Source organism: Hyaena hyaena, unplaced genomic scaffold (assembly GCF_003009895.1).
Source record: "Hyaena hyaena isolate Hyena2069 unplaced genomic scaffold, ASM300989v1 scaffold_439, whole genome shotgun sequence".
Lineage (NCBI taxonomy): Eukaryota > Metazoa > Chordata > Mammalia > Carnivora > Hyaenidae > Hyaena > Hyaena hyaena.
In genome coordinates this window covers 1341927-1402874 of record NW_024081067.1, presented here as the reverse complement: position 1 = coordinate 1402874, position 60948 = coordinate 1341927, and the positions used below count along the sequence as shown (strand labels likewise).

The 60948-nt window shown below is 45.7% G+C and overlaps 1 protein-coding gene across 1 annotated transcript; it reads right to left on the bottom strand.

Moving 5' to 3' along the window:
• Positions 1-17006: 17006 nt before the first annotated feature.
• RGS8 (regulator of G protein signaling 8) lies at positions 17007-38963 on the bottom strand. The gene is made up of 5 exons (XM_039252999.1): positions 38938-38963; positions 36375-36476; positions 35253-35317; positions 18426-18592; positions 17007-17189 (listed from the first exon to the last, which is right to left on the bottom strand). The coding sequence occupies exons 1-5, from the start codon at positions 38961-38963 to the stop codon at positions 17007-17009; spliced, it is 543 nt and encodes a 180-aa protein (XP_039108930.1).
• Between the last annotated feature and the right edge of the window lie 21985 nt (positions 38964-60948).

The window sequence follows — 60948 nt, the reverse complement described above, 5'->3', positions numbered from 1 at the left end:
GCCACAAGTGAAAAATTATATAACCATTGACATCTATAAAAAAAATCTACTTGCACCTTCATGGATTTGGTGCTGTGGATAAAAATAATTTGGAGGCAGAGAAAGGATATAAGAAAAAATTTTATAACTAAAATATAAAGCAGCACTTGGAAATCCATCAAACTATTAAGGATACAAAGTTGTCTCAACTGCTGCCACCACTACTTACAAAGTTAAGTATTGGCAACCTGATTTTCATTTTCCTAATGATGGATGGTGTTGACAAGATTTTTAATTTAGTGTATTGGCCATTAATGTACATCCTTTTGTGAAGGACATCCTATGTGAGTCCTCGACGAGTTTTTAAAATTATTCTTTGTTTTTCATTGAGTTGTAGCGATTCTTTACATATTCTGGCTACAAGTTTATTGTCTAATATATGTGTTGTAAACATCTCCCAGTGTGCATTTCCTGTTTATTTTAACAATGTCAATTGATGAACAGAAGTTTTAAATTTTTACGTAGTCTCTTTTATCATTTTTCCCTTTTATGCTTAGTGTGCTTCGTGTCCAAAGAAACATTTACCTATCTCCAAGCCAGAAATGTATTCTCCTGTTTTCTTCTAGAAGCCTTATGGAAATTATTGCTTTTTGAATGATCCTCTGAGAAACCCTAGAAAGGCCTTGAGGGGAAATGTTGAGGTCTAGCCACCTTGACCCTGACTTTCTGCCTCTTTTGCTTCCTCCTTCCTCTGTCCGCACCTCAATCAAAGCAACCTCTCACTTCATTTTATGTATTGAGGCTTTACCTAAAATTTCACTTAACTAAAAGATCCACTTTTTCTCTTTTTCTTGTTCCTTGAATACAGGAACCATGCAATCCTTCATTCTTCATGTCCTCAACTATGCACAGTGCCTATGTACCTTGTGAACACTTAATACAACTTTTTAATGGAAATAAATCTAATCAAATTTGAAAATGAGAAGAGAAGATCTATTCAGTTTAGCCAAACCTTACATAATATGTACTCCTGGGATTCCAATCTGGGCCAGGCTCCTATAAGGGGAGAAAGGTTCCCAGTGGTAAGAAGATCAGAGACTTCTGCCTGCAGCAGGGCTCCATAGGAAAGAATAAGAAAAGCATCACCTTACACTTATGTAACCTTTTACTATTTATAAAATACCTTCATGTACCCTATATCCAAAAAAAAAAAAAAAAAGAAAGAAAAAAAGAAAGAAAGAAAAGCTCTTAAATGTAAAAAGATCATTCCCCTACTCATAAAGACAAGCAAATACCCTAGAGTTTTAAGTATATGGGAGGCCATGGGAAGTGGGGAGGCTGGTCACATTTTCAATTTGGACAGAATTCTGGCCCCTTGGAGTGATGAGAAAAGACCATAAAGGGCCCTTTTTAAGATCCCTCCTCACCCTCCCTTCCCTAAAATTCCTACTGAAGCTCAAGATGAACCAAGCTATATCCCTTCAGGCTAAGGTCTTTATCCCTGTCTAATGTAAATACTGTTGGAAAGATGGGCACACTTTGGTCCTCCTCTGTGGGGAGGCAGGAGATAGGATTGGTGGTGCGAGGTCAGTAATGGCAATGGTGGGAGGTATTTCCAGCGGGGACACTGGAGGCCCCCTTCCAAGTCTCATAACTATGCTCTGGTCAAAATCCGCAGACACCACCCCCGCCTCTGAGTTAGACAGGCAGGTGTGACCTAAAATACAGGATGCCCTCACTTCCTGTCTGTGGCAGCCACCTCCACCCAATGCCTGGTTTCTGCCCCCACATTTTCACTATTGATCTCAGGATAACCCCATCTGACCTAAGAAACTGTCCCAAGTCTGTTTCACACCTCAAAAAAAAATGAATAGTTGGAGACATTCCGATGGTTCTGATACCATGAAGATTTTTTTCTTAAGTACACAAAAAGCTCAGCACCATGCCTAGCACATAATGGGTGTTCAGTAGATCTGTTTTGAAGATAAGTACAGAGTTCACCCCAGGCTTCCGGTCTGTCTCCCAGACCTAGACCTAATCATGTTGTTGGGCTAGGCTAAGTCACTTTTTTGAGGGAAAAGGAGGTAACTATCTCAGGTCAAGCCTAATGATTTTTTTTAAAAATATAGTTTATTATCAAGTTGGTTTCCATAAGCCTAATGATTCTTAAAAGACCCATGGGTTGTGAAATCACCAGCACCCCTAAGCCATCTGCCCGATGAGGGTTCTTGAGGATTGTTTCAGTGACTTCCTTTCTCCTTTCTTCCAAGCATCCTGCTCCAATGGACAGGGGCTCAGGATACAGGGATACAAATAAGGGAACTGCTTCCATCCCCATGACAAATGTCACCCATCTATTCCATCAAACTTATCAGCACTGAAAGTCAAAATGACACTTCCTCGTCAAGTCTGAATTAGGCATTTTTCACTCTGACTGGCGTGAGTCTATCAGTCCCTTGGAGGAAAACTGGAGCTCTGGAGAGAATTCAGATTCAGCAAACAGTTTTTCGATGTCTACTCTGTGTCAGGCAGACATTGCAGTGTGTGTGTGTGTGTGTGTGTGTGTGTGTGTGTGTGTGAGTGAGTTTAATTTATTCTCCAAGTTGCAGAGTACAGATGAGGAAAGCAGGGCTCAGTGAGGCTAAGTGACTTGCCCACCTAGAGCCAGAGAATGGGAAGCTCCGGATTCTAACCCAGGTTTTACAGCCCCAGTCCAAGTCCACTGTTCTTTCCATTAGCCCACAGGAGCCATGCTAGGTGCAAGCCCAGGCTGCCTCCAGCATCCTCCTAGAATATTAAAGACCACATCGGGCTCTCTGCTCTCTGAACACCAAGAGCATGGCCATGTGTCCATGTCACTTGGAGAACCTGTCCAGGCTCGAGAGTTGTATCTTGTTCTTCCCATCCACTGATAGGATGCAAGGCATGTAGGAAAGCAATAGTTCACTGGGGGCACTTAACAGCCTAAGCCTTCTCATACATACTGTCCCCAGAGCTGTGCAACACAGGATAGATAGATAGATAAGCTTTATTTGCCCTTGCGGGAGAGAGTGGAGGAGCACAAGGAAGGAGAGGAAGGAAGCGCAAGGAAATTAATGAGGGACTTAGGCTCCATCCCTAAAGGACCAAAGCACTAAGAATCCTGAATTATGGGGAGCAAGATAAGGCCCATGGTTGGCTGGGGAAATGGAGAGATTAACTTTATTTCTTGAGTACCTACTGGATGCCAGACAGTGCATTAGGATGTTGTTATGAACATTATTTCATTTGATACAATCCTGTAATCTCTGCAATCATATTTTTAATGGACTTCAGTGCCCCAAACTGAATTAATCCATAATACTTTATTCATTTATCCTATCCTTATTGATCCAAGCTTGGGTCTTAATGATTTTTTTCAATCATCTATTTTAGTGATCTGATGAACACCTTTGAACCTACATCTACCCCAAGAATTACATCTATTCATATGACCCTTTGCTATATTGTCACAAATTAAAATAATGTACCAGTGCTCTTCTGTAGTTAACTTTCATAACAGGCTATTAAGAATTGCTGGCTTGAGGCACCTGGGTGGCTCAGTCGGTTAAGTGTCCGACTTCGGCTCAGGGCATGATCTCATGGCTCATGGGTTCGAGCCCCGCGTTGGGCTCTGTGCTGACAGCTCAGAGCCTGGAGGCTGTTTTGGATTCTGTGTCTCCCTCTCTCTCTGACGTTCCCCTGCTCACGCTGTCTCTCTCTTTCTCTCTCAGAAATAAATAAAACATTAAAAGAAAAAAGAATTGCTGGCTTAGGCTCTCTTGTCCATAAACTCTTGAAATAACAAAATAAATAAGTTTATCTACTTGATTTAAAAAAAATCCCTCTCTACTTCCCCTTACAACAGGCCAACCCCATCCCCCATCACTTCCTTGCTCTTTTTTTAGTTTTATTGTAGGTCTATGGAAACTTCAAAATATATTGTTTATTTTGATGATTTAAATTTTAATAGAAGGACTTGCTTTTTTCAAGCTCAACACTATTTTGCTTCGATTCATCCATACTGTTGCTACAGTATCACTGTACACCATCCTTTTTCACAAGTATGTGATATTCTGTCGTGTGAATGTACCATAATTTATCCTCTTCTTTTGATAGCTCTTTATGTGGTGTCCAGTCTTTTGCTATTGCTACTCTATTTAGTGCTACTGAGAACAGTGTTATACACTTCTTTTGGTGTCCATGCATAAAAATGTTCTGGAGGTTTATATATCTAGGAGTGGAAATGCTGGGCCCATTTTACAGGTGTGGAAACTGAGGCTCAGAGAGGTTAAGGAAACTGTTCAAGATCACACAACTAGTAAATAACCAGATCCAGCATTTGAATCCAGGACCCTGGTGAAGAACAGAAGGTGAGGAGATACTGGGGCATTGGAGATAGAGAGGGTGATCTGAGTAACAAGGACACTTTATATTTAATAATCTTATCTTGAGACTAGAACTTATAATTACTGAATGTTTTCAGCACTTTGCATACCTGTTCTCATGGCTGTAGCCTGTGTTGGGCTTGGGAAGCTCCAGAGGTTGGAAGACCCTCTAGGCAGCCCTGATTCTGGATGGAGTCACTTGGCTCTTTAATCCCCTGGGCTGACTGCTTAGTCACAGAAGTGGCAAACCTTTCTGGGTTCCAGAAGCAGCCGGTTCCCAGGGCGTGTGCTCCCTCCTACCAAAGACGGTGTTCCCAGACCCTGCCGCTGCCCTGCCCCGCCTTCCCCCTCGTGGTGCAAACTCACAACACCAGAGCCTCCCCGTTGTTCCTGACGGGCAGCCTCAGTCCTCACCCCCTCTGGCCCGGCCTTCCCTCCCCCCCTCCCCCCCTCCCCGCCCCATGCACACACACTACAGAGGGAGGCCACCCACAGAGCCATTTAATCATCCTGAGTGCAAGGCCACACCACGGGCACAGGCAACAAGCAAGGAAAACAGGACGTGCAGCTGCGCGGTGAGGTCAGTGATGGGCAGATGGGCATGCAAATAAGAAAGAGAATTCAGACAAATACGCCCTTGGCAGAGCAGCTGTTCACCGGCCTCGGGCTTGCAGGATTCCCAGATCTGTGTATATTGAAGTAATGGCAGCGCCTATAAAACCCCTCCCCAGAGGGCCTCCAGGCACAGACCCTGTTCCTCTGGATGGAGGCCTCACTCCTTCCCGAGGCCACAGACCTACCCTCACCCACACCTTCACCTTCTACTCACCTTCTAGTGGAATTCGCAAGCAGTTTTTAAGGGAGATTGGAACTGAAAAAACTAATATTGAAGCCCTACAGACGGAGAGTCAGGGATATGTATTCACAGGAAGGAGAGCTCAATGTGACCTTGACTCTTGAGGGAACATCCAGGCTTTCACTGTGCATCATACAAGAGCCCTGGGCAGCACAGGCTGCCTTCCAAGAAGTATCAAACTTGACATTGGCCCTTTGTGAGCTTATACTCTGGATGAAAAGAGAAAGAAAATGAATGACAGACAAAAAGTTAAATAGGTAGCTTCTTAGCTCTCCTGTAGAAGAAGTGATCGAGAGAGGTCTTTTCTTCGGGGAAGGGAAAGCTCAGACCCAGGAAGTGGTGGAAGGCCATGGCTAAGAGCTTGGTGCTAATCAGACACACTCTCTATCTGCAACCCCATCCTGCCATTCACCTGGGGAAACAGCAATAACCCTCAGAGCCCAACGAACCTTTCTATAAAATGGGATAATAATGCTTGCTCCACAGGGCTGTGTTGAGGTTTACACAAAGAAATGTTTGTAAGTTCCAGGGCATCAAATAAATAAGTCCTGGGGATGTCAGGTACAGCAGGGTGACTGTAATTAACAACACTGTATTGCATATTTGCAAGTTGCTAAGAGAGTAGATCTTCAAAGTTCTCATTACGAAATGACAAACTTGTAACTATAAGGTGACAGATGTTCACCAGCCTTAACTGTGGCGACCAGTCTGCAATATACACAAAGAGCAGATCATTGTGTTGTACACCTGAAACTAATAAAATGTTATATCTCAATAAAAGCTCAATTAACAGACAAAAGCAAAGACTAGGACAGCCTTGCCTTGTGATGATGAGGGGGGAAAAAGAAAGAAAAGGTTTGTAAAACAAGAGCTTACGCTGCACGCTTCATGAATAGCAGTGATCCCTCCATCAAGAACTGCGTGTCCCCATCAAGTTCTCTGCTCCAACTCAACAATCATAGGATGTGTGATACTTCCTCATCTTGTCTGTTTCTTTCCTCTCTCTCTCGGTCTTGGATGTGTACATACGGCATTTTTTCCCGACAGCTTTAAAGAGTAACCCCTGCTCCTCTATTCCCACCAATGTCCTCCTCCACAAGCACAGACCCCCCTCCCTCAAAGGCAGGGTCTGTAGGGTAAGCCGGGAAGGGCAAGCGCAATAGTCTGAGCCCCTGAATCTCTCCACTGCAGACTGGCATGGCCGGCCTCTGTCTAGCCTGCTGCTAGCCTGTCTGGTTCTGGGACAGACGCTTCCCTGGGGACAGGGAAGTAGAAGCAGGGGCAGGTGCTACTAAGACAAAAAGGCTGGCAGACGGGCCAGCTGCCAGAGTGTGGAGGGGGCCCTGAGTGTGGGACCTTGGGTGGTGCAGGGTGGGGCACGTGACGAGCATCTGGGCCACTGCACCCTGCTCACGGCTCCCCTCCCAAAGCTAATGGCCCAGGCAGGCAATGCTGAACGCCTCTTTTATTCTAAAGGCCAGACTCTCACTCCTCCTCAAAAGAGGGCTTAACCCAGGCTGGTGAGCAGGTGGCCAACAGCTGCTCCCTCAACAGAGCAAGGCTGTCTCCGTGGCTACAAGGCAGGCCCAGATGCCACCCCTCTGCGTGAGAATGTCTCCTCTGGCTGAGACAAGCCCCTAGGAAGAGCTGCCTGCAAAGGGCCATTTGCCAGTGGGAGGGGCCGGGTCCTGCAGTCCCCTGACTGCCCACAGGCAATACCTACGATCTTCTCTTGCAAGACCTCTTTATCTTAGCAACTGCCAGCCCTGAAAACCTCTTTAGCTTAGCAACTGCCAGCCCTGAGTCAGGAAAGCGAACCAATAGATTCTTCTGGGTAATTGCTGCATATTCATCTCCCCAGGACTCAGCTCCCGATCTCCCCTCAATGCAGGGACAGGAAGTTTGCCCTGCTCAGCATGCTACCATCTGGGGGATTCTGTGATTTGAATGTGATGATGATGCATAAGGTCCTAGAAGCTCCCTTCCTAGCTCATCATCCCTTCCTTGCCATTTCCTGGGAGATATTGCCACCTAAGCCCTGCACATTGTAGATTTAAATCATCCTTACTGTTGGTTACAACTGACCTGGAAAGCACTGACTGGAAAACCCTGACATTTTCATTTTTTTAAAGTTGTTTTAAAATTTTATTTTGAGAGAGAGCTAAAGAGTGCAAGTGGGGGAGGGTCAGAGAGAGAAGGAGAGAAAGAGAATCCCAAGCAGGCTCTGCGCTGTCAGTGCAGAGCCCCACGTGAGGCTCGATCTCACAGACCATGAGATCATGACCTGAGCCAAGATCAAGAGTTGGACTCTTAATAGACTGATCCACCCAGGAGCCCTGACAATTTTATTTTTAAAGCATAAGATTAAAATAATTTCCCAGCAAACATATACACAGCAATTCTGTATTTGAGGTGGGCTCCAGAGCCACTTGGCACCTTGAGTGAGAACATCCACATCACTGACGTTTCTCACATTCTCCAAAGGCTACAAGTCAGAAGTAGCATTCTGGCCCCAGCATGAATTAGGGCGGGGCTTACCAAAAGTGCTCCATCAGATGATTTGGTTTTGCAAGACACAGGATTTTGTTTTTAACTGTCAATTCAAAGTTCAGTTAACTTGTTTGCATTCTGTGTGTCCCAGTGGAAAGCCTGCATGACAAGTGAGTGTTCCCTGTTAATTTAGGTCATAGGGCATGTAAGGAGGGTCCAAATACCCTGGCTGGGCCAGAACACCCTCCTGAATGAAAGGCACCTTGTTTTGTTTCTAAGGTCAGAATTCCCATTTGTCAATACAGCTTACATTCAACCTACCACCGTGGACTTTGTCCTGATGACAGCCCCATGACCAGTTCCGGGATGGTTGAAAACCAGGCTTGGGATCTCCAATGCCTGTGGCCACTATTTTGGGATTGCCTACACATACCAACCAGTATGCTCCTGCCCAGTGCTTTGCCTATCTCGTCTCCAATCCTCACAGCCACCCTGCCTGGAAACGTGGGTACGACTATCCCCTTTTTGCTAATAAGAAAACAGAGGCTAGAAGAGGTAAAATTCCTTCCCCAGGGTCACACACCCAGAATAAGCAAAAGTTTCAGGATTCAAGCTCGGGCATCCGAATCCCCATGTTGTCTCCTGCCATGTGTCTATGAGAAGAGCCCCTGCCTCTTTTGGCACCTGTAAGACTAATCTCAGTGCTTGAGGAGATGGGGCTGTTTCTCCCTCCGTGAGAAAGGCATGCCTGGAGCCTGTACCCCATGGATGTGCTGGCCCCACGGCAGATGTAGGAGACAGAGACCCAGCTTGTCTGGGGTTGTGGGCAGGACTGTGACTCAGCCTGCCCCAGGAGAACGGCGGGCTTGGAGGAGACGGTAGCAGACCCATCATCCTAAAGGAGACAGAACACAAAGAGCAGGACAGAAACCAAACAAACTGGTACGAGGGCACCTGAATGCACAGCTAGGGAACAGCTCAGGCAGATAATTGGCAAATCCAATTTCCAGCGGGCTCTGCAGTGCATCTGTCAGCCGCCATCATTTTCCATCAGGCCTTCAATGTCTCCAGGAGCCCAGGTTTTGGAGCGAGCAAAAGATAAAGAACTGACACCCATTTCAACCTGACCCTCACCTCCGCCTGTGTTGCCATATACATGCATCCTTCCCACTCCAGGGACAGCTCGGCTCTGGCACCCCCTCCCCTGCACCCCACCCCACTCCTGCATTCCCTTCTAGTCCACGGCAAAGCAGGGGCTCAGAGCACCAATTGTGGATTGAGGGCCAGGGTTCTAAATCCGATTCTGCCACCTGCAGGTTGCATGACCTTGGGTATGTTACTTAAGCTCTCTGTGCCTCAGTTTCCTCATCTGTATGTGGGGGCAATAATCCAAAGTGGTATCCATCTGTTATGGGCTGAACTGTGTCGTGTCCCACCCTCCCACCCCTGCAAATTCATATGCTGATTAATCCTAATCCCAAGTACCTCAGAATATGACTGAATTTGGCATTAGGCCTTCAGAGAGGTGGTTAAATTAAAATGTGGCTGTTGGGGTAAGCCCCAATCCAACCCAACAGGTGTTTTTATGAAGAGACCCGAGGGGCACAGTCACAGAGGAAAGGCAGTAAGAAGGTGGCCTTCTACAAGCCAAGGAGAGAGGCCTCAGAAGAAATGAATCTTGCCTACACCTTGATCTTGGACTTCCAGCCTGCAGAACTGTGAGGAAATACAGGTCTGTTGTATTTTGTGATGGAAGTCTAGCAAATCAATACCCCACCTCATAGCACTGTTGTGGTGATTCAACTAAATTGCTCCACAAAGTTCCTGGCTCCTAAAGTATCTTCTATTAGTCTGGCCCCTTTTGAATATGCAGCCACTCACTTTTCACACTCCTCATTTGGTAAGCCTTGTGCCAGTGCTTGTGAAGAGTTAAGTTCATGAGAGTTTTGAGTAAATTCTCTGAGGGCCCAGGTGGTAGATTTCTGACCTCTACCTCCAGTCTCCAAGTGCCTAATCTAGAAGGGCCTGCTCAAAAACATTTGTAGAAAGAATATTCTTTCAACAAATATCTAGGGACTGGAGTAGGGAACAAGGCAGACAGTCTTCAGGAAGTTTATGGTTTAGTGGGGAAGGGGGAGACACTGATCATGTAACATCATTTGCTCTGAGTAGTTACCTTTTACTTTCAATCAAGAAGCCAAGTGGGCTCTGAATGGAGGTGCTTGCTTCAGTCCTGGTGATCCGTGAGAGAGAAGGCACCAGCTGGCACACACTGTGTGCCTACTATGTCCCAGGCACCGCAATAAACAGGCTTCCGTGTTAACTTACACTGTGTTGACAACAGCCCCAAGCAGTTGGCTCTGTTATTATTTTAGTTCTACAGATGTGAAAACTGAAGCACAGGGAAATAACTTTCCCAGGCTCACACAACTTCTAAGAGTTCACAGCTGGGATTCGAACACAGACTGTCTAGCGTTACTCAGAGCCCCAATTATCTGGAAGAATGTGTTGATGGAACCTCAGTCAAAGACGGATCTCTCAGGCTTGCGGCTTTCTGCTTTCACAGCTGGGCACAGAACCACAGTGACGTGCGGTGGGGGGCTTGGTTCTCCTCTGTGCTATAGAATCAGTCATGGATGGGGGAGGCAGCATCCATGACAGGTCCCCACACTTTCCTTCTAGCCTTTGAAATGGTTTTGTCCCCTACCTCCTGGACAGGGGACAAGGACAGACTTCAACTAAGAAATGCATCCACAGGAGGGAGTTGTATCAATGACCTCTCTTGTTTGCCTCTGGCCACTTGGTTGATGTAGACAATAGGACAGAAGGGATTTTGCTTGTTTTTCCCACATTTACTGTGTGTTAATGAGATGCTCAGCATAGTGTTAAGTGTTTTCCATCTGAAAGAGGCTCTGTCCAGGCCTAGGAGATAGATCTCAGATCCAAAGGGTTCCAGACCTAGCAAACACTGCAGGGAAAGAGCAGAGAACCAGTGGGAAGCACTCAAAAGCTGTCCCACAGAGAAAAAGGTCAAGGGCTAGAGAGAATTTGTGAAGGTTTTGGGGGAGAGCTTTCAGTGTTCTATGAGTCCAGCCTCCCTCCCGTGGGGCTAAGTGTCTGCCTCTCACCTCACCCAGAGGGAGAGTGGGTATACCAGGAGCCTGACATGTGCCCCTGAGGCTTGGAAACCTGATCCCAGCCTAGAAAATCAAAACCATGAGCTGGGGGCTGGCTGGGGGCTCTGGCTGCAGAGCAAAAGCAGAGCAGCAGCTTTGTAATTCTAGGGTCAAGTATGCCCCAAATGTTTCCTATCTGCCAGCTGTGGATCTCTGAGACAAAGACTGGCATGGGGTCATCCAAGGGGCTGGAGGAACAAATAGACTGGAGCAGAGAGAAGCCAGGCACTTCCCAGGAAGGAGCAAGCCGCCAGCCACAGTAGGAAAGCATTCAGCTTGTCTGGGGGAGCTGGGGGTAAGAGGGAAAGATTCCTCAGACACAGGGTCTCCAAGGAACCCAGGAAAGACCCACCAGAGTTCTCCCAGGCCCAGAGAGCTGGAGGCCTATCCCAGAAGGCATGTGCATCACAGAAGACCCCCCTTGCTCCCTTCCCTCTCTTCTTCCCCTGCCCTTCTCGGTTCTGGAATGGTCAGAAACGCAAGTGTCAATAAGGGTAGGGGGCGTAGCTGGAAAGAGGAGCCAACCACACACCCTCCCCAGCAGCTGGTTCCTGTTAGCACTCAAAGCCCAGTCCACAACACTGGAATTTGGGAGTGGTCATTTGCTTTACAAAAGGCTTTTACATTTAACCCAAAGCATTCCACCTGTGAAGAAACACCCGCTTTCCTTTACAGACAGACCTTCTCTGCTGCATTTTAATGATCTGGATTATTAATATTTTGTGTATGTCTAGCTTTTCCCCACACCTGCAAAATGAGCTTTTACAAGTAGACACCACACCTTCTTCTCCTTCGGTCCCGTCCACGGGACCCGATCAGCAGAGACACTCAAAGGCTTGATGACTAAAGCACACTTTTCAGGACACGCGGATTGTATAAAGTGCGGTGCAGTCATGAGCAAGATCAGCCCCCTCCATTTTCAGACTGCTCAGCTGAACAAATATATAAACCATCCCTCAGCCTTTTCTTTCCCTGTATTTCAAGCGGTAGGTGGTGCTAATAAAAACACCACCTCGTATTTGTATAGCACTTTACAGTTCCAAAGCCACCCTCATAACCCAAAGCCATTCTCCACCCCCGCGCTATCCCAAACCATTCCCCACCCACACGGCTGCTTTTCCTGATGGCCAGCCCTGTGCCAGCCCCTGTCTGGGGAGGCCACGTGGCCCCCCGAGGGGAGTCCGTGTGTTATGTCTCCTCATAAACAGTCAGCTGGCCAGAAATGTGGGCAGAGAGCGAAGGGCAGTGTGTTCAGGGTCTGTTTATTATGTTCTCACAGCCTTGTTTATAGTTAAGGTGAATGACATTATTTCACTTTGCACAGTAATGAGACAACTCAATGAGGACTCCATCAGCCAAGCGGTTTATGTAGCAGATGAGCAGCTACGGATCTGATGTGCACGCTGTGTGACTCAGCTAATGCTACCGCGGCTGGAGCGCGCCGAGCCCAGCCGAAGGCGGACGAAGGGTCCAAAGGGAGTAACAGTCAACAAGGGAGCAGTTTATTGAGAGGGCCTGGACCCCAGACCTGGGAAGGCCAGTGGCCCCGTCCTGCAGCCTCCCATCTTGGTCCACAGCATCCCTGGACAGTCCTGAGAGGCCACAGGGACAGGAAGACATTTCTGCTCTCGGCTTCTTCCTCCACGATCTCAGGCTAGGTGGCACAGGTTCTCAAGGCAGGGGTCACTTTGGCCGCCTCTCCTGCTTCTGACCCAGAGAGACGCAGATGTAATGAGGGCTGACACTCGGCCCACTGACAGACAGTGTCGGGTGGAAAACCAGATTCCCCTGCTTTGCTTGGAAGTAGGCACAGACAGGGTCAGGGCGGTTCTCGGCGCTCGTGTCGGTGGGGACCATTTCTGCCTCTGCCTGTGCGGCTTTTCATCTCTCCCTTCTGCTTCATGGAGAGGCAGCCAGGACCTCAGCCATTTGTCTTTCTCACCCTGTTCCTTCCTTTTCAGTCTCTCCCCGCCCTCCCCACCCCCCAGCTCTCAACACAATGGATTTGTGTCTTTCCCTCACAGTCCAGGGCCCCAGGTACATGCACACCCCAGCCCCGCACTCGGAGGCTGGGCCTGCAGCCTAGGCAGAACACTGTTTCACAGCTTTGGTTTATTCAGAGCAGCAAGTTCTGGGGTGGGGGGAAGCACCAGAGAATAAAATCAATCAACTAGGAACTTTCAGCTGCCCACCGGGCCGGAGACCAAATTGGCGATTATGAGAGCTAACAGCAGGCACTGAAGCCCCACTGTGGCCTTGGAAAAGAAAGCCCCAAAAAGCATGATATTCCTGGGGTGGGACGCCCTCCACTGAGAAACCTGGAAGTTGTTGTGCTACCACTGTTATTACCCCAACACACCCTTCACCCGCTACCTGAGCTCCGACTACCACGACGTCACATGGCCTTGGATACAGAGGCACAACCTAACGCAGACGGCCAAACACAGAGTGCATGAGAGCAAACAGACGAGGGAGCAGCCCGGGAAGGAAGCTTGGAGGAAGCACTGTGAATGAGACTCAGGATGAGTGGGAGAATCTCTCTCAATCAAATACCCCCCAGAGCTCCCCGCCATTGGCATACCTGCTGCGTAACACTGCATGCAGCTGGAACACTTTGGTCTCAAAGGGGCAAATCAGACTGAGACAGCACAGAGGCAGCCTCCCTGAATCAAGCTCGGGGCTGGCGGGTTCCAGGCTGTTGCGCTTGTTTGCATCTGAGCATGCTCTAGCCCTGTTGGCCACACCTTCGTATAAGCTCAGCTCTGCCCATCCTCACTCCCCAGGCCAGTGCTTCCTAACCTCATCTGCACATGGAATCACTTGGGGAGCTTTAATAACTACTGATGTCTTGGGTCTTTGCCCCAGGCTGTTCTGGGGTGGGACCTGGACATTTAGGTTTTAAAACTCCCCAGGTGACTCCAATAACCGCCAATGGTGAGAGCCACTGTCTTAGACCATCTTTTTTCAAAGCATGGTCCATGGGAACTGATTAAAAATGTTTTTCTCTGGGTCCCACCCTGGTCTTTCAGATCAGAATATCTGGGTCTGCCACCTGGGAATTAGCACACATAACAGGCTTTCTGGGTGAGCCCTGGGCATGTTCAGAGGATCCTTTCTCACCCCAAAGGTGCCCCCGGGACAATGAATGGTTGTCACTGATTATGGTCTTTTTGGTTTACCAAAGGCAATGGGAAATCTCACACTAGCCTAAAAACAGGTTGACACTCAAGTGGGGCCGAAAGGCCACTTGGGGGTGGAGAGCAGTCCTAAAGATCACAGCTCTGCCTGGCCTGCTCTGGCTTGCCCTGGGTCTTCAGAGGTCCCAGGCCCAGAGCAAGCCTCAAGCCCAGAAGGCAGTCCACAGCACGAGCCCAACATGAGGACAAAAGGAAGACCTTAAATGGAAGAAGTGGCACCTGCCGATGCCCACCTAGCGAGGGGGATGAGGGCTTGTGGAAGAGGAGATGAGCAAGAGGGCAGGACCGGGAGACATGATGGTCAGGGATGAGGTATGCTTTGATATTGCTCTGGATGTTGTAAACATTTCTCTGTTTCGTCAGACCAAAATCTGGGTTGGCATGACCTAAGTCACTGAATGTAGGCATCAGAGCAGAGAGCCCTGTGCCTTCTGTTGGAAGCAGGACAGAAAGGGTGTGAGGACAGCTCCACCCCATGGGAAAATGGTCTCTATGGTGTCCTGGACTCATGCTCACAATGGTCACATACACACGCACGCACGCAGACACCCCACGGGAGTACCATAAATATAGCCATGACGTTCCTCTACACACAGACACATGCCCACATACACTCACATAGCGGCAAAATTCAGGATACCCAAGCTTGGTCCTTCACGCCTCCCCATCGTGGGAGGAAGTCACCGGGCGCCATGGCACCGCCATCTGCAGCCTTCATTCCACCCGTGGTTGGCAAGAACTCTAGGCCTCAGGTGAGGCCACTGCACTACAGTCTCGTTCAGACTTCTCCTGGATAGTGGAAGTGGTAAAAAGGCCCCTCTGAAACATTTCATTTTTCCATAACTCTGTGCCATTCCAATTTACGTGCACCTCATGTTCGACAGTAGAGTTGGCAGCAGGTGTACATTTCATATGTAAACAATGTTTAAAATACCCTGTTCAAGAATTTGATCATTAAATTAATTCTGGCAGCTGTAGCTAAGAATGGTATTTTACCAATAGGGGCAGGGGAATACTACCTGATCTAACTAACAACACCTATTTGAGGCTTCAGAGTTCTTGAACATGAGATTTCACAGAATGCTTCAGTGTGAGGGCTAGGAGGCACATGTTCTCTTGCTCCTTGATGGTTTAGACAGACTCACCAGCCCTCACTTACAGATACAATGTGTCATGGCAGGGCAATGGACCCGAATACCAGTGGGACTCAACAGCCTTCTGGAACTTGTCCAGCTGCAGCCAAGGAAGGAAGATATTCACAAAGTCACTGGACAGGAATGCAAATGCTAGAATCCTGTGTACCTAAAGAGGCCCACCACCCCACAAAAAGAGAATGCTTCAGCCCAGTTCTTAATCACCTGCACTCCAGAGCTTATGCCTAATCATAGCTATCTCATTTAGTCAAGCTGAAAGTTTTTGAGCTCTGCAATGAATCCAAATCCATCAACTGGGAATTATCCCAATAGTACCTCCACCATATTCTCTATGATTTGGTCCACCTGGAGACCAGCCTCTTCCAGACTCTTCTTCCACTTTCCGGCCTCTCTGCTGAGGATTCATATCCCTCACACTGCAAATCTGTGCCAAAGTCCACTTTTTTCTCAGGCAGCTAGAGTGCTTTGTGCTCATCCTCCAAGGAAGAGTAATCTGACACATTTCCAAAAAGGAGCCTCAGGGTACCATGAAAATATCTGAGGAAAAGTCTCCATAGCCAGATGTTCACAGTGATCTTAGCCTCACTTCCTGTTCCATGTTCAATCCCAAAAGGTCAGAGATCAAGAAGGAAGTTGTTGAATGACCAAGATGGCCTTCGTGAGAGAGACCTTTCTATGAAAGCATGCTCCCAGGAAGCAAGCTGAAGAGTTACAGCCTAAGTTCCTATTCTCCCCCATCATAATTACATGACCTGCATGGAAGGGGGGACAGGGAGAGACAAGGAAAGTATTAGGCACCATGAAAGCTGTCCATGCTGTGGGAATTCACCTCCCTTTGCCAAGCTGTCATCCTAAGAGATCAGTGATGTATGATGCCAAAGGGAGGTGAGGGCAGAGAATACATTAAGCAACAGAAAGGTTATATGGCACCCCATTGCACAAAAGTCTACTGGTGCTATGTTCCCTGGTCATTCAGAAGTATTCTGGAATACTTCTTGGTAGAATCAAGAAGATTTGCAAGCTGTATCTTTCTTAAAAGTAGGCTCCACGTCAGAAATCATGTAAGACATCTCCCAAGACCCTTCATGGAATTGTGAGGGTAAAAATGTCTTGTGAATTTCCTAGGCTAAGATGGGCAATGATGACAGCTTTTCATACTAGTCCAATGGAAATGGAAGAAATAGCCAACTCCATAGAGGTTGCACCTTCTCCCAGAGGCCACCTGTCAATGACAGCTCTAGAAACTTGGGATTCCCCACAAACCTCTCTCCTACACTGTGAGGTCCCAGCACCTAGGACTGGTCATTACACCGAGATGAGCCAGAATCTTCTAGCTATTCCTCACAGGAGTATAGTACAAGTTAGAGTCAGGAATCCTAACTGAGGAGGGTGTGGAAGTGGTGGAAATTGCATTTGCATTATTTACACATTAGCCCAGCATAGCAAATCTGCCTTCTCAGCGGAAATGACCCAAGGCATTATGGAGGGTAAGTTGCTGACCCAGAAGGAGGGTAACAGCAGCAAGGTGCTACCGCTAACCAAAACATAAATATGGGTAAATGGAATAGAGTCCAAGCTCTGGTGACTGAATCTTACTTTGGAATGGCCGTTTCTCCATTCCTCATCCCCAGGCTCCCAATCTAAATGCCATTGCTTTTTGAACACCTATGACATTTCACATTAGAATATGGTCTTGGCAGCAAGGGGAGGGGGGAAGCCAGTGATCTCCAAGAGTCCCCATCTGAGGTCTAACTGAGCCTCCTCTGGTTTTGGGAGAGCAAATCTAAGTACATTTTGGACCTCAGGAACCTGGGATAAGAGTCTTTCTCCATGAGGCTGTGTACTTTTCCCTGCGCTTGGTCAAAGCAAGTCAGGGATGGCTCTTGCATGTTCTTCCTCGTGGCTTCTCGGGTCTGGAAGTCTATGTTTACCTGGAGACACAAACAGAGAGCATGGTCACAGGCCCTCAAGGGCCAAGGTGCCTGGCAACTGCTCCTAGCTATGTAATAATTATTAATAGCAGTATCTTATATATGTTGTAAGCTTATTCATGCTTTTCAAAATGTTTTCATGGAGGTTATCCCTTTTAATCCCAGCAAGAATCCTGTGAGGTCTGAAGTCCAGATAGTCTTTGTCCCAGTTTACAGGTAAGGACACCAAAGAAAAGAGATACAAAAAGGCTGCTCTAAAGCAGTATGGAAAGTTAGTAACAGAGCCAGGGCAAAATCCCAAATCACTTAACTCCTAATCCAGGGGTCTTCATGATGTCAAGCAAAGAGTGAAACTGAAGGTAAGTATTAATGTGGATTCCCTAAAGTAAGCTTACTCCCTTGTTTGTTCTTAACTACTAAGGAAACAAATACCCCAGGAGGAGAGATTATGGTTAGAATGGACATCTCTGTTCTAAGCAGCATTATAAAGAGCCTACAGCATCCTGGGCACTGGGCAAAGACCTTCTACTTCCCAAGTAAAAGCATATAACTGAAGAGTCCTAGGTACATAATGTACCAAAACTCATAGACAGCAAATATTTTTCTTCTATAAAACCCTCCAGGGTAAAATTCTGTTTTATAACTCGGCACATCCATATATAGAAATTCATTTTATTATTATAAAAGATAATAACTTATTATAAATAATATAAATGATGATAGTGACTCATTAATAATCAGTGACAGATGCTGAGTAGGTGCTTTATCCCTAATATACAGAGTAGTCTTGAAAGGTAGGTGATATTATACACTTTCACATCGGGGCAAATGTGATTTAGAGAGACTAGATAACTTGGCTAAGACCACACAGCTAGTGACTGGTGGAGCTGAGACTGGAATAAGATTCCAAAGTGGATGCTCATCCATTAAGCCACGCTGCCTTCCACTAGGAAAACTAACATGGATTCAACGGCATCTCTCCTGACAGAATCCCTATATAAACACAAGTCCTGCAGGCACATGTTTGACAGACAGCTGAAACACTAACAGAGTTCCTTTTTAGAAGCCCTGGGTTCTGCACCTTAGAAGTGACCCTTTTTTCATTAAGAGCCATCAGAGCGGTGAGGCTCAGTTCAGAAGATAGTCCCCATCAAATTGGCTCAAACCCCCACAAAGAGATGTGAGCCAGGAGCCATGGATAGAGGTCTTAGAAGACTCTCGCCACTGCCAACACACCTCCCTCGGAGCTTGCACATCCACAAACTCCTCAAAGATCCTATGGGCCTTGGAGACCAGTTTTGCCGTTGATCTGGTCTTCTTGAACTCCTCACAGGCCAGCCAGAATTCTAGGTTCTCCTCGCTGAACTCGGTCTTCAAGAAGGCGCGGAAGGCGGCCACCCCATCTGTGGGTGTGGGGGAGGTGAAAGGGAAGAGAGATAGAAAGAGGCTTAAGCTCATGAACTGTAGAAGAAAGAGAGAAAGGTAGTAAAAATGTGAGACTGGCTCTAATTTTCCAACCCCTACTGCTCCTCCACATCCTCTCAAAGATTCTACCCCTTAAACACACACGTACCCTCGGAGGCAGGCTCTGTTTCCCACTCAAGGATCAGAGCGATACTAAGGAGAAACATTTAGGAAGTCATAGTAATAATGACTATGAGAAGCCTTGGTCACTGCTCATCAGCCTTCAGTGGTCACTGCCTGTCCCCTAATGCAGAGTCAGCTGTCCCCTGAATCTACTGGTGAGCCCGTGTTTCTAACTAGGCCAAAGTGGTATTTGTAATGCATTACGTACCCTAATTCAAGTCAACCACCCTGAAAAAACAATCTGTTACAAGACAAACTACAGGAGGGGGTGAATGCCTCAGGGCAAATCCGTCACTACTACCAGAAGAACGTCTGAAAGTAAACACCCTACTAAAAGTCACTGAAGCCATTCTATTACCTGCCCAGCCTCTTTTAAAAAACTAAAGGTCTTCGAGGCCACATGTTTTAATGGTTCATCCCATGGATACTTTATTTTAGAAGATCTTGCTTATCAAATTACATGTTTTAATTCAGATTAATTATAATTTTCTCCCAAATGACTTAATGATGAATACACCTTTTCATTTTTTTAAGTCAATGTCATGAATGTTGCCAAAACAGAGCCTCTAATCAGAATAAGATGAGCAGGGTTACCACGTAGATTTGAAAAACAACATTCATTGATTGCCTATATACTCAGTTAATGTTTTTATATTAAAATATATTTTATGAATTATCTTAACCCTCAACACACTCTTCACTAATCAAATAAGAGCTACAGCTTTCTACAAACTGTCCTCAGAGGATGGCCAGACATAGTCTAGAATAAAGTAACCGCATTGGTTAAAAATGACTCTGGGTGACTCAGCTGGTTAAGCATCTGACTCCTGATTTCAGCTCAGGTCATGATCTCACCATTGTGAGATCAAGCCCCGAGTCAGACTTTGCCAGGTATGGAGCCTGCTTGGGAGTCTCACTCTCTCTCACTCTCCCTCTGCTCCTAAGCATTCTCTCTCTCTAATTAAAAAAAAAAAAAAATGACTCTGGCTACAATGTTTTCTTTCTTTTCTAAAACTTGTCAAAAGGACAATATGTTAACAGTTCTTAACTCCAAGTGATGGGATCACCTGAGCATCTGAGGCCCAGCAATGTGCTCCAGGATGATGTGCTGCCCAGGGTCATGGATTGGTGGCACCATGCTATTGCCATATTTAATGTTTGTTTTTACTTTTGTGAAACGTTTTCATTTCTCCTAATTAAAAAGTCATTGGGTATCTTTGTCTTTAAAATAGATGTTATGGTACACCTGGGTGGCTTAGTCAGATGAGCGTTTGATTTCAGCTTGGGTCATGATCTCCAGTTCATGAGTTTGAGCCCTGTGTCAGGCTGAGTCTGGAGCCTGCTTCAGATTCTGTGTCTCCCTCTCTCTCTGCCCCTCCCCCACTTGTGTTTTCTCTCTCTCTCTCTCTCAAAAATAAAGAAACATTTAAAAAATATAAACTAGATGTTATCATGCCCTTGCTAGAACAACAGTCATAAAAACCAAGACTTTACTTGCAAGAGCCAGAAAACTGAGGTAGAAAAGGGTTTTGAAGCAATTCCCAAATCCAAACTTTAAATCAAAAAGAAATCTAAATTTGGAGGCCTGAGTTTTAAGTGTTTAACAAAAGCAGGGTAGCCATGAACTTTACCATCCAAGCCAGGACATTTTTGAGAGTGAAGAGGGCCATGCCTATTAATTACACAGAGACAACGGGCATAAACCATGACTACCACAGGCAAAAACCAGGACATACGGTCACCTTAAGACAAGACATATGGTCCTCTAAGACAAGGAGTATGGAGAAAGCAGAATATGATGTAAGGTTGTTTCCAATCAGGCAGGATGGAAATAAAATTGCTCCTGTGCCAGGGAGGGAGAGGGAGTAACACAGGTTAGACTCCTAGGAGAGGCTGGCTCAGGGACCCACTCACCCTCATTCCTACATTGGGTTTAAAACCCTGAAGAAGGAGTAGAAATCCAAGATAAAATGAGAATCAAAGACAGCATGAAATACTAGCATGGCAATGATTATGCAGAGAGATGGCCAGAGAATCATTCATTCAACAATTTCTTTTATAAAATACTAATGCACAAAATACATCAGAAAACAGGCCATAAAACCCCTGCCCATAAAATCCCTTGTGGATGCTATTTTTTCCATACCTTGTCTCCTCCAAGTTCTTACAGAGGTGATCCAGAAGTTTCCACAGACTCCGAGGAACTCAGACCTGATAGCTAGCCTGCCTGTCAGGAGACTGTCATTGCTTGCAGAAGCAGATGTTGGATGGAATATCTTTTGGAGCTGTGGAAGCCTGGAAGGAGACTCAGTGCCCATGAGAGCCAAGGCAGAGCAGGCTCAGCAAGGTGGTCTCTGAGCAGTGGAATGGACACTCTCAGTGGATGCTAGGAGGATGTGAAGCCCACGGGCCAAAGGCCTTCTTCTGCTGCTCCTCCACTGTGGGCAGGGGGTGAAAAGGAAAGGGTAGGGAGTGGATGCTAAAACATTGTGTATTTACCTAAAAGAGTAAATTCAGGGGTGCCTGGGTGGCTCAGTCAGTTAAGCATCTGACTTTGGCTCAGCTCATGATCTCACGGCTGGTGAGTTCAAGCCCCGCGTCAGGCTCTGTGCTGATAGCTCAGAGCCTGGAGCCTGTTTTGGATTTTGTGTCTCCTTATCTCTCTGCCTCCTCCCGACCCCCTGCTCTTTATCTCTCAAAAATAAATAAATATTTTTTAAAAAACATTAAAAGAGTAAACTCAAAGTGATTTGGAAGAGTAACTTGGTAGAACTTATTGTTTTTAAATCAGAAGAGACTAAATACCTTAAATGGCAAAGCTTTCAAGATTTGTTGTTAATGTTAGATTTTGTGTTATTTTCCATCAAGCAAAAACAAGCACTTGTGATTAACTTGAATCAAGTTACAGATCAAGAAAGAACATTACCTTTCTGCCTTCATTGATGGCATTGGTGAAGAGATCCTGCTAGGCAAACTGTCCATGCTAGATGAGACGCAGATATTATCTCCTTTCATCAAAGTCTCAACTTTGTTGGACCTTTGTGCAGATTAAAAAAGAGAGAGCACCTGCAAAATTCCCTCAGGAATATTGCTGTACTTTTCTCAATTTTATAGAGGAAGAAGCTTGGAGGAGGGACTTGACTGAGTGCCTGCAAGTAATTCTATGTAGCATTAAAAATATAAGGTATACTAATCCTCAATCCAACATAGCAATAACGTCACCTCCACCTATTCGTTCACTCATTCATACACCCGTTATGAGACTCAGGCATCCTGCAAGGTGCTAAAAACAGGCACAACAAAGCCCTCAGAACTTACAGGGGAAGGACCATTTGAGCCAAGAAAACATAATTTGGTAATTATGGTATACATGAAAAGTGGTATGACAGGGAAAGCAGAGGTTGCTGGGAAAGTACCCAGGAGGGGTGCCTGAGGCAGACCTAAGGAGGAAAGGCAACATGTGCAGGAGGGAGAAGCTTCTAAGCTGAGATGCAAAGTTGAGGAGAAGGAAGCTAAGTGAAAGAAGGGAAGAGAAGGTAGAGAAGAGAACTGCAGGAAGGGTGAACCACACAAGGGAAGGCCTAGAATTAAGAATGTTAGAGTAATTAGAAATATTTCAATAAGATTAGTGTTTAATAATAATGATGGTGGTGGTGATGATGATGATGATGATGATGATGATGATGTAGTAAACAATTATTGGGGCACTTGGGTGGCTCAGTCAGTTAAGCATCTGACTTGATTTTGGCCCTGGTCATGATCTCACAGTTCGGGAGTTCAAGCCCGGAGTTGGGTTCTGCACTGACAGCACGGAGCCTGCTGAGATTCTCTCTGTCTCTCTCTCTGCCCTTCCCCTGCTCTCACTCTCTCTCAAAATAAATAAACATTTAAAAAATAAAGTAAACAATTATTGAGCCTACTTATAAGATACATCATGAGGTCTGTGAAGGAGCCAGAGAGATGGATAGAGACAGAAGAAGTGCTGCAAAAAGCCAGGGAAGAGAACATTTCAAGGAGGAGGAAGTGGCCACATGTCCAGCACTACCCAGAGGTCAAGTTAGCTATGGTCTAAGGTGTGGCCGTTGGATTAGGCGGTGAGATTCAGCAACCATGGGAGGGAGCAGCTTTAGTGGTGTGACAGAGACCCTAGGCACACTGTGGTGAATGTGGTGGTGAAGGAGAGGAGAGGAAGCAGAAACAGTTAACTCCAATGTCTCTTGCAAGAAGGGGAGCAGAAAGATCAGACAGCTTTACTAGAAGGAAACAGGAGGTCAGGAATAAATGGGGTTTTCTGTGTTTGTGTTTTTTGTTTTGTTTTGGTTTTTTTGTAAGATAGTCTTGAGTATGTTTGATGTTGATCTAATCAGAAAAGACTGGTTGAATAGACGGAGTTGAAATTAAAGGAAAGAAAGAATTTAACTAATAAAATATCACCCCTAGGAAGGTAGCGACATAAGCCTGTGAACAGAATTATGATGGAGAGAAAGAGAAAGGGCTGTGTGTGGATACCGGGAACTTTCTGGTTTGGGTGCAGGAAAATGAAGGAGTTCCCATCTGATTTTAGCTGGAGAAGGTGATGGGACCTAGGGATGGTAGGGTTTTATTTGTATGTACTTATTTAGGATTTGGGGCAGGTGAGTTTTAACTATTTACAATATGCCATACTTTTTGCTGGGGATTTTGCAAACACTCGCTAATTTATTTTCACAATAATGCTGATCCATAGATAGTAGCACTCTCGTCTTCCAAATGAAGACATGAAGGCTTGCTTACAGAAGTCAAATCAAAGCCCCATTTATACAGCTGGCAAGAAAAACCAAGTTTCCTTACCAGGTCCCTATGACTCCAAAGCAAGATCTTTCCAGATGTGTTTGCAGGCAGAGGGAAAAGAGCAAGGGAAGATAAAAGAAACAAAAGAATATATCTGGTGAAGGCAAATTCTAGAGAAGGAGGGGGACCAAGAAGCGTTAGAAGGACTTGTGTTTCTTAAAATCAAAAGCAGAGAGAAAGTAGGGTGGATGGAGATGGAAAGAACTGGTTGGGGAAGGGACATATTTGAGATGCATAAGTATAAACAGCCTTGAACTTCATTAATGTGGGGTGAAGTCCCTGTGAAGGTGGTCTGCCTCCATGTGCTAGGTTTTGAGGATATGACATGAGTAAATCGAATGAAGTCACCACCTCACAGAACTCAAAAGTTAGTTTAGGGTCACATATAGTGAGCAATAATTTAAAATAATTGAATAATTGTTAAGTCCAGTGTGTGCTGTAGAGGTTTGGGAAGGGTTGAGAACAGCTGCTTTGGAAAAATGAATAGGAACATGGTAAGAAATAGACACTTATAAAGGCCTCAGTTCCAGTTCCTGGACAATGTTACAACAAAGATATGATCTTGGACAAGGGAGCAAGAACTTTTAGATTGGGGATGTGCCTCTCAGCAAAGAAAGGACCATCGGATGGTCCAGGTTGGTAAATGAAGCTTAAACCTGGAGAACAGCAGGATTTAGGATCTAAACATTGGAACATAGGAAAAGGGGAGAAGGATAAACAGGAGGTTAAAAAAAAAAAAAGTTGAAGTTAGAGAAGGAATTTTGAAAACAACCACTGCAGACACTGATTGATCACTGACTTTGGGCCAGGCACCGCACTAAATGCTTTCTGTACCTCTGGCATTTGCTCCACATTGCAAACTTATAGCATGGGTCCTGATGGTATTGCCATTTATAGAGAAATAAATGAAGCTTAGAGAAGTTAAATAACTTGCCCAAGGTCACATGGTTAGTAAGTGGCATGGACACCAAACTACAAAGCTAGTGTTCTTATGTGAGTAAGGAGTCCAGTCTCCAGCTCTGCATCTGGTGGCGTCCACACAATGCCTGCACCAGCAATGGCTGGGGGGAGAGGGGAAGAGAATGCCACCTCGCCCAAGACCGGGGGGCCATGAGTAACTCCATGGATGGTGAGGTTTCCACGAATGATGGCAACAGAAAGAGTCCCTGTGGAAGGCAGAGGTGTATCTTGGGTAGAAGAACTACCTCGAGACAACAATGGGCATTGGAAACAGAATTCAACTAAATTACACTGAAAGCAATGGAGATGGACTCAGGGGGAGTGGGGATTTGAAGGAGATGTATGGCAAACTCATACCCAGCTCATGATTTTCTGTCAGCTTCACTGAGACAGTCTACAGAATCCTTCTTGTCCCATGTGGGACTGGAACACCACTGTCCCAGTTGGAAGCATCTCTTCTGATCAGAGTCATGCCCATAACTAGCTCAGTGACCTTGGACAACACATTTGATTTCCCTGGGTCTCAGCATCTTCATCTGAAAGTGAGGCGGGCTGGATCTTATTAACTCTCCCTGGGGAAGAGTCAATGCTCTGCTCTGCACTCCCTTTGCAAATCATGCCTTCCCCAGACACAGCTCTTAGCCAATTGTTTTTCTGTCCTCCTTCTCAGCAACATCATCACCACCATACACTGATGATACACCACGGACAAGTTCTATATTGTCCAATCCACATATGTCAACTCACTCAATCCTCACACTAACCCTATTATCAAGGTAGAGGTTCTGGAGTCAGAGAGCTTGCCTGGGTCCAAATCTGTGCGACCTCAGAAAAGTGTCCTCACATCTTGAAGCCCACATCATCTCATCTGTAAAACAGGAATAATGCTGAGATTTACTGCACTGGATTGTTCTGAGGACTGAATGAGGCGATCCATGCAAAAGTGCCAAGCGCTCATTACAAGCAGTCACTAAATGTTCGCTCACAAAGAGGGAAAGTGAGACTTGGAGAGTTTGAGTTCAGTGTTTGGAGTCACTTGGCCAGTAACAGGGGACAGTGGTTTCACACACAACTGTGTGACTTCAGAGCCCAGTCTGCCTGTGTCTCCTCTCATGATCGCTGGAGAACCTCACGTTATCTCTTCCTCCAAAGGAGGGATGGACAATAACCCCAAATCGAGCAGTTGCCAGAAAGTATGTGACAGCAGAACAAATGTGACATGTAGCTTACAGAGCTGCAGATTCTCCCATCTGCCATCACCTTATCTGTGAAGACAACTGAAGCCTAAATTCTCTTGTTCCTGGATCACTGATGCCTCCCCGAGCATCCTTCCCGAGACACAGCAGCGTCACACAGAGCAGACTGGCACATTCCCCAACGGTGGCCTGGGGACACTGTAACAAAGCATGGCTGAGTGACCTTGTAAAGATGCCAGAGCGCTTTCAGGCAGCCTCAACCCCAAAATGCGGTCATCTGCATTTCCAGGGCTGGCTTCAGAGAGAGTAGAGAGGAATCAAAGCAAAATATAGCACTTAAAATTTGACAGGGATTTCAAAGGAAGAGCTTGAGGAGAGACAGGGAGGGTCAGGACCTGAGAAGCAGTAGTGTCTAGAGAACAGATAGTGGCAAAGATAAAGCTCACAAAGCCCTGCACAGACTGTCCTCCCCACAGCCCTCCTCCCCTCCTCGCCCACCCCTCTCCACCCCGATCTCTCACCACCTCCTTATTCCCAAGGCTGGCTCTGGAGGGAGGGGTGAGGGTCACTGTGCAAAGAGAAACTTCACCTGGGAACAATGGAAGTGAGAAGGGATGGAAGCTTCTCCCCTTCCCAGAGCGGATGGCGGGAGTGGGCTTTGTGTATAAACCACCTGCCCCACCTTCCTGGATTCTGGGACCCAGCGAAGGAATTGGATGGGACCAGAGCCAGAAGCATTCCTTCTTCTCAGCTACATCCTTTCCTCCCCTCCCACTTCTTCCCAGCAAACTTTCTGTCTGGTTCTCGCCCTGACTCTGCAGCATCTTTTCCCAGCCTCTCTCCCTTTTCTGCTGTCCTCTATCCCTTGCTGCTCCTCCTTCCCTCTTCTCCCTTCCTTCTCTCCATCAGGACCCTCTCCTTCCCTTTCTGTTTGTCCATAAACTGCATTTGGTTAGAATGAAGGATGTCAGTTTATCTCTGAAAAGCTCATGAGCATTTACTGGCATCTCCCAGAGTGACCTGCTTTGTATTAGCTGTGCTCCTCAGCCTGGGCCCCTATGTACCCCAGACCCCGCTCCCTCCCAGATACCCAGGGAACTAGAGGCCATCGCTCTAGCACCCCAACAGATCCCAAGTAGAAGGAAAGAGTGACTCCTCTCTGATCCCTGAAGCTAGTCTGCCTGGGATTATGTCCTGGCTCTGACACACACTGGCTAGGCGTGACCTTGGACACTATGCTTAACCTCTCTGTGCCTCAGTTCCCTCATCTGTGAAATGCAGATCCTAACAGTACCTGCTCCATGGAGCTTTGGGGGTGAGGGGAGTTAGGATATGCAGGGCCCGACACTCAGGGAGTGCTCCCTGCCTGCTAGTGACCATGAAGCCTCTATTTTGGTGGCTTAAGAAGTCATCATACAGAATAAACATGCCTAATGCCCCAAAACAATCCTAGTAACTTTTTAAAAAATTTTTTCTAATGTTTTATTTATTTCTGAGAGAGAGAGAAAGACAGTGTGAGCAGGGGAGGGTCAGAGAGAGAGGGAGATGCAGAATATGAAGCAGGCTCTAGGCTCTGAGCTAGCTGTCAGCACAAAGCCCGACGCGGGGCTCGAACCCACAAACTGTGTGATCATGACCTGAGCCAAAGTCAGATGCTTAACCGACTGAGCCACCCAGGTGCCCCAATAATCCTGATAACTTAAAGGTGGTGAGTGGTGAACAGTTCAGGAAGATGAGAGAGAAACAGGAGGATCTGTATTTTTTTTTATTTCTTTTTTTTTCATTTCACTTTGGTTTTCTTTGTATGGCACTCTAAGTAGTCAAGGTTTTATGAACATTACATACTTTTTTTTTTTTTTTTTTTGGAAATTAGTGTCTATCTAGTGCAAGAAGGGAAAGGCTCATGTCCAGAATTCCTGGAACACTTAGCAGAATCTTGGCATCCCCCTGGACATGCACAGAATCTCCAAGAACATACCCATGGCCACACGTGCTGCCTGCTGCCGGCATCTCCCTCTTAGTTCTGTGATGCAGGGTGCTTACATAAGAACCGAAACTGGGTCACTATGAATGAGCAGTACAGCTGGTGCAGCGGGGAGGGTGGCTTAGGTAATAGTTCAAGGTCCAGGAGCCCTGATTCAGCTGGCATGGGGTGGGCTGGAGCCTAGCTCAGTTCCCAGGCTTGGAAAAATACAGGATCACAAGAAAGATTTTGGGGGGACCTCTCTGTTTACCAAAGTGCTGTCCCAAACACCAGAGTTCTCCTGCTTCCCTGATCAATTGGAAAAAATAAACTGGTGAATGGGTTCCAAAGTCAGAGGATAAGAAAGTCAAATATATTGATAAAATCCAGGATGCATATACTAATGGTGAAGTCAAAAATCTTATTGATGTAGAACCAAGTTCACTACTTTGAAATTTATGACGGGAGCAGCATTAGGATCGAAGTCTTTCTCTTGTTTTATCTATAAAATAAAGGTTTTTAAACAGATAACTAGGGTTTAGCAGGGTTAGGTAAAGAGATTATTTAGAGAACAAACTATTTCTAGTAACTGACATTTATTGGCAAGCAACTGGCATGCTAATTAGACTGCAGCCTTGTGATTAACATAATTTTCTTCAATGATCTTCACTTAGTGTATGTATAGCAAAATGGTATGTTACAATAGTAGTAGGATTTGACAGGTATTAGACTCCAAGCCAGAAAGGACATGAGAGACCCTATGATTAAGGCCTACATTGGACACAAAGAGAAATGGTGAGGCTCTAAGGTTGGATGGTTTCTTAATTCTAGGACATGGTAGCAGAAGCCTAAGGACAGCCTGGGTCTTACAACTCCTATTCCAATGTTCTTTTTCTATTTTATCAAGCAGAAGCTAGGTCAAGTAACAATGACAAAAACCCAGCTAGGGCCTGTATCTGCAACTATTATAAGAAATTAGCTAGGTGCCTGGGTGACTCAGTCGGTTGAGTGTCTGATTTTGGCTCAGGTCATGATCTCACTATTTGTAGTTCGAGCCCCACATCAGGCTCTGTGCTGACAACTCAGAGCCTGGAGCCTGCTTCAGATTCTGTGTCTCCCTCTCTCTCAGCCCCTCCCCAACTCGTGCTCTCTCTCTCTCTTAAACATAAATAAAACATAAAATTTTTTTTAAGAAATTAGCAAGGAGTTTTGTATTGAAAGGAAAACTAACAAAAAGTATCTCTAATGGGTAACAGCATTCACAAATGACTCCTTTAATACAAGGGAAGTGTTATAAAACTCCAGGTACACCAGTCCATCACCTAAAAGGTTCCCAAAATTAAATGTCCAGGAACACTTATCTAATTAGTTAGAGACAAGAACACTGCAGGGAGTCTCAAAGAGGGACCAGATCAGATTCTGCTGGGTTTTTAAAAACTACATCCCCAGGTGGATTCTCTCACATATACTGAAGGGAAATTGGGAAGGGATGAGGAAAGGGTGCCAGAAGCTCACGACACGAAGGGGGTGAGGTATTATGGAATTGAATAAGCCCCCCCCTCCCCCATTCTAATACCATCCCTACTCAACCCTCATGTTCAACCCTCAGCTGTCTGTGGAAGAAGCTGATGCCATCTCTAGCATACAGGAAGCATGAAATCCCTGTTTCCTCGACGAATTTAATGTTGTATTATAATAAAAATAATCAAAATAGTTCTCTTTTGTGGAGCCCCTCTACGTCACATTATCATGCTTAGCATTTCACAACCATAACCACATTTAATTCTCAAAACAATTATGCAAGGCAAGGCGTATCATTCTCCTTTAACGGATGGGGGAAAGCAAGGTTTAGAGAGGTTATGTAATTTGCCAAAGGTCACAGACCCAGTAAGCAACAGAATGGGTGTTGGAGGCCTATCCAATTGCTTTTCAATTCAAACCTTTTCAGCAGAATTTGAATGTTGCCTTATCTATTCCTGGCACTCCTTCTATAAAGGCTAAATGCACCACATTCCTGGGTGCAAGTAAGAATCATAAGAATGTAGAAAGGTTGGCAGAGGAAGAGACACTTCTTTTCTATCCATGTCTACTTCACATATCTCTTTCTAACCCTTAGCCTCAATTTATCCAGAAAACACACTTGCCATGTTTGTTTATTGACTGTGAACACCATCCACCTTATCTGCTGCATAGGTAGCATCATGCCATCAAAGGGTTGTGCTGCCTCAGAACTTTGGAAGGCTGTAATACAGTCTTTAGCATGTTCCTTGGAAAGCACAGGCCACTTGCATCACCAAGATGCTCCGGATTCTTCACTTTACTTGCTTATGTGTTAGAACAGGGTTTCTCAAGATTTCGTGGGCATCAGTATTACCAGAGGGCTTGAGGAAAAACAAATTACTGAGGCCCACCCCTAGGGATTCTGCTTCTGCAGGTCTGAGACAGAACCCCAGAATTTTCACTTCTTACAAAGCACCCAGCAGCTGCCAGAGCTGCTTTCTTTGGATCACACTTTGAGTAACACTGTTCTAGAATTTTTTGGCTTGGAGAAGGATGTGGGGAGGGCTGTGCAATGAATGGAAACGTGATAGTGAAACTGTACATTCTAAAGCTAATGACCATTTGGATGATCAAGGAAATCAAGGAATTTCATTAGCTCATAATTTTAATGTTTTTGCTTGTTTTGGGTTTTCTGCTTGGTTGCCGTGTGACCAGATTAAGTCATTATATTTTTCTATATCTCCATCATTATCCCAAAGAGGCCAATTTTTTTTTTTAAAAAAACAGTTTCTTTATTGGTCTCTTTTTCTTAGAGGTGGATACTAATTCTGTGAATGCAGAAGAGCTTTCCATTGTACTATTCCACTCTCCTGACAGTCCCTGGGCCTGGCGGGGACAGGTAGGCATAGACCCTCCAAGCTCTGTGAAAAGAATGAAACAAAGCCAAGGACCAAATGGATGCCCAGGGTGAGGTGTTCTCTCATCCAGGTATAGGATCAGGCTTAAAAAAAGTGGGTGAGAGGAAGGGGAAGGAACCCTATCTACACCTTCCTCTTAAAACTGGAATGAATCTGGGGCACCTGGGTGGCTCAGTTGGTCAAGCATCTGACTTCAGTTCAGGGCATGATCTCACAGTCTGTGGGTTCGAGTCCCGCATCGGGCTCTGTGCTGACAGCTCAGAGTCTGGAACCTGTTTTGGATTCTGCGTCTCCCTCTCTCTCTGACCCTCCCCAGCTCGGGAGGTGCAAAGACACAGCCAGTCCAGGTTGGCCTGGTCCCCACCTCTCTCAAAAATAAGTAAATGTTAAAAAAAAAAAAACTGGAGTGAATCCAACTTTTATGTCAACACAAACACACACACAATCGAAGAAGGGAGGAAGGAAGGAAGGAAGGAAGGAAGGAAGGAAGGAAGGACAGAGATTCAGAGTTTGAACTGATTCAGAGTTTAGGACTGAAGGTCCCACTAAAAGCTGGACATGAACCTGATGAAGAAATCAAAGCAGAAGACACACAATTTTGTACCTGCTCTCCCACAACCTGTCAGAAAAGAATTCCCCCACAAGTTGGGTGCCTTCGCTGTCCCGGGTGTGAGCTGCAGAGGCAGGAAAGCTTCTGGGTGGGTACACACACATGCGCACACACATGCACACACACCTGCACACACACAAACCCTCCAGGGCAGTGTAAGGAGCACAGCTCACAGACACCAAGTCTAACTGTCCCTGGATGAGCAGGAAAAAAGACGCCAAATTACTCCACATTAGAGATCCTTCCTTGGCTAATAAAGTCACAAGCAATTTCAATTTTATTTTTCATTTGTTAGCTGAAAGAAAAAAAAAAGTAGCCCTCAGCAAGTGGCTGTCTCCCAGACCTCCATGGTACCTGTTTAGCTTGGTCCTGCATTTGTAAGCAAATGTGATTGGAAATCAAACTGCTCCAAACATTTGCTTCCCAGATTTTTTTTCTTTCTCAAGTTTAAAAAATAAAGTTGTTTTCTTCTTTTCCTGAGGTTTGAACCTGAGCAGAGCTCCCTACATGACAGGACCCTGTCAAGGAGAGAAGGCTTCATAACCCAGGTGCCGAATTCAGCCCCTCATTTGGTTGCCTGAGCCATTTCAGCGTTGAAGCAGCTTTACGTAACCCTGCAGGCAGTGCTGACTCAAACCACCTGCCGTAGGTGTTCGGTTATGGCTCAGCCTCCCTGATTGCCACAGACAGCATCCTAGAACAAGCGGGTAGTACTGGATCCAGTCTCTGAAACACTATCTTTCAGATCCTTCATTGTGCAGATGAAAAGCCAGATTTTCCAAGATATTGAGGGGCTCTAATCAAGGCTGCCCAGCTATTTCGAAGCAGAACCGGGTTAAAATCATTCGGACACAGGTCTGACTGCCAGGTAATGTTCTTAACGTAATTGTGCAGAAGCATATTCTCCAATTAAGTGCAAACAGGGCTCTAAACTGAAAGCAGATGTGCTGCTGCCAGGTCAGTAAGGACTTCTAATATTGACAAAATGGAATTTAAGAGGAACACCCGATATCAGGGTTCTATTTGGCATCTTGAGGCTCCCTAGCCTCTAATCAGCACATTATTATTTCTTATGTCCACATCTCAGAAGGCTGCATTCTCCACGAAGGATGTACTGCCCTGTCCATCTTTGTGCCCCCACCCCCAACAAACTGCTTAGCACAGACTTCAAACACAGTGAACACTTAGTACACCTTTCTCGAAATAAATGAGTGCCCAACACACTTGAGCAGAGCAGGGAAGGTAAAGATGCTCTTTAAACTGAGAATGTGGGGAAAAGAAAGAATTACCTAAATTATCTGAAACAGAAAACTCAGGGAGGACAGTTGCCTACATACAGAGGATTACCAGGGAGGTGGGTTCTAGACTCATGCACGTTGTTTCTGGAGCTCATTCAGTGATTCTCCTTTCTTTACTTTTTAGGACATTTTGCTATCTTAATTGAAAGCCCTGCACACCTCTGATCAACCACTGTCCCTCCTGAGGGACTAGCACACATGCAATCCCTTTGGAAAAGCTTAATCAGCTCTAATTGAGTCACAGCATTAACCTAAATTAATTAGACTTTAAGAAAGTCAACACCCTTCAAGGTAACCTGGGCTCCAACTCTTCCCTAGCCTTCACAGGGAGAAGGCTATTGAAATTCTACCAGTGACCTTTGAATATAGCCTCTTTCTTCTCAAAGATATTCACTCCATTGGCTTTTTATTTCCATGCTAAACAGAAATCAAAACAGAACATCAGACTCCAAGAAGGATCACAGAACCTCGAGGCTGGAAACAACCTATTTCTGTTGTGCTTTGACAAAGAAGCAATGTGGTGGCCACTTAGTGGAATCCCCATCTCAGAAAGGTGTAACTGACTTCCTGGAAACCAAATGCATCCCTAACAGAAGGAAAACCAAGTGTCCTCAGCTCTAAAAGTCATTGAATCAAACACACAAAAGTACACCTTTTGATCTCCAGGTCTTGTCGCTGTAGCAGTCCAAATATACCCTAAGATTCCATCCGCTAATTTAACCACCATAAGCTCTGTCTTTAATGGCTCAGCATTAATAACTGGCAGCAAATTTTGCAAATTTATTCTTAAGGCACATTTATTTTGTGTTTGATAAATGAAAGCAGCATTAAAAAAATACCATCATATTCTTGCAAAACACCTTTAAGTAAAAAACCCCAATAAAGATGTCCTCTTGTGAAGATTCCCATACCCAGGTGATAGGTAGCACACAGGTATTTCTATCACCATTCTAGAATGAGGAAACAGCCTCAGGGACTTGAACTAAGTGAGTCAGTCATGAGGCTGAAATAGAAACCAAACTTCAAGATGACCTTGAAGTAAATCCAGCCAGAAAAGGTGTAAATTAATAGTGACACTTGTTTAGCCTAATGTGATTCTGGAAAACAAGACAAAAAATAGCCTCATAGAAACAAGCCTTCCTGCCAAATCCTAAGTATTATTGAACATATGCCATTACCTTGGCGAATTCACCACATAAGCTGGCTGTTTGGGGTATAGCCACACATCACACACGCTCTACCTGTGCTGGCTTGTTTTCCTTCCTGAGTGTAATCCACAGAACACTCAAATGACTCTTTGTCTCATGAAACTACTTGCTGCAATATATGCTTAGTTTTAGATGTCACATTTTATTTTAAAATCTGTTCAAGAGCATTTGTTAACTAGTTTATTAGGATCAGGAGCATAGTCAGAGGGAATAGTCCATTCAGCAGAGAGCAAAATCACTTCCAAAGACAGCTGAGAGACTCCATCAAGGCCACTCAATTATCTAGTAGCCGAGCTAGGTCAAAATCAAGAACACAGGTCTGACTACAAGCCAATGTGCTTAGCCTTCTCATATAAAATCATGTTCCCCAATTAAGTGGAAACAAGATTCTAAGCTAAAAGCTACCCTTCTGTACCCAGATCAAACAGGGTTTCTACTATAGGCAGGAAGGATGTAAAAGGAACCCTGAAAGTCTGGGTGAATCCTTTTCTCTGCAAAAGACCCTACTCTCTTCCTCACATCTGCTCTCCTACTCCTATGTATTTCTTGCCACTAGGATTTCTTTTTTCTTTTGTTTTTTTAAGTTTCATTTATTTATTTTGAGAGAGAGATGAAGAGAGAGCATGAGAGGAGAGGGGGAGGAGCAAAGAGAGAGAGGGAGAGAAAGAATCCCAATCAGGGGCTCGAACCCATGAACTGCACCCTGAGATCACGACCTGAGTCAAGATCATGAGTTGGAAGCTTAACCCACTAAGCCGCCCAGATGCCCCACCAGTAGGATTTCAAAGCCCGATGATTTGGACTTGCTTATAAGAAAAAAGCAAGAGCTGAAAAGTTTGGCCAGCATCAAAGTGCCCTTTCTGCACCAAAATATGCACGATTATGTCTGTATTTGCTGGTGGACAAAAGGCATGAGAAATGAGGAAAAGGGAAAACAAAAGAGGAGGAGCAGCAGAAATGTGTTCTAGGAAAAACCACACCCAGCCAGAAACTGAGGAGTGTGATACAGCCGGGGTAGTAAAACCCCAAAATAAAAGCAACAAGAAAACACAAAACTATGCCAGCTCAAGAGACTAACAAAATGCACAGAATATTCATTTGATGGATGAGTAACCCAAGGCTCTCCAGGGACTTGGACGAGGGTCATTTAATTTTATAAACAAGATCTGAAATGGAAACTAGATGGTCATTCCCACTGAGCCCATCACTCTAACTCCCTAAACTGATTCTTTCTTGCTAGAACTGCTGAAAACAGGAAAGCTTCTTGGGACCATACTTTCAACGCAGAATGCAGAAAAGAAGGCCCTCTTCCCACTACATTTAAATTGTGTTTTGTTATCCATCCACTCCCCTAAGCAGGAGGCTCTATGAGGGCAAGGGACCGGAGCTGTCTGGGGTACCCAGCACAGCACCTGGAGCATGGTGGGCATTTGGTGCCTCTTTTGCTAAACTGGTGATTTTCAGTGACACAATGAGACCTGAGCTCTACTTACACTTATGGGAGAGAAGCACGTCAAAGGAATCTGCCCACCTCGTGGCTTCTTCTGTGGATAGTCTCCTAGGAAAGAAGAAACATCTGTCTTGAATATTTCTGAAAATACCACCCCCTCCCCAATCAGGAACCATTAAGATGTGCTTAAGCAAACAAATCAGAACAATGAGGAGAGGGGGTACAGATGAAGAACTTCCCACAGTTCTGTCACCGTCAATGGGTAGGTCCATTCTTAAGTAACTGATGACAAACCTCACTATTGGAATTCAGTGTATTTAGTACATTGCCTTTCCGTCTAAAAAACCAAGCTAAGTAAGTGCATGATATAAAGATGCCAAGACAGCAATAGAAAGAAACCAGCCTTAGAGTCAGAAAAGGTAGGCTGAGCTCCTGACTCCATATTTTACTGTGACCTAAATCTCTTCACCTCTGCAATGGGAATCATGATGCCCATCCCGGAACCTCACAAGGGTCAAATGAGGTCATATCTAGGACATCATTTAACACAGTACTTGGACAGTATAGGCACTGAATCCAGATTATCTGAACCTAAACACATTTTTAGAATATATTTGAGTGTTTGTTTCCAAACTGAGAGTTCAGATTGCCAAATACGTAGAACCAGGGAGTATCCTTCATCACAGATTTATAAGAGTGGTGGATAATAAGTTTCTCTTAAAAGTAGAAAGAGGGGGTTGGTGCCTGGGTGGCCCCATTGGTTAAGCATCCGACTTCAGCTGAGGTCATGATCTTGTGGTTCGTGGGTTCAAGCCCCACTGTGCTGACAGCTCAGAGCCTGGAGCCTGCTTCGGATTCTGTGTCTCCCTTTCTCTCTGCCCCTCTCCCACTCTCATTCTGCCTGTCTCTCTCTCAAAAATAAATAAACATTTTTTTAAAAAGTAAAAAGAGGGTTCCTATTCTGAGTTAAATCATGCATTTTGAAAAGGAAAGCATACGTCCATGCACTCACGTTCAGGGATATAAAAGGAGCTGCCAAGTGGCAGGGATTTACTGTCACTCTGCTCATCTGGTCCAACTCAGTAGAAAAGAACAGGGCCTACAGCCCCGAGGTGGGCTCCCCATTGTGAGCCCCCTGGGAATGCCATGTGGCCACACTACTCACTTGAGGGCACGGTTGGGTTTGTCGGGAAGAATAGCTGTGAAATCACTACACGAGTCTGACTTGTGAGACAGGCATCCCAGGCGGGTTCTCATCCCTTTGTTCCTGAAACAACACAGGGCAGGAGGACGGGGGACTGTTGTGATCGTGGCTGTCAGCTCCAGAAAGGGCCCCTGGAACGCTGCCGCGGGAGCCTCAGCTGCCTCCCCTGCCCCTCTATCCTGCCCCAGGCGCTCCCTAAAGATTTCACATTGAACGGAAGAGGAGAAATACCTGGAAGATCAAGGGATATACTCACTCTCTAACTTGACTACTGGAATGGTAATAGGTACCTTACCCCCTAGAGGCTTAAGGCTTTTTCAAAGCTAACATTCAACTCGATAGTAAGTCAATGAAGGTCATTAGCTTGGAAGAATTTCTAAATTAGGATTCTCTGTAGGGAAAGGAAATACAGTGAAGACAAAATAACAATCCACATTTTGCTCTCCCGCTAGGAGGGCAAAGGAGCCACAGCAACAGCAGCGGATCCTGATTGCAAAGCTTCAGAAGTGGTACCCACGCGGAGAGTGGAGCGTTGCTCACAGCATACAGGGGTGCAGATCACAGAATCTCAGCACACAAATGAAGCTTTAAGGCAAATTCATTCTGACTCAGGTTCTCCCCACTCAGCCCCCAAACCTGGGCATAAATATATATATTCACAAATGGCTACGGACCAGCAAGGCCCAACACCTGCAGGTGACTACAATTAGCAGTCAAAAACCAGAACCCCTTTCTCAGTTCTTTCATGGATTTCATCAATCTCTCATATTCCTCCTTTCATTTTCACTTATCTCAGTCAGCATGTTTACAATTTTAACCTGTATGTGTTAAATTCTCATATTTTTTATTTTCCTAAGACGTTTAAAGGTTCTCTGTTATGGAGAGTCTGATGGGAAATTATGCTAATGTCTCTTTTGACTTCCAATATTAGCCCTTTTTTTACCTTTAACCAGAGATCAGCAACCTACGGCTCTGCAGGATGCCTGTTTGTGTGAATAAAATTTACTGGACAACAACAGCACCCATTCATTTATATATTGTCTACAGCTTTCAAGCAGCAGGGCAGAGTTAGATGGTTGCAACACAGACCGTATGGCCCATAAAGCTCAAAATATTTACTCTCTGGCCCTTGACAGAATAAGTTTACTGACCCTGGATCTTTAACCGTGGCAGCTCCTCACGTGGAGAGCAAAGGTAAGTGGGAAGGGTTTGGTGTAATCAAATCAGGACTTAAGAGTGAATAAAAGGACCTCTGCCACATGCACACTGGTAACAATTTGCCACAGAAATAGTCCTAGAGATGTTATTTTCCATGTGGAAAGGAAGTCCTTCCAGCCTGGCTTCCTCTTCCCCTGCCTCACGAATCCTGGGCCTGGGCAGAGACGCTAGAGGCCGTCCAATTCGATCTTTTCTTTTCACTCCACATGGGTTCTCATCCCTGTCCCAGCTTATCCAACAAATGTCTACTGGGATGGTATTATATTTGGCAAGAGTGGACATTTGTATTCCACAGCCCATCTCCGAGAGCCTTTTAAAGCTGGAACATCCAAGTTCCCAGAAATATCCCGTCCTGCAGAAAACTGGGTCTGCACGTCCTATGCTCCCACCTCTGATCTCAGCCAGGCGCGTTATGAAGCCATCGATTTTATGGCATTTGGCGTTAGCCATTCTATCTCCTGCGATGGTGAGCATGTTATGTCCACTCACTCTTATAAATCACGGGGTGCTCTGACACCAGGCCATGGAGCAACTGATTAAGGGCCCTTGAGTCACCACATTCCATGACTTCAAGTAAAGGTCTTGCTTCAGCTGCACGAAGGCCAAAACCCAACTTTCAGGGAGTACGTTCACTCCTCGGTGCCCCCAGGATCATCAATCACAGAACAGTCAGGTCAAGGCCCCCACAGAGCAATTAAGAGGACTTTTAAAAATGTCACATCCATATAAGCCATCTAACCAAGATTAGCAGGGGCCAATGTACAGGGTATACTTGTTACCAAGACAACGGTGATTCTCCCAAATAGTTTGCAAAGATCTTCCACAAGATATTCTTTGGGGCCAAATCGTTTTGATTTTCCATCTTGTGTGGCTGAGACCTGAATTATAACCCTGTTAGTTAGGTCTGAAATAATGGGAGCAGAAGTGAGAGTCAAAGGTTAAGGTCACTTAAAACAGCAAGAGCAACAACAACAACAACACAAAACCAAAAACCAAAGCTTGCCCTCATCTCTCTTCCCTGTTCCAGTACCTTATAGAGGTCTCTAAATGGTTCAATACAAGCTCATGCACAGTCCCACCCCACGAGTCCCGCCAGTCAGTAGGAGGGTTCAGCGCTAAGGCAGGTTCCGTGTGCAAGGCCACAACTTTGCAAGAAGCACCCAGGAAGGACAGCACAGTCTACACAGATGGCCTGAGGGGCTGGATGCAAGTGGACCACCCATGGGGTTAGAGGCCTGGGGCAGGCTCAGACAGCAGGGAGAAAGGGGGAAGGGGCAGGCGTGGGAAGACAGGTGAGCATCATTACCTGCGTGGCATCAGTAAAGCGGCCATGCAGGCACACGCTTACGGTTAACCCTCTGGCCGGTGTGCAGGGACGTCAGGGCGGGAGATAAGACTGCGGGGCACAGGGGTAAATCCCTCTCACGTCCTCTCACCTAAAATCAAAGAATCTGCTGTAAGAGGGGGGCCGCCCTCTCTTATCTGACTGTGCTACAAATCCTCTCGGATGGCTTTCCGCTGTCCGAAAACCTTCCCACGCACAGCCCACTCCCCACAAGTGCCTGCTTGTCCTGAGGAAGGGTGACCAACCAAGGATGAACAGGGACAAATTGTTGGGTGTTTCCCATGTCCCCATACACAGCCCGTCAACAGTGAAGTGGGGCACATGCCCCAGGGGAGGAAGGCATGGGCCTGGCAAGCCAAAAATTACCGTTCTCTTTGTGTGACTCCGGTGGGGCCCAAGTGAGCAGCCAGTCAGGGGTAGGGGTTAGGAGGTGGGGGTCAGCGCCTGTTCTAGAATCATTTGATTGGCTGCCTCTCTGACTTGCTTCCCTCCCAAGGAAGGGGTGCAAGGAGCCTTGGAGGGTGTAAGCCAAAGGAAGGGTGAAGGCTCACTGTCACGGCACAGGCTTGCTCCTTTGCAGGGATCACAGGCACAAGCTGAAGAAATGAATATGGCAGCCTCTCTGTCTTGCCCACGGGGAGGCTGCCTGACCTTCCTTAGCCTGGGCACTGGCCCGTCCCTGATCTGAAAGGCGGGGGGTGAACATCAGGAAAGGGGATACTGAGGCTAAGGGCTCACTGACTGATCATCTCTCTCTCCTGAAGGTCCCACACTCAGTGCTTCAAACCCTTTGTTCCCACAGAAATGATAGGAAGAAACACGTGAAGAGAGCAGCCTATCCATAAAGGGCTCCCCCGAGGAACCCTGACACCAAACATAGAATCCATTTTAAAAGAAACCTAATTTAGATACATAAGGCCCCTACTCAATCTACTCCGTGTAAGTTATTTTGATATGGAACATTTCAACAAATACTTTCTAAAATACCCTCTCGAATAATACCAAAATTAATAAAATTAAGAGATTGCTTTGTTAAAACTGAACTAAAAAAAAAAAAAATCAGTTAGACTGTGTGTGAAGCCCATCCCCAGGGGGCTGAGCTTAGATCACGTTCGCTGGCAGTGAGGACATCTCCTTCATCCTTGTCCTAACGGTGCCCACACCTGCCTGGCCAGAAGTGGGGAAATTGAAACTCTTCACAGCTTTAAGGTTCTCCTACAGCTGCAAGAAATCACTGTTTGGGGCAGCTACGCCTCATTTCCTCTTATGGGAAATAGCCACAGAGGACGGGAAGCCTGTGCCAGGGGCCTTCATTACTCTGGGGCTGAACCGAACCAGGGACTACTCCCCACGTACACGGCAGGCAAGGTCATCGGGGGCAGGTATTACCGGGCCTCCAGTCACTGCCGGGTCGCTCTTCCTGTTCCCACTGCTGGCTCACACTGGCTTGCCGGGACTGCCTCCATGCCTGCCTCCCTCCCCTCCAAATCCAGGACTGCCCACCGCTCCCCCTTGCACCTTCTACCATCCCTTTAGTCAGCTCAGCCTTGGATTTGATTAAATAAGAATCTGCAGGACACTCTGGCCCCGCTTCCTCATCCATGCCAGCACCTTGGGGCTCTCATTCCATTTGGCCCTTGAGTTCTGGGGGGCAGAAATTGGGGTTACCAGAGCCCAGAGAGGCCTACGGCCATGTCCCCTCTTAGGTGGACATCAGGTTACAGGTGACTCTGAGGCAGACAGGATGGGACATAATGGAAAGAGAGGGTAGTCAAGGAAAAAACAAAGGTTAAAAGCAAAGAGGAACGATTTTTACAGAGGGGAAGAGGAACGAAGAGTCTCAGCAGGGAGAAAGCAATCAATATGCATGGAGAGGCAGGTTAATTAAATATGGATAATGCAATCAGCCCACATGGGCACCTTGAAGAGGAAAGAGAAAAGCAGAAGCAATACTCACTGTCTTTGACCGGTCCTCATGGCCTGCAGGTCTTTGCCAACTGGATGGTCAGAGAGGCTGCGGGTTAGAGAGTTCTGGGGAAAGAGTAGATCTTTCTTTTAGCAGTCAAATCCTCGGTGGGTGAAGAACATGTGTGCGTGAATGCACAGGCACACTCGTGCATGCACACACACATATACACACGCATGCACGCACAACACACCTCCCACCACTTGAGCCGGGCAGCAGGCGGCCCCGCTGAAAGCTCTTCTCTCTGCTTGTCACATCCAGTAAATACTGAAGCAGCCTACACCCAGCGGGCGGCGGCTCAGCTCCCGGGCACAGTCTGCACGCCCATCCTCATTGGCAGGATGCAGGAGGTGCCCCTGAGCAGAGCTCGCCTGGCAGTCCTCCTGTACCTTCCTCTCCAGCCTCACTAACCTGCTTCCCTGCTCCTCTGGCTGCAGCTCAGGGAGAAGTCCCCACAGCCCAGAGCTGCCTCCCTCTGCACCCAGAGGCTGTGCAGGGGGCAGTGAAGCTGTAGGTATTAACTCTTTCTGTCCACCAATGAGCTGAAAATCAAGTGTCCAGGGGCCCCTTTTCTAATGAGCTCTGCTGCTGGCTGAAGGCTGGATGCTGCTCAGGGAGCAGGGAGCATAAAGATCTTGCCCCAGACAGCTGCTGACAGCAGGAGCCAAGCCGAATCAAATCTCCTAATGAGCCAGGAGGAGGGGGCTGTCTTACTGGGTGTGATGTGATGTGATAAATGCAGAGAGCAAGAAAGCTACGGGGCAGGTCACACATCTAAATTCCACCCCCTTTCTCCCAATTTCTATTGTGCTTCACTACCGAGCCAAGCCACACAGCCCTGAAATTACCCCCTCTGCCACATCTCAGCTGTCCCCCTTACTCTGCGAAGGCACTTCTCTCCCAGTCTGTCTCTACTCCCAAACCCCCCCCCCCAGCACCAAACACACCACTCCTGACTTCTTAATGAGAAATTTCCACCTCTTCTGCCTCCTCAAAACATGTATATTTCCAATTCTGCTGGCTTTTCCTACAGTGGAAATTCACCTCTCTCCCTCATCCATCACCTAGCAACTTCCCCCTACTTGCATTTGTTATGGAGTGAGACTTTTCCCTTTGTTCTGCCCAATCTGCACATTATCTCTATTTTTCTGTCTTCTGCATTTTTTTCCTTCCAAACCACCTTACCCACATGGACCTTCACACTGTCTGGTTCAGTTCCAGAAGGACTCCCTCCCTCTTCCTGCTTGCCCTAGTACAGTACTTCTCTGAGTATGGCCCCCAGACCAGCAGCCTGCATCACCTGGGAATGTGTTAGAAACGCAAATTCTCAGGCCCCACCCCCCAGACCTACAGAATCCGAAACCCAGGGGATGGAGCCCAGCCTCCCAGGTGACTGATGCATGCTAAAGTTTGCAAGCCGCTACCTTGGGACGAAGCTTACCTTCTCCCCATTCCACTCCAGTCTCTAAGGCTGAAACTAGTTCCAAATGTACCAGACCTTTGCCGCAAGTCATACTGGATAGATACCCAGAAGGCGGCATTTGCTAGAGGCAGCAGAAATCTCTATGGAAGGTGATGGCTTTATAATAAAAAATATTAGATTCCATTTGTTTAACCTTTTAGAATGCAGAAAGCACATTCATTTATTGTTTCTCAATAACGCTATTTCATAGTCAGAGTATTTTTCTTCCCAAGTTACAGATGAGAAAATTGAAGCTAGAAAAGGTAGCATGCCTTTTTCAAAGTGACACAACACATCAGGGGCAACTCAAGGACCAGACTTGTTTTCTTAGAACTCTTACAGCAGAGCTTTTCCTACTACGTCATGCCAGGACCAAATTCCTGGCAGCTCTATTGGTGTATAACCCATATTCTCGCAGTGACATGAGTCTGCCGCAAGCACACATTATCTAACGATAGGATGAAATAAAAAGCCTGATGCTGCCTCCACAGTGACTCATTGTCTCTCTCTGAAAATGTCCACAGTGTGTCTCTGTTAGGTAAAGGGAACTTCGTGTTATAAAATGAGATGCAAAAGAAATGTTTTCCATTCCTCAAAACTCCTGTCTTGAACCCTGATGATAGTTGGGGTTTAGAATTTAAGCACGGGGTGCCTGGGTGGCTCAGTCGGTTGATCATCTGACTCTTGGTTTCGGCTTAGGTCATGATCTTGAGGCATCGTGGGTTCAAGCCCCACATCACACTCCATGCTGACAGCAAGGAGCCTGCTTGGGATTCTCTCTCTCTCTCTGCTCCTCCCCTACTCTCTCTCTCTCTCACACACAAAGTAAATAAATTTTTAAAAAAGCTTTAGAATTTAAGCATACAGAGAATCCTTTGCTTCTGGGTATTTTCTTGATACATTGCAATTGTAAGAAACAGGTTCACAGACGAACCTTGAATAAAGCCCATTGAAAAGCACTTCCCTAACCCAAGATAAGTTTATTCCATAAGGTGGATCCTCCCTGGTCCCACGCATACAGCCATGTTTAACAAGCACTCAGTATATGCCAGACACTGTGCTAAACATTGCACTGCTGTTGTCTTATTTAACTTTCACAACAAACTTACAAGGCTGACATTTTTATCGTCCCCATTTTACAGATGGAGAAACAGAGACAAGTGATTTAAAAGTGACAAAGCTGGTGCCTGATACCAAACTTCCTGTTTCCAACCCTTGCTGTGCCCTTTGCTTTTAACACAAAGGTAGTATCATCATGGGACTCCTCTTCCGGTGCTAAAATAGTGAGATAAAGGTCTCCTCCAAGTCCCATGCTGCCCCGTCTGGCCTCCAGGATTTAAAGACACTGACAAGTTAGGGCAGGGCTGAAGATGGGCCCAAGTCTCAAGTGGGGGCTGACTAATATTAACTCGGCATCAGAATCTTCAGTCAGCCATTGGAGAAATGACATAGTCTTAGGAAGTCAATAAGCCAACCCAAGTGTTTAAGGAAAGACAGGATCATTAATGAAATTTAAAGGAAGAGCAGGAATATAAAGAGCACAGAGAGCGTGTGTGGACATGCATCTAGCATGAGTAAAAAGAAAAAATTAGGGGAACTGAATGGCATCAGTTAAGCCTTGATCTTGGCTCAGGTAGTGATCTCACGGTTTGTGGGTTAGAGCCCCACATCAGGCTCTGCACTGACAGAGCCGATCAGCTTGAGATTCTCTCTCTTCCTCTGCCCCTCCTCCAACTTGTTCTTTCTCCCTCTCTCTCTCAAAGTAAATAAATAAACTTTAGAAAAGAAAAAAATTAAAACTAGTCCAAACTTTTTTTTAACCCAAATATTCCTAAACCTCAAAGTGTAACCACACAGTACCCTAGTTTGAGAAGCACAGACCTAGTACAGGGTCCCTCTCAGGGGAGGACTCTAACTTAATCTTTCTTCCTATAGAGACACCTTCCTACAGAGGTGCACAAGGAATTCCGGCGGGGCTGGGGGACTCAGCAGAGAGGAAGGGATCCGCATTTGGGCCTGGTCTCCTCTCCTGAAGGAGAGAGATAGGGAAGGGCATTCAGGCTGGGGTAGTAGTGACAAAGGCACTCACCTACTTGGACTCTGTATCCCCGGGCTTAAAGCCCTGGCCCAGGAATACAGAGCCCTGGATTCTTTCACTGCTCCTGAGTTGTTGGCTGAAGACTCGGCACAGAACACCTCCGCTGGCTGTGACACAGGGTTTTCCCCAGGAAAACAGGCATCACAGGCCCTGCTCTGGCTTCTCACTCTGCCCTCACTCAGCTCTTCTCTGTCTCTATTTGTTCCTCCTGGGAAACCCAACCTCTGGCTTCTGCACTTCAGTTCTGCCTCTTTTCCAGAGGGCAGCTAGACACCTGCACACCCCTCAGACTCTGCAGATGCAACTGTGTCTGAAACAACCTCCTCTCCTTCCAAATCCTCCCTTCCTGCTGGGCTCCCCATGCCTGTTCATGACAGTGCTCTGTCGTAGCCCCAGGGCAATGAGTATAGGCATTTCTGGCTTCTTTTTCTCTATTGCCCCATTGAATTGGTTTCTAAAACTTCTCATTACATTTCTGAACTATTTCTCAACTTTATCCCCTCTCATTCATTGATGCTGCCATTCAGAGGTCATTGGGCACCCAGCTAGATGTATGCCTCTTCCACCCCCTCCTAAGTAGCTGATGCCCTCATTTCATTGTCTCCCCCCGCCCCCCATAAACCTCCTGGCGCACGACAGTACCACCAGAGTTACCCACTGAACAGGTACCAAAAAGAAAATCGTCTGTATTGTCATTTTTGATGGGCTTTATTGTGGCAATGTGTCCTACCTGACATCCTAACCATTTGGTCCCATTTACCTATCCAGTGCACACACACGCCTGATGCCTCTGCTACCTCCTCTGCCTAGAATGCCCTCCTACCCCCTGGATCTGCCTCTTAACTCCCAGTTCCTTTTCTCAACCCAATACCTCCAAAATAAAAATTCTCCTTTCCGAAGCTTTTTCAGAATGCCCTCAGTCAGAAAAGGAATCCCTCCATCCCAACACCACCACGTTGCCGTGCGACTCTGACAGCCCACATCACAGTCTATAGTTTATCCCCGTGATTTATGTTTTCCGATCCTCCCAAATGACTACGTGTTCCACAAAGACAGACTCTCTGACTTACTCCCCTTGCTATTAATTCTCATTGCCTCGTATGAAGCAGGTGTTTAATAAATGTCAGCTGAATTTGATTTTGAGCTCATTAAAAAAAATCTGAAAAATCACCAAGGATTCCTTCTGGCACAAACACTTTGGACTTCCACAGTCTCAGGGTCAAGACTGAAGTCAGCCTAATGCTAACGACGCTCAGGGGCAGCAGCACGGGTATTTGCACACTACTGTTCCCAACAGCCCGGTCAGGGCAGGGTGGAATTAATCAAGAGCAAAAGGAGCACCTGGCATTGTCACACAGGCCACAAAAATGTAATTAAATTGAAGATAAAGGGAATTACTGTCTGCAATATAATATTTTTAAAAGCCATGTGAGTAGAGGAAGAGGTTTATTGCCAAATGCCCCCTGTGTGTTTATTTAATCAACATACCACCTAAGACAGTGCCACATTAAAAGCTTTTAATAAAACAGTCATTCAGATATTAGATTTGAATTCTGGTCAGCATGCTAAAGCTCTTCCACAAATCTTTTAAAAGCAATTTCCACTTTGTAGCTTCCTAGTAACAGCAGAAACATGAATCAACATATGCTGCATTGATTTGGGGTTTCCATGGAGACTGGAAGGACACAGGGAAGGGAAGGACAGAAGGAGGCCACTCGGCCCAAAATTCTACTTAAAAAAAAAAATACGTCTCGATTTCGTCCCTCTGAGTATTAGCAGCCTCATTTCCTGCTCATCAGCTCAAGCATCCAGATATTTAAGTTGTAATAAGTCAGCTCAATTTCTCACAAGGAATATCAGAGGGGATGTGGAAAGAAGTCAGCAGTCAAAGGTGTGGGCCCATGAGGTTTGCACAGAGATCCGAACGAGCACAGGATCTGGAATGAGACTAAAGGGCCTCTGGTCCTAACTCTGTATTAACTAGCTCCGTGACACTAACTACCTGAACTAGCTATGTGATCATTAACATCACGAAGCTACAGGGAATTAGTCTGCAATATAATGTTTTTAAAAGCCATGTTCGTAGAGGAGGAGGTTTATTGCCAAATGCCCGTGTGTTTATTTAATCAACAGTTTTGAATTTTGATTTCCTCTCCCGTGAAACACAAATAAACTGTCCTGTCTGTTTTTCAGAGTGGTTATAAGAAAGAAATGAAAAAGGATGTGGGAAGGAAAATGCCTTGCAAATTCTAGTCCACTGTATACCCCATCACAGACGGTCCCTGGCATATGATGGTTGCACCTGTGATTGCTGCCCTTATGACTGTGTGACTTTGCCGCGGTGAGAAAGGGACATGTAGTAAGTGAAGACCAGACTTCGTGTTTTGCATTCTGCTCTTTTTCCCAGGCTGGTGATACGTGCTAGGACTCTCTCTCGTGATTCTGTGCAGTGGCAGCCACGAGATCACAAGAGTAGAGTCAACCACTGATGCTCTTACAACTCACCTGTATGCTTACAACCATCCTGCATTTCACTTTCAGTGCAGTTCTTCATAAAGTACAGGAGATGTTCAACACTCTATTATAAAATGGGCTTTGTGTTGGATGATTTTGCCCAACTGTAGCTAATATAAGTGTTCTGACCGTGTTTAAGGTAGCCTAGGCTAAGCTATGAAGTTCAGTAGGTTAGATGTATCAAATGCATTTTTCACTTCAGATATTTTCAACTTATGTTGAGTGTATCAGGACATAACCCCATCGTTAAGTCGAGGAAATTTTGTATTATACTTGGGGATACTCTGAGCCTCTCTTTTGCCAACAAGTAAGTATATATGTATAAAAAAATATCGCTGATTTAGTGCAGAGTAGACTGACCTGGAAAAAAGAAAGTGAGTTGGACAGGCCTGAGTTTCAATCTCCACTCTGTAATTTTCCAGATATGTAACTCTGGGCATGTTACTCTCCTTGAGAGTAACATTCACAGGTAGAATGAAGATAACAGTACCAAAGCTGTAGGCTTTTTAGTGGATTGTTATATGGATTAACTAAGCCATTCGTGCAATGCTTGGCAAATGAGTGTTTAGTGTAAGCCATGATCATTAGCCATCTCCTCTGTTTCATCATCTGTAAAATGGGAATTAGGATTCCTACCACTTCCCTACTTCACTTAGGGGATTACTTGGATGACATCTGCTCAGGTATTTGATAAACTGTTTGGGGAAATTCTCTAAATAAATACCATGCTGTTATTAAAAGATTCATGTGTACTACCTGCTAACTGAGGTGACACAGAAATGTCTGAAATACATCTGTGAGGCTTTTCCAGAGTCTTGGTGGATAGGGGCTTACATGTGTCTCTGGTACCTTTTTCATTCTCTTTTGTTCCTCTTGAGTCCTCATGTGTTTCCTTACCACTCACTGCAGCCTTTTCTTTTTTCTATCCTCTCTTCTTTATTCACTATCGTTATGCTTCTCCTTTTAAGTGTATCTGGAAGGAATTTTAAAATTAAACTTCAGAGACTTTGGAGTCTAAACTTCAATTGTTCCTTAGGCCTCCTAAAATTAAATGATATACCAACACGGGGCAAAATAACACAAAATGAGGAGATGTTATAGGAATTTTGGGAATTATAGGACTGTTCCTACAACAATGATCACCAGCGTTAGATGTATATATGTATATATGTATATATACACACACACACACACATATATACATCTACATATATTTAAAGATACACATCAACCAAATGCAATATGTGGAGTTTAATTTGGACCCTGATTCAAATTTAAAACCATAAAAAATATTACCAGAAATTTAAGCACTGATTAGATATTGATATTAATGTGATATTGAGGGGTTTTTTTCTTAAGCAGCTTAATATTTAGAGATACATTCTGAAATATTTAGAGTTGAAATGATATGTTATCTGGGAATTGCTTCAGAATCATCTAGGGTGGGGAGTGCAGGGTGTTGAAGCTGGGAGGTAATACACAGGTGTTCACTGTTCTATTGTGTATGTTTGAAATTGTGCATAAAAATGTTTTAAATAGTGTGACCACTGACACTATGTGCTTCAGTAAAATGAGTCTTGAAGTATAAACTATTAGTGCAAGGAAATTGAAGTATAGAAAGGCAATTTGAAAGGGAATTGATTTCCTGTATTGTAAGTTTCCTTTCCCATGAATAAATCCATTCTCAAAACAAAAACAAAAAACAAAAAACTTTTATTTGACTCCTAGGGAGCAGGTGCCAAAATTCATAGAGGTTTAGAGTGGGTATGACTCTTTGTTATCACCTACAGAGTGTCAACCTTAAAGACTGTGCCCAAGGTCACATTTCGTAAGGTATGGCCAGAACTCCAGCCCAGAGCTCCTGGTGTGGAATTTCACCATATCCTTTCTTCCCACTGCTGAGCTGCCCATCTCCACATCTGGAATCCAGGGCGGTAAGTCAGTCTTGGATCAGGATACAAATGATGACCTGTTTGCTTACCTTGCCAACACTTCTTCATTCTTATTGTAACCTCAGCCTCAAACAGTGAATTTGGCTTTTACAAACTAGCTTCTGATTGGTCAGCTGGCTTCCGTGAAGGCAGCTGAAGGGTGGGAGTCCACAGTGTAGACAAAGAGAGGGCTCATGCAACACGCACAATCCTTCACACACACCCCTACCCTGATCTCCTGTTTCACCAAGATAATTGAGGCCTCAGATATGAGATACCTCAGGGCCTTTCCCTGTCTTGTCCCCTGCAAGTCTATCCACACTTACACACAAACTTCCATCCGTCCCACCATTCATAGATGTGTCTACTCAAGGTACATCCTTCCTCTTGTGGCCCTGAGCCCCTCCTTTCCATCTACCCTGCTTTATCAATCCTTTACCTTTGCTCTTTCCTTCTCCTATGTTGTTCTATATTTACAAATAAAAATACTCTGTCAATAAAAAAATATTCTCCTCTAGGGGTGGGAGCTTCCTTCTTTTGTCAGCAAAGCTCCCTGAAAAAAATTTCCCGTTTTCTTGGGGCGCCTGGGTGGCTTAGTCGGTTAAGCGTCCGACTTTCGCTTAGGTCATGATCTCGCGGTTCGTGGGTTCGAGCCCCGCGTCGGGCTCTGTGCTGACTGCCAGCTCAGAGCCTGGAGCCTGCTTCAGTCTGTGACTCCCTCTCTCTCTGACCCTCCCCTGCTCATGCTGTCTCTCTCTCTCTATCTCCTAGAAATAAATAAAACATTAAAAATTTTAAAAAAAAATTCCCGTTTCCCTACTTCCTATCCCTTCCTCCATCCTTTACAATTTGGCTTCCATCCCTACCACTACCCAGAAAGAGCAACTTCCATATTGTGAGGTTCAGTGGTCAATGGTCCTTGTCCTCACGGGCCTCTCAGCTGCATTTGCTATGGTGACTATTCAGTTCTGGCACCTCCTCCCCCTCGGCCTCCGCGGCCTTACTAAGGCTCTCCTCACTGGCCTTCCCCTTGGTCTCCTTTGCTGGCTTCCCCTCTGCCCACTCCATAATGCTGACATTGTCCTACCCTCTAACCTTGGTTTCCTGCTCTTTTCTCTTGAAATGCTCCCTGGGCAATCTCATCCTTGACCGTCGTCCCAACTGCATTGGGTACACTGACCACTTCTGAATATTTTCCTCTACTTCTGGTCCCTCTTCCAATCATACAGATTCTTTATAGCTCATGGGTTGCTGGACATACCTGTCAGGTATCCCAAAGGCACAACAAATAAAAATATGTCTAAAAATTAACCACATCAGAGACCCTTCTTCTCCTGGCCCATTTTATCCTCCATCTCACGCTCATCACCTTACACACACATACAAATCTTCTTCCTCTGGAATTCCTGGTCTCAGTTTCTGACACTACCATCCACTGAGTAACTCAAGCCAGAAATAGGGAAATAATTAGATGCTGCTCCGTTTTCTCTCAAAACCAATTACCAAATCATATAGATTAAATCTCCTTCATCGTTTTCACATCTGTCCCCTCCTCTCCATCCTTACTAGTACTGCTCTGCTCCATGTCCCATTTCATCATCCCTGGTTCTTGTCTTCATTGTCTTTGGTGTCTGTGATCAGCCTACCCCCTTCACTTCAGCTCCATTTTGCAGCCATAGTCACCAGTTTAAATCACAAACATGACTATAATCACTTTTCCTCACAACCTATAAGCCCCCTGGCCTATGGATAAAGTTAAACATCCTAACACATTAGCTCCCTAAGAGCTAGGTCCCATCTGCCTTGAGGATTGTCCACCACTCCCCTGGTTTATTCTTCATGCTCTAATGACTCCATGTGGTTCACAATCTTGAGGATATATCATGGGGTCCACATCTCTGGGCCTCGTTCATGCCTTCTCATCCTTCAAGTTGCACTTGAGGTCCACTTCCTCCAAACAGCCTCCCCTGCACACCCAGATTCCATAGGTGCCCTACTATGTGCTCCCAGACATGCTTCTGTGCATCAGAACATGGCCCGATCAGGAGCCTGCAACTCTCTTCTCCTAATCAGACTCTTAAGTTCAACAAGGGCAGGAAAGTGTATTCATTCATTCATTCATCCATTTATTCAACTAACATTGAGGCATCTCCTGTGTGCCAAGCAATGTACAAGGCAGAGTACATTACCTGTGCACATTACCTAAGTGAAAGCTGTATTTTCCATCTCTACATCTCCAACACCATGCGCAGCACCTGGCACCAAGAAGATGGTCAATAAATGTTTGTTGAGACAGCCAGCAGACAAGTGAGTGAGACCATGTGTAAAGCAGGATGCTAGCAGGGAGAGGCGACTTAAAGTCCTGGAAATGGCAAAGGCTCCAGGGTCTGGTGACAAGGGTTCAAGTTCCAACTGTGCCCATTCATGGCTGGATCATCTTGGCTGAAGACCTTGCTTTCTTATCTATAAAATCAGAATTACTATGGCAATGCCAACTTCCTGTTTCATCGTAAGAATTCAGTGAGATATATAAGCAAACATGGATTGTACATTAGTCAGGCCCATGAAAACATGAAGTCACATTGACAGCATCAGTCATAGAAAAGCAGAGGCCCAACACCAAATGGGGATGCGGGTGGAGGCTGCAGAGGAGGTGGGGGGGCAGGCCAGAGAGAAAGAAGGGGCAGGACCTACTTTTCAAAGCCCTGTGATGTAAGCACGAGGGGCTGCCACGACTGAAATGTGGCTCTCTCCTCCTATCTCGCTGTGCCAAGGCACTGGCTATCAATCTCTTCCCCTCCTCAGGCAGTAACAAAAGCTTTACCATTTGCCATCAGGGTCTACAGCTGTGGGCAGAAGGCAGCTTCGGCCCTCTCCCCTCCCCTGAATATAAAACAAGCTCTTTCTAATCCTCCATTTTCAATGACTTCAGCCAATGGCTTTCACCAGCTCCGTTCTGGCCAGCCACTTAGAGTCACCCAAAATGGAAACTGCTTATAGCCATCAGAGCAGGGATAGGCTCTGATGCAACAAGAGTGGTAGGAATCAGTGGAGTGGAGTCCTGGCCTCCTCCAGGGACAGCTCTCTGGCTGGGATCTGCTCCTACCTCCACAGAGCCCTCAGGGAAAGGAGGCAACTTGCTTTTGAGCCTGTGCAGATGCACATTAATGTCAGCCCTGGGGGCAGGAGGAGGCCCCAGGGCTGTGTGGGTGCACTCTAATGCACGAATATGCGGAGCAGATTCTAACACTTTTCCTTGAGAGACAAGGCCTGGTCAGAAAAGGCCCTCTTCCTTCTAGGACCTTTTGTTGAAAAATTCAGAAGCCTGTTGGAAATTCCAAGCACAGCACACTAATAAAGGACCTGATGAGAAGACTAAAGCTTCCTGGACAGTGAAAAATATCCTAATCCCTTAGGCATAGATGGGGAGCAAAGGTGCATTTCTAACATCTCTGGAGGTGAGGTGTTTGGACAAAGAAGAAATAAAAAAGCACAAGACAGAGAGCCTGGGATAGGATGGGCAGCACAAAAAGTCTAAGTCATGAAGTCACACACAACAAAGTTTACATTTATGTGGCACAATCACAACCTACAAATTGCTTTCACTTCTCTGGCTGAATTTGATCAATTCTTAACCTCCCAGCCTCAATGTGTTCTGGAAGTCGAGAGGATTAAACTGCATCATGTAGGGAAAGTACCTAGCAAAGATGTCTGGCACATCTTGGTAGCTGGGAGCTACCATTATTCGTTCTAGTTAATCTCACAAAGCCTTTGGAGGTAAGCTGGATGCTGGTTTATTGTGCTCATTTTGTAGACTACAAAAGCAAAGTTGTTCAGTAGCCCTGAGTGAAGGGCCCAGGGTAATTCCATTAATGGAACAGGGAAACTTGAACCCAGGACTGCCAGGGCTTTCCCTACTCTACACACATTTCAGGGTGATTAGTTGTTGCTACATACCCATCTACTGAGATCCACGTTTGGAGGGATTTTTTTAAATGGAAATATGATGGGATTTCCTCAGCCATGCATCTACACTCTCACTCAGTCCCCTGGGAGTACCTGGCATTTTGAAATGGCTATCATAGCTAAGGAGCCATGATCTTCAGGTCAAAGTTAACTGACCCATGAAAGAAAGACCTTGGCTTCAGTAGCAGACTTAATTCAACTAGACACATCTTATGAGAAAGTTCTCAGATTCTTTGTGTATTAGGCACTGGGTGAAATTTTTTTTAAAAAGTGACTAATGGAGACAGTCTCCAGGGGTGGCTTAGCGATGCCTGGCCATCAGGGCTATCTACATACGCTAATAGCCCTGCTCACCCCAGTCCTACGTGCCTTCTCGAGGAAACCTACTCTCAGGATTGAGCAGAGAGCAAATGGTTAACAAGAACTAGTTTACTCGATTGATTCAGTGTTCGTGGGGCTATCACTCCCAAAATAATAACAGCCATCAATAGCATAATACCACATTGCATGTTTACAGCTCTGAGCTTTTCCCAAACACTTATAAGATCTCTGGATCACAGCTATCTCATTCCCCCACTTTCCAGCACCTCCTCCTTCTACCAAGAAAACCCTGAAGTTTTCCAAATCTGTAGGAACAAAAACTCCAAAATAACCCACACTGCAGGATGCGGTAGGCTCTCCTTCTTAACTCATTAGTTTGAAAGCACCCTAAGATCAGGACTTAGAAGGATGTGAAAGCCAGATTTTCAGGATGTGTGTGAAACATTGGATTGACATTGAGTGGCTCTAACACCGAAAAAGAAAAGCCACTCTCCTCCTCCACACCTCCCAAAAGTCACTACCAAGACAGCCCTGAGAAGCACCCATTTAGCTGATGCCAGGGACTCGTCACATCCTATAAGTGGCAACTATGCCCTCAATTCACTGCTTAGCAATTGGTGACCTGCCAAAAACCAAAGCAAAACAAAAAAACAAATGAAAAAAAAAAAACCTGGCTATATATGGTGATGGATATTAACTACATTTATTGTGGCGCTCACTTTGTAATACATACATAGATCAAATCATTGTGTTGTACACCTGAAACTAATAGAATGGTACGTGTCAATTATATCCCAGTTTAAAAAAACCTTGTCCCAGCAAGTCTAGTTTTAAGAATATGTCTAAGCAAACGATCCAGAATGTGAGCAAAATTTTAACTCTGACGTTATTCCAGCAATGTATAATAAAACATTTTCTAATTAATAAAAAAAAAAGAAATTAGTAAACTGCCCATAGATGTTAGTTAACTCAATGGTGGGAATCCTTTCACAACGTATCTGTATATCAGATCATCACTTCAACCATATCACAATTTTGTTTGTTAATTACACCTCAATAAAGCTAGGGGGAATATAACAACAGAAACAACTGGTGACCTCCAATGTACTTTCATCTGCCTCCAACTCATTGTGATTGTGAGTCCTGCACTGGAATGTATCACCAGTGTTAGTCACTAGCAACATCGAGACCTGCACGCGACGAAACAAAACAGATGCTGTGGGCAGCCAGCCTGCTATGCAGGCGACCCGCTCAAAACAGCAGCAGAAAAGACATGAATGGAACGAAAGGAAACAGTGCCACAGTCCTGATATCAACACCCCCCCCCCTAAAAAAAGGGATCTGAGCAAAGAAACGGCATCTCTTGGGACCAGAAGACAGGTTTCAAGGGGGTGTCGGAGTTAGGACTGGGAAGAAAAAAAGAACAAAAAAGGACATTTGCAGCTTAGTTCCCAGTAAGTGGGAAGAACGGGCATATCCTACACTCTCACGCAAGGGTGACAGGCCTGCCCCGCGCTGCAGAGCTCTGTGACAGAATCAACGAGGACTGGCCAGACGGCAGTGCCTTCTCTGCCCTGAGGTGCCATGCCCTTCTCAGCAAGACTTGTGGCCGGGGCTGGCCGGTCCAGGGATCCATCCAGGCCCTGCTTGAGGGAGTTGCTCTCTCTTACCTGTCTGGCAGTGGGCAGTGCAGCCGGGAAGGTGGGGCTGGCCCCGGCCCCAGCTGGGCATGGCTCGGTGAGGCCCTGAGTGACAGAGTCAGCCACCTCCTGGTACATGGAAGTGGGTGGCGGAGGGACCCGGGCCTTCTCACCTCTGCGCCCTTAGCAGAGCAGCTGCAATGTGCCGCTCTCGCTCCCGCTCAGCTCGCCCGCCCGGGCTTTGCATCTCATGAACGGGGAAAGCTAGCGGCAAGGGAAGGGGGTGGGGAGGCAGAGGGAGGGAGAGGGGCACTCTGACAGATGATGCGCACTGCCGCGCAGAGTTGGGGGAGGACCGAACACCGAAGCAGGATGGCACTGCCTGTGTGGCTCTCCCGCTGACAGCTCGTCACTGAGGGGCCGGCTGCTCTGGAGAATTCAGCGAGAGGCAGAGAGCTGAGGGGGCGGGGGGAGGGGGGAGGGGGGAGAGGGGAGGGAGGGGGGAGGAGATCCCCTCAGTTGCACAGAGAGCAAGGAGGTGAAGTCAGGTAACTGGCATGGGGGAGAGAGGATGAGCTGCTTTGGCTCAAAGACAGACAGGGCTGGAAACATCACTTGATGAGGTGGTGGGTGGGGGGGGGGAAGATGAAGCACCATATTCCTGGCCTGCCGCCAAGGCTGTCTCTATCTCCTTCCATGACCAACTGGCAAGGCCACTCTGCCTTGGGAATTTGGAATAGCTAGACACTTTAGACCAAGCACAGCTCCAACTTTCTCAAAGAGAAGGAAAAATTTGGCACGAAAGACTGTAATGCATGAAACGTTTGGTGTCATACATCTCTCTACACTGCGGGCAAGTCTGAGTGCCCCTCTGCTATCTGTCTAACTTATGACCGGGGGAGCACCCACCTGGGAGGATGGAGTATGTCACATGATGCTTCTGTCTGTAAAGGTCCATTGGGATGGTCAGGAGCAAAATCTGCTGGCCAGCTTGGGCCAGTGCCTGGAGAAGCTTCTGAGTCTGAGGGGTAACCGACAGCATCTGATGCTAGAGTCTTTGTGACCTGCCACCGACATGTGGCAGGTTCACTGCACAGGCCCAGGAGCTGACAGTCATCGGCTCTATTTACAACCACAGCAGAGGAAGAGGCTGACAGGAAAGAAAATAAACAAACAGTGGAAGCTGGAGAAGACCAAAGGAAGCTGCAGCTGGGGAACACTCAGCGAGCTCAGCTAATGAAGGGAAGGGAGATCTCAAATAAGGGCCTTCTCTGGAGGGAGAGGACGGGATGAGGGGCGGGTGGAGAACTGGCAGGCTGCAGAATTCCAGGGAATTGTCCACCCCTGGTGCAAGCTAGTGCTCTTCTTCAGGCCTGTCTCTGGAGTCCTGCCAAGCACTGCCCCAGATGACCCCTCAGAGACGGTTGGTCAGCACAGCGCCTCTGCCGATGGTCACAGTCGCCATCTCACTGCTGCGTAAAACATCACACCAATTCAAAAAGATCAGGTCAATTCAGCAAGCCATCATCGGAGCCTACTGTGTGTTGGGAGGATGCAAAGATGACTAAGACAATCTAGTTATGGCTCACAGGATCCAGAAGAGAGACAGACGTAAATAGTGACTCCAAAGCATGGATAAGTAAGATGAAGACGGTGCCACCTGAATGTTCAGGGGACAGCCACCTGAGAAGTCACATATGTCCTCCTAGAGGAAGTCTCTCGTATGACCTTCACTTTGAAGATGACTTGTGAACTCTGACAAGTTTGAGTTTAATGGGGGAGAACTCAAGGCAGAAGAACAGCTTGGGCAAAGGCACAGAGTCTAAAGGCGCCTGGTGTGTTTGGAGCAGAAAGTGAAGCAGGATAGGAGGCCACCATGCAGGATGTGATTTAAGGGGCACATTGTGACCAGATAGTAAAAAAAACTTTAAATAAAAGAGTGTCATTTTCATGATCATACCTGTGCTTTGAGAAGACACATTTGAGTGATGAGGGACTGGGAGAGAGGGAATCCAATCAAGGTTATGTTGTAAATCCCTAGGAGAGAGGATGAGAACCAAGATAAAACCGTGCACCTGAGAGGAAAGAACAAAGTACAGAAATCTGGGAAGGTTGGATCGGCAGGGCTTGATCTGATATGAGGGATGGGGGGGAGGGGTTTAGAACAGGGGAGGGTGGGAAGGAGTTGAGAATGGCCCTACAGTCAGTTTGAAAACTGCCTTCGAAGGCTAGGGAACCTCAGTCCTACAACTGCAAGGAACTGATTGCACCTAAAAAACCCAAACGAGTGAGGAAACAGGTCCTTCCCTAGAGCCTCCAGAAAGGAACGCAGCCCTGTCAACACCTTGGCTCTATCCCAGTGAGGCCCATGTCAGACTTCCTACCTCCAAGACCATTGGAATGTAGTTTGTGATCATTTGTTATGACAGAAGCAGAATATAATATACAGGGGCTGTCCTTGGTTGTAGTTAGGACATTTCTTGCATAATGTAGACATACAGAAACAGTTGAAGAACTAAAATCAGAAATTAGATAAGCTCTACCTTTGGGGCACCTGGGTGACTCAGTTGCTTAAGCATCTGGCTCTTGATTTCCTCTCAGGTCATGATCTTGTAGTTCATGGGTTTGAGCTCCGCGTCAGGCTCTGCAGTGAGCACAGAGCCTGCTTGGGATTCTCTCTCTCTCTCTCTCTCTCTCTCTCTCTCTCCCTCTTCCTCTTTCTGCCCCTTCTCCCACTTGTCCACTCTCTGTCTCACAAAATAAATAAACTTTAAAACAAAACAAACCTCTGCCTTTCACTGAAGTGTAAGGTCTAAATATCTCCCTTAGAGTATATGTCACTCTCATACATACATGCACACACAAACATACACACACATGCACACACTTCCCATGAATGAATGTCTGAGCTCAGTCTTAAATGATTTGTTAGGCTCCCTCCCTTTCCCAGGTATATTCTACTTCCGACAAAAGTGGCTGTATCTCTCTGACTGACTAGCCATTGTTGAGGAAGGCTTTCTTTGCTCTCTCATATAGTATCACCTGTCATAGGGAACCTAGCCAATGCTTAAGGTTTAAGAAAAGGAGAGTAGGCAGGGGGCCACCTCCTTTGCCAGGAGAAGAGAGCCTCTGGCAATGAGAAAGCAGAACCTGCCAACCTGAAAAAAGAAAGTAAACAAAAACAGAAACAAAATCAAAATAACCCAGTCCCAGGGTAGGAAGGAGATTCCAAATAGAAAGAAAATAGATGAATAGATAGATAGATAAACGATAGAGAGATACAGCTAATCAAAGGAACAAAGAAAGCTGCTGAGCCTCACCATATGGACCAATTTAAATATCAATCTGTTAGAGTTCAACCTCCTATACGTGGTACATGTGGGTACAGGCCTGCATGTGATCATGTACAAACACATACAGGGGCATCACTCATAGAGTTTGAAACTTGCAAGTATCTGAAAGCTATTTATAGAGAATAGAATTTATACCTATCCTGGAATTAAGCTCTCAACCGGGAAATTCTGTAGGAGGTCTGAATGATCCTTCAACTATACCCACTTCTCCCCTATCCCCATTTCCGTAGGCAGCAGATGGAAATGATCAAGAACATGGACTGTGGTACATTAAGAACAGGTACTCTGTATACAAATTCCAATTCTGCCACTTAACCAGTTTCATGACCTCAAGCACATCACTTAAACTTTCTGTGACACAACTTTTCTTTTTCCTGTAAAACAGGAATACTCATAGCACCTGCCTTATAGGGATGTTATGAACATTAACGAGGTTATATGTAAACAGCCTAGACTACCAATGGATATACCCTCTCCCCCCTCAGGACCAATGACCCCTTGGTTCCTCATAACATCCTATATTTACCCGTACATGTGTGTGTTTAATTATCTGGTTTCTTGTCTGTGTATTCCTACTAGACTATAAACTCCATGAAGGCAGAAACTATATCTTGTTTTACTTTGCTTTCTTCACCTCATCCCATATCCTCAAAAAATCAAAGATGAAATGGAGCTTTCCTTCTTACCTAAGATTAACTTCCTGGAGCATAGGCATAGATGTTTAAAATATTTATCAGTACCCAGCTCTCTGTGGGCAAGTCATCTAACTACTTTGGGTCTCCATTGCCTCTTCTGTTGAATGACAGGGCTAAGCTAGGATATCTGTATATTTTCTTCCATTTCTATATTTCTACAATTCTGTACTGTATTTCTCCTCTTCATCTGGAATAAATCCTTGGAGACGTTGGACAAAAGATGCTTAGCAATTTGATAAGACCATTACTCAGGTACTATCTATCACCAGGAGTGTAGATCATCGACATGATGGATTTCAATTTGTTCACAGCTCTCTGTATTCATGCCCTTGGATACTCTCTCCTGCACCGATTCTAGATGTAGCCATGTAACTTGCTTTAATCAATCAGACAAGAGCAAATAGTATACAAATAGAGGCTTGGGAAGCACGCAAGCACTGGGGTTTTCTCTCTTTTGCTGCTCTTGGAACCCTGCAGCCTCCATGTGAAAAAATCTGCACTAGCTTACTGGATGAATAGAAACATGTGATCTAGTCACCACTGTTGATTCAATCAACAGCCAGTCAACTGCCAGACGTGTGAGTGAGGTCATACTAGATAATCCAGCCAACAATCAATCCAGCAGCTGACTCTGGACACATGAGCAAGATTAGTGAAGCCAGCCCAATTGCAGTTGTCCAAATGATCTACATCATTAGGACCTCAATATAGGGTTGTTGTTTTTAGCCAAGAAGTTTTAGAATGTTTTGTTACACAGCAAAAGCTCAGATACATCATTGAGTAGCCCAAATTTTGAAGCCCATTCTGGGTACTTCTAACTCCACTCTCAGAACACCAGTCATTTTTGTTTTGCCCACCCAACTTTATTTCTAACGTTAAAGAGCAAAACTGACATAGAAACACACGCTTTATGAGAAAGTCAATATGTGTTTGTTTATTCTGAAATCTCAGACAATCTTTCTTTGCCTCAGAGTGGTGAATATTTTTTCAGGGTGGTTAAACTTTTCTTGAATATCATAGGCATATTAATCTACTCACCTCTCATGGTCGACTTATCAAACACAGCTTTGGAAGTTAACTTTGTGCAGTCTATTTTGCCTAAGTGTATAAATTTCCCAAAGGAATTGCTTACTCTTGGAAAGCAAAGAGCCATTCTTCTTTGCCCTTCACAATGCCTCATGTAGCATTTCAGTGATTTCCAGACCCATAAATCATGGTCCAGTTAAATTTACAAAATTCCTAAATGGCAACCACAGGATCATCAAACTTTTATTTTTCCAAATAAGAATGTTAAAAAGAGTTACCTACCACTGCCGTCATTTTATAAAATAAAGACAAATTTTCAATGTTTATTTTTGAGAGAGAGGCAGAGTGTGAACGGGGAGGGGCAGAGAGAGAGAGAGAGAGACAGAATCCAAAGCAGGCTCCAGGCTCTAAGCTGTCAGCACGGAGCCTGACATGGGGCTTGAACTCATGAACTGTGAGATCATGACAAGAGCCAAAGTCAGAGGCTTAACTGACTGAGCCAGCCAGGCATCCTAAAATAAAGATAATTCTGGTGGCCAAAACATACAAAGAGCGTAATCTTAGAAAAAAAGGATAATTCTTCCCATGAAAGTACAGCCAGCAATCCTGTACCCACATTTAGTACATAAAATTAATATAAAGAAATATTTAAACACGTACACATTCATATGCACACGTGCACACACACATACACACACACACAGTGCATTGTGTTATCTTTTTTCTTTCATTTTTCTGTGACCAGTGATGACTTTATCTTTGGCACCGATAGATGGACTTGATTTGGGAACCACTGGCCTATAACACTACATGTACAAAACAATTACCTGGTGGAACACTTAGGGGATATCTTAGCATTCATAACTTCTGCTAAAGGGCTTAGTTTTTCTTCTGACTGACCTAGAAGCAGACACTGGAGCACGTGCTGACCTCCCACCACTGCAGCAGATACAAGTGAGATAAATTTTCAGCACCACAAAAATGGACATATTGTAACAAA

Bases quoted from the DNA above. Each gene is read 5' to 3' on its own strand.
- RGS8 (XM_039252999.1), bottom strand. From the start codon at position 38,963: ATGGCCGCTTTACTGATGCCACGCAG. The intron at 36,477-38,937 runs GTAATGATGCTC...GTGTTGTTTCAG, and splicing joins GCTTTACTGATGCCACGCAG to GAACAAAGGGATGAGAACCC. The intron at 35,318-36,374 runs GTGAGTAGTGTG...CTTCTTTCCTAG, and splicing joins AAACCCAACCGTGCCCTCAA to GAGACTATCCACAGAAGAAG.